General features: G+C 44.3%; 1 protein-coding gene, 1 long non-coding RNA gene and 1 pseudogene across 7 annotated transcripts; 1 reads left to right on the top strand and 2 right to left on the bottom strand.

The window, feature by feature from the left end:
* Positions 1-1,017: 1,017 nt before the first annotated feature.
* Positions 1,018-2,255, bottom strand: LOC143162941 (uncharacterized; annotated as a pseudogene).
* Positions 2,256-26,043: 23,788 nt separating this feature from the next.
* LOC143163278 (uncharacterized) lies at positions 26,044-26,484 on the top strand. Its single transcript, XR_012995873.1, has 2 exons — positions 26,044-26,156; positions 26,238-26,484. It is a non-coding gene; the product is annotated as an uncharacterized LOC143163278 (long non-coding RNA).
* Positions 26,485-34,279: 7,795 nt separating this feature from the next.
* C7H11orf24 (chromosome 7 C11orf24 homolog) lies at positions 34,280-65,261 on the bottom strand. 6 transcript variants are annotated; one of them, XM_076344300.1, is made up of 8 exons: positions 65,195-65,261; positions 64,164-64,286; positions 59,864-59,968; positions 52,817-52,951; positions 44,750-44,825; positions 42,008-42,246; positions 37,318-37,434; positions 34,280-36,102 (listed from the first exon to the last, which is right to left on the bottom strand). In XM_076344300.1, the coding sequence occupies exons 6-8, from the start codon at positions 42,162-42,164 to the stop codon at positions 34,943-34,945; spliced, it is 1,434 nt and encodes a 477-aa protein (XP_076200415.1). In that variant the 5' UTR covers positions 42,165-42,246; positions 44,750-44,825; positions 52,817-52,951; positions 59,864-59,968; positions 64,164-64,286; positions 65,195-65,261; the 3' UTR covers positions 34,280-34,942. The 6 variants fall into 6 exon arrangements, with proteins under 6 accessions (XP_076200415.1, XP_076200416.1, XP_076200419.1 ...); XM_076344301.1 differs by lacking the exon at positions 65,195-65,261 and adding an exon at positions 65,134-65,173; XM_076344304.1 differs by lacking the exon at positions 44,750-44,825.
* Positions 65,262-71,808: the final 6,547 nt, after the last annotated feature.

Below are 71,808 nucleotides of genomic sequence, written 5' to 3'. Positions count from 1 at the left end.
AGATACCCAGGAACTTTACCTCTGAGGATGGGAGCTGTACCTTCTCTGTCGGGATCTGGAGTTCGAAACTGTCCAGGTGAGTGATTATTTTTGTCTGGTCCTGTCCCACTACGCTGGTATCAGGGCCGCCAATCAATATATCATCAGTATATTGGTATATCCTAACTCCCTTCTCAGGGGTAACGCAGGCAAGCTCCTGTGCCAGTGCGGAGTGGGCGATGGTCAGTGTGGCAGTATCCCTGACGAAGACATGTAAAAGTAAACTGCACCCCTTCCCAGGTAAAAGCAAAATGATCTCTATCTGCTTCCTTCAAGGGAACCATAAAAAACATGTCTTTCACATCAATAGTTGCCAAGATCGTTCCTGTATGGTTGCAGTCAGCTCGGCCATGTGAGGCACTGCAGCTGTTAAGGGACCTGTATTGGCATTCAGGCACCGATAATCAATTGTTAATCGCCACTTTCCGTTTGGTTTACGAACTGGCCACACAGGGGATTTATAAGGTGAGTAAGTTGGGATAATTATCCCCTGTTCCCGCAACTCAGTTATTACAGGGGTAATTCCCTCCCTTGCCCCTAACGGCAAGGCACAGGGTTTCACATTGACTATCTTTGAAGGAGGAAGTGCAGGCGCCGACTGTAACAGTCTCACCGAGGCCACAGGGAGTCCGAACTTCCCTTCCCTTCCCTTTGAGTCTACCTACGCCCTCCCCTTTAAAAAATCCAATCCTAGAATGTTTGTGGGCAATGAGCCTAATATCATTGTGACTTCAACAGGGGATGTATCTCCTGGCAGCCAGCACCTGACTCGGGCAGTTGGCTGTGACTTAGAATTTCCAAAAACATCTGTGACCCAAATTTGGTTTTTGTCAGCAACTATTCCATGGCAGTTAGCAACATTCCTCCGGAGAGCTGACATCTGAGCCCCTGTGTCTTCTAAAAAGGTGACTGGAGTCCTGAAGGGTCCTAGGGGAAAGATAATCAACAAGTCCCCTTTGTCACTTTCTGTGAGCCTTCTTAAATAGATCCACCGGCCGTCCCCTGGCTCACTGACTGGGGACAGCGGAGGGGGTTTCCCGACTCGGTCGGGACGCTCAAATCAATCAACTCAGTGTCCCGGGGGGTGGACGGGGTTATTATTCTGGGTTCCCAGGATAGGAGAGAAGGATCCTTGGGGTCTGAGGAAGACGGGGTTCCCTTTATTTTGTCCCAGCCTTTCACCAGACTTTCCAGGTTGGCAGTGGGCAACCCATTCATCACCTCCCGGGGAATCCCTTTTGAAATGCCCTCTGCCCATAGTGTATATCTTCTATTATCAGAGGGTCACGTCAGCCTTGCTGGGGTGAGTCGAGGATTGTGCAAGGGCATAGCTTTTATTCCTCCATTCCCTTCCACCCTGCTAAGGTCCGCCTTGGATTTTGTCTCCCAGACCGGTAAATCCTATTCGTCTCCCGTAATTAATCAATTCCTGTGCTACTTCTCCCCATGTCATTGCCGGGTGACCTCCCCTTCTCCAGGGTCGGGGTGCCCTCAACCAATCTTGTAGTTGCACCGCGTATAATTTCAGGGCATCGGGTAGTCCCCTTATAAGAGGGTGCAACCTGTTGGGGTCTGCCACATATTGCATGGAAGAGGACTGTTGCGGAACTAGTAATCGGTCATACACCAACTGGAGACACACAGTTTTCTGTACACTCTCTAAAAATGTGACCCACCATAGGCGTTTTAATTGAGAAGGGGTCTCCCCTTTCCATAGGATCCAGTCCACCTGCCCAATATGCTACCCTTTGGGTTAGGGACCAAGGTGCTCTCTTGTCATTTGTGGTTATAAAAACCCCCAGTCCCCAATACCCTTTTGCCTCGTCCTTGCTCAACAAGATACAGTCACCCCTGGTAAGAGATACTCTCCATACATACCCAGTTTCCGTTTCTTGGGGTCCCTGGGAATATTTTTCCTGAATTTTAGCCAAATCAGTAGGGGAATAAGGAACGATGCGGGTAGTAACTTGTTGGACTCCCCCTTGACCACTATCTATGGTCTCGGTCTTAATTAAAGGTTGCATTATAGCTTCCTCCCTTCCAAGGGAAAATATTTCTCTTGCATGTTCTAGATCTTTACGAGGGTATAACAATTTTGATTCTTTTCTCTCGTCAGAATCTGCATCCATATTTCCTACACTGATTTGGGAACGGGTTTCATCTAATTGCTCCCATAATATTGTCTCCCTCTCCAGAGCCTCCGTCAAGCCAACCATATCCTGGGCTGCATCAAAAGAAGCATGGCCAGCAGGTTAAGAGAGGTGATTCTTCTGCCCCTCTATTCTGCTCTGGTGAGACCCCACCTGGACTACTGCATCCAGCTCTGGAGCCCTCAGCACAGGAAAGACATGGACCTGTTGGAGCAGGTCCAGAGGAGGGTCACAAAAATGATCAGAGGGATGGAACACCTCTCCTATGAGAAAAAGCTGAGAGAGTTGGGGTTGTTCAGCCTAGAGAAGAGAAGGCTTTGGGGAGACCTTGTTGTGGCCTTTCAATACTTAAAGGGGGCTTATAAGAAAGATGGGGACAGACTTTTTAGTAGGGCCTGTTGTGATAGGACAAGGGGTAATGGTTTTAAACTAAAAGAGGGTAGATCCATACAGATATAAGGAAGACATTTTTTATGATGAGGGTGGTGAAACACTGGCACAGGTTGCCCAGAGAGGTGGTAGATGCCCCATTCCTGGAAACATTCAAGGTCAGGTTGGACAGGGCTCTGAGCAACCTGATCTAGTTGAAGGTGTCCCTGCCCACGGCAGGGGCGGGTTGGACTAGATGACCTTTAAAGGTCCCTTCCAACCCAAACTATTTTATGATTCTATGATCAGATACTTGGCATATTCTGGACTCTACAGTTTCCCTTCACCCATCTTTCTCCGATACTAAGTGTATGCATCAAACATACAATAGTTGCACAACACAAATACATAATAGACATTAATTTTGACAGAATGATACAGCAGGCACACACAGGCACAGGAATGTGATGCTGAAGCACCATTCAGGAGTTCAGAACTTATGCACAAGAATTTATGTAAAGCTAGTAGTTGTACTAATGAAATACCAGCATGGCATCCATCCAATTAAAATAGAGAACACATGATGTTCTGTTTAGGAAACAGAAGGGTTAAGGTTTTGTTACTTCTTGGACTGCTATGAGATCAGAAGAATTGTTTCAGCTGATGCTGTAGAGTGCTCTGCTGAAGAGGAGGACATGGCTGAGTTAAGGTCTTGGTCCTCTTCACTCCAGAGGAAAATGGAGTCTTTACAAGAAACTTCTATCAGCTCTATCTTCAGTTTACTGACTTGACTTCAGAAAGAGGCCAACCTTGAAGTTAGCTTTGGTATACTGATTTCCACCACCCTCTGCCACACACACATCCAGCATTTCTGAGTTTTCCTTGCTGCTATCTTACCTGGGGGATTTTGTAAAACGAACATTTAAACTCCTCAGTGTGGCTGGTAACTTGGAATAAGATCTGACACTGAGTGCAGAGGTGGCTGGGGTCAATTCAGGCCATAAGAAAACAGTTTAGAAACCAAATTATGAAACTTTAGCCAAACTGAAACATGACAACAGTTACCTGTAATTGCCAGGGGAAGTAAGGGACTGCAGAGACAGGAATGCCACAGAGCACAGGCTGCTCCACAGGTTGTTCAGCCATATGTGAGGAGAAATGCTGCAGATGCAAAATTCTGAGAAATCACAGAGGAGAAAAGTCCTCCCTATTTGATGCTGACAGCATTGAAATGCACTGAAATAACAAAGCAGGAAAGGAAGCTGGTTGAGAAGGAACAAACGGTAAAGTCTCAGAGTCTTAGGAGAGAAAAGAGTGAGAACAGCAAAATAAGATGTTGTAAAGAACATGGAAGTAAACTAATAGACTTCAGATCCCATGGGAAAGAAGTTCATAGGAGTCTCCAGTCCTTAAACAAAGCATACCTAAGACACAAACTGTCCTAATGTAGAAGTGGCAGGGAGAAAGAGACTAAATCATGAGGTTCTTCAGCAACCTCCCCCATAGAGAGGACGCATGTAGATTGTGGGAAAAGAGATAAAAATTACAAGCAATGATAGTACAGACATATAGAGATAAAAATCAGAGAGGCCATGGCTGAAAGTAAAATACAACTAGCACAGAGAAAGAAAAGTGATAAAGCTTACATTGGTACAATATTAGTAAAAGGAAAACAAGTGAGGAACAGATCTATTAAGAGGCAGTGAAAGCTCTTATTAGACATCACCAAGCAGGCAGTGTTTAATGAATTTTTTGCTTCAGTGTCTATTAAAAAATCACTGCAGATCAGGCAGTCAACAGAATTAACATCAGCAGTACCAGGGATAACCTCAGGCTAGAAATCAGAAAGAACACAATAGGTAAGCTACATGGTTTTATCTGGATGAAATTAATCCAGGGAAATTTAGAAGAACCCTCAGAGCCATCAGCAGTGGTATCTGACAGCTTGTGCAGGACTAGCATGTTTCCAGAAGAGTTGTAAAGACAGTGTCTATCTTTGAAAAGGGGAAAGGGAGGAGTCAGAATTATGACTTGCTTCATTTAACTTAAATTCCAAGAAAAAACAAACCCAACAAACCATTTGGGAGCACCTAACAGGTAATTGGGAGGTAGGTAACATCCAACCCACATCTGTCACAAACAGATCCAATGAAGCATGTTTAAATTTCTTTTTATGACAAAGACCTTGTAGAGAGACAAGGCAAGCACAAGGAACCACATACGCTGACTCTGCTGAGGGCTTTAACACTGTTTCATGTGACTGTGGCAAAAACAAACCAGGAAAAATACGGTCTGGGTGAAAATGTTACAGAGTAACTGCGATATTCATCGTAAAACTGCATCAGTAGCTGCAATACTCATCAGGATTGGCAGTCTAAAGGAAGGAGGACTGAGAGGAGAGGTGAGAATAGTATTAGCTTCTGTAAAGAGAAAAGGAATAACCTACCTTCCATGCCCTTGGTAAACACCACAAGAAGTAAAGGGATCAAATCACAGCAAGATGGGGGTCCAGGTTAGGTATGAGGAAAAACATTACAATGAAACAGATAGCTGGAATATATACTAAAGGAGATTGATGAATCAGCCCTGGCAGAGGTTTTAGAAGCCAGGTAAGACAAACACCTCTCAGATTTATTGCACACAGTCAGTTCTGTCCTAAGGCCGGGGCATGGGGCAGCTGACCTCTTGAGGTCCCTTTTCTCCCTTGTTTACCTTAATCTTAACACTTCTTTACAAAAGAATTACATTAGTTTTCTAGGATGTCCAGTAGCATAGAGAGGTAAACCAGTGCTAATGAACAGAAGTACAAATTGACGAGTTTCTCTCTCTTGTCCAGGCTGAAAATATTCAAATATTCACCAAGGAAAAAAAAAAAATAATACAAAAGAAATAGAAAAGACTGTTGAACGACCTGACATTTGTAATATCAGACATCACTAAAAAAACCCCAAACATTTTTAAAGAGGGCAATATCAACAACTAACACAATCTCTTAAAAAGTCCTGTAAGAAAAAGAGGAGTTTTCAGTGATTTCAGAAACTCTCTCTTTCATTTAGAGGACAGTGGAGATTCAAGGGAGGAAGGGGAGGGGTGAGAAAAAACAAGACTCCCCAACCTTACCTTCCCATAATTTCTTTCCTCCATTCCTATGAATGATCTGGAAGTTCAACACATCTTTCTTTCTTGTAAGTGCCCCAGAATGGCCACACACACAAGTACCCAACCCATGACCAAAGAGCCTCCCTTCTCCTCTGCCGAGTGACCTAGGACTTGCCAGAAGTGACCTGGTGCTGCTTTTCCCCCCTCCAGCTCTTGAGACTCCTCTTACCTGGTGGGTCCAAGACTCTGTGAGAGAGTGAGATTTGCAGTGCCTGCCCTAAGATTCCCCATGCCCCACAGATCTCCCCAGCATTTCTTGTTTTTCTGTGATGGATCTTCTACCCCCTGCAAGTAATCCCATGTCTTTTCATGCAACCTCTTGAATGATTTATCATGCTCCCCCATCTGAGCAGTTCTTACGCCTTCTTTCCCCTTCAAAAAGATTTCTACTTATATTACCATGTTGCCCTGATCCATCATCACTGCTGTAACTTTGCAAACACATTCCAATCCTTTCTATAGTTTTGGATTTTTCTCCCCATTTGCTATATAAGCCTTGGAAAAAAACCAGCAGATGTCAACATTGGCTGCCATGAAAGCAATAACCTAGACAACAGCTTTTTGGCATTTTTAATCATCCTTGTGCATAAACCCTCTCCACACAGGACAGGGAGAAGCCACAGGGTTAGGAAGGGCTCTGTCGTGCTCCAAAGGGCTGGTGTTGCTCTATGTGTTCACAAGGTGAGAGGATGTCCATCCAGGCATGGCACACACTCTTCCCCTGTGATTTCAGGCTTCCCATCTCCTAAAGCTGTTCATTATCTGCATGCTAGGTCTTCTCCCCCTTCCTCCACAGCTTTTCTTCAAACCCTATCCTATCAGCACCGTGGCCTCTGCAGGACAGTCTCCAATGCTGTCCTGGAATCACACACATGTCTAATTGTGGATTTGTACCCAGCTTGGACAGGAGGCAAGTTTGGGCCAATGCCTAAACCAGTGAGACCTCCGAGTGTGCCTTGCAGGAGGGCTGTTCTGGGAAATGCCAGGGAGGTCCTGCTAGCCCACATAATGTTCGTGTAATGGGAGACCTCACATGCGCAGACAGATTTGGATAGGAAGGGAATGAAAATAGAAGAAGCATCGCCCAACGAGTAGGGCATGGTCTGAGAGGCTGGAGACTTGTATTCTGGTTGTATTCTCAGTTCAGCAGCTGATCTGCTGAATAACTTTTCCATGTGCTTTTGTTTTCCCACCTATAAAAGGGTGGGAATTAATCTTGCTTTCCTCCAAAATGCTTTCAAGTCCACCAGTAAAGCACACTACATAACAGCTACACGCTAGTTCCATCAGTTCATCAGCGAGGCAGGCAGAAGCTTCCTCACATTAAAATCACAGTCTATCTTTACCTTCTTTTATGTGCTAAAGGACTTTTAGGATGCACTGCTAGCTTGTATGAATGGGCACAGTGGGCAATACTGTTTTGTTCTATATATGCTCTATGACACGAGAGAAGCTGTGCTGACATCTGTTATTATTGTGAGAAGACACCGTAACTCAGGAACTACCCAAAACCAAATGGAAAATAAAGGGAAAACACAACAGGAATAAAGGATTCTTAGCAATTGGGCAATAACAAACCAAAGTGGAAAGTTTAAAGTGGCTACTTGCAAACAAAGAGCTTGCACTTTATTTGCCAAGACTGAAAAAAAATCAACCTCAAGAAGGCATGCCAGGGTGGGAAAAAAAAAAATCTATAAAGGGGCAATAGCTCTGTGTCTAGGAACATTAGTAGGCATAGGCTGTAACATAACCTGTTATGCTGTTAAGCAGCTTGGCTTTGAGAAAAAACAAATGTTTCCAAGCCTCTAAAAACCGCAGGCTGAAATATGACCATGAGTTTACTTAGTATAAAATATCAGGACTCCTCAGTTTTGAACTAAAAGGTATGTCTTACTCTGTGAATAATTTGAAATTAAAAGAAGGAGGTGATAGCTAAATCTATGGCAGTTAACTTTAACAAGAAGCTGTGGAAAGGGCTCAGTATACTGTTGCTTGGTCAAAGAGAGACCACGCAAGTCACTCAGCTCAGAGAGGCGCGTGTGGGGAAATCTGCCCGTACCTCCTCTCTGAAGTGGCTGTATTTGGAATATGAAGGTCTTGTCCCCAGAGGACTAGAGAGGAAAAACAGAGAAGCCACATCCTGTGGCATTTCAGCTGACTGGGAAGCAGGAGCCAGATGCGCTCTTGTTCTCAAGTATTGCAACCTGTTTGGGGAGCCAAAAGGAAGAGACCTAGAGAAACAACAGCCAGGCGCTCAAGCTATCCTCCTGAAATTCAGCAATGCCTTATCACCACACTCTCCTTTGGCAACATGACTGGCACATCCTCTCTGCACTGTCTGTGCCAGGAGCGAGGACACGAAGCCCACTGTAGTCCAGCCCAAATTATCTGGATGTGAGAAATAGAATACTTGTTCCCATCTCTCCCCTTTATTTTTAGCCCTTGTAAGTGATTAATAACGGTGATTTGGGACCTAGGGGAAAAAACAGTTGGAAGAGGAGTGATGGGGGAAAGGAGGGAGGGGAGAAGGAGGTCGTCTGAGCAGTTGACTTTGTTGTTATGGCAGAAATGAAAAAAGCTCAAGTTCTTAGCACTCAAATTTCCGAGAAACCCGTGATGTTAGAAAGGCAGTCTCTGCTCATCAGCCTTTGCTTAAATATTTACTTTGGCTCCATGACTGCCCCTGGCTCAGGCTCTTGGCACCGTGATGTCACTGTAAGAAGCCAACACCAGACCCTTGGTAGGAGCGGTGGTCATCAGGCTGGCTTTCTGGCATTGCCCTGGGTTAGTCATCAGCTACCCTGCTCCCCATTATCACACCAATGTGTCCAGAGGGAGCAGGCCAGCTTTTGGCTCTAACCTTCTTATTTCCCTGCTGTCTGCGCTAGGAACTGTCCTTTATTTGCTCCTTTATTTGGAGCTCCTTTATTTATTTGCTCTCCTTTATTTTGTAAGAAAGCATCCAAAAGGACTTCGAAAGAGTTTACAGATTTTGGGCACAATCCACTCTGGAAGAGGTGGGAACAAACAGCTTTGAATTCAAAGACCAAGTTCATCAGTAACTTGGTATTCCTGTATGGTGGGGTATTACCAGTGCTAACTAAGAGTCTTACTTAGAGAAGAAGCAAAAATCATTCACCCCCTCCCTTAAAATAGGAGGGCAATTAGGAAGACTAAAGTGAAACATCCTCATATCTTATACACACAATCCGAGGAGCATCATGGCCCTCTTAAATGGCCATAAGTAGTCAGAAACAACTGTATTTTCAGTTTATGTGACAATGCTCTACCTGTGCCTGTCTACTAGTCATCATTTTCTCTTTCCTCCTGAAATCTTTTAAATCTGTTTGTCAGTCTTGACAGAAGAAAAGAGGGCTCAAAGGTACCAAATTTGCACAAGTTTCACAGAAATAGATGGCTAGTTGAGGAGAGAAACCTTACTAGTATTCCCATAAAAAGGAAGGGAGAGGCAGGACCTGAACTCTTAGACACCAGAAAATCTGTACAGGACAAGACCCATTATGGGAGTCCCATGTCTAGGTAATTTTTCAAAACAGAGCTTCTTTTTTATTAGGCACTGAAGATTCCACTTCTAAAAGACAGATCCATAGGAGAACAACTTCATTCTCACTTCTGCCCAGGCAACTACGAGCTAGATCTCTTATAAACCACAGTCTGACAGTCACACTAAAACAGTAATCCAAGAGTGACTTGTTGAAAGAGCAACTTTCAGAAGTGCTTCAGCATTCACTTCTTGAGACCAGGTATTTAAATTAGACTAGCAGTCAGATAAGCATCAAAATAAGGGGCTGGATTTCTTAAACATCTCAGTGCTCTAAGTATGGACAGAGTGGTCCTGGGGGGTCACGCCTGAGAAACACAAGCCCAGCTGCTGCATATTGATAGCATTAGGATAGCTGGCTCCACTCCACTAACACGTGCACTATCTGGAAATGTCCCCTTTTCCCTTGGGGAAGGTCCTTCCAACAGCCTAAGCCAGCCCAAGTGAGCTGAGGCAAGGATGGCTCACAAACAGGTCACAGACTGAGCTCCAGTGAAGCAGCTGCACAGCAGCTGGCAAACAGGGGTCCCATCCAGGGGACACTGTACAGCACAGCACACTGTTACGGAGTGTCTCAGTGTCAGTCCTGCTGGACAACTTTGTTCCAACACTAGGACGATGCACTGAGAGTTTGCCTCAAAGGTGAGACCAGAACATCCTTTGAGTGCAGTACTGTCATTTCTGATGCCCCAGATCCTCCCTTCACCAAATGCATTACCGATGGCATTACCGGTACAGCACCAAACCTTCTCAGTAGTCTGGTTGGGAAGAAAAGGATGAAGGTGTATCTCTCTTCTATTTTCATTCCAAATTCCATTCAGTTTACACAGACACATCCTGCAGAAAAAGAAGATGATGCTCCACACAGAGGACCAGGAGATGGCTAGGACAGCTTAGCCAGAGCAGTGCAGAGCCCAACAGGAAGGGCTGAGACATGGCTGCGCTGCTTGTGCTTTGACAGCAGCCTGTTGTGTGGCCCTGGACACGTTATTTCACCTTTCTGCCTCCTGTGAACAGCGGGTGATGGTGCATGCCTGCATGCCAGCACATTTCTAGATTGGACCTGCAGAGCTCTTCTGCACATCCCTCACCTCCCCTTCTATCTTCCATTCCCTCTGGCAGAAATCTTTGCAGAAACTCAGCAGAGCAGCCATAAATACTAGCACTTCTTCCACAGTACAAGTTGAAGCTGGCCTGAGAGCAGAATTTAAAATATAATTTAAAAAGTAAGCAACATATTCTTAAACATAGACCATAAAGAGACAAGTGTCCAGCCCATGGCACAGCTGGGAACTGCACTGCAGTTACTGCCAGGTGAAGCCAGCAATTTGTTGTTTCAGTGGAGATGGGGAGGAAAGGGCAACCCTATGCCAAATTCATTCAGGTACCACCCGGGCTGTTTAAGTGATTTCCAGTGCCCTCCAGGCTCTATCCCCTCTCCCTCCACACTCACCCCTGTCTGCCTTCCTGCATCTTTTACACCAGCTCTACCATAGTATACAAGGGTTCTTTGTCACCAAGTCCTCCTCTTGCTCTCTTATAATGAAAAACAGCTGTGGCAGGCATGTCCCAAACAAAGCCTTACACATTCCTGGGGGAACAGCCTCTTCACCGCCAAAACCCCCAGACTTTATATTTACTACAGAAAATTCAAAACACAACCACTTTTCCTCCTCCAAGCTGTAATTTCCTCCCTGACAGGCCCATCAAATTTAAGATTTCATGTACTATTCTTATCTTGAGTCCCTGCTTTCCCCCTGCCCCACCACTTAGTAAAGCTGACAGCTCTCCAGCACCATGAACATTGCTATAAGTAGCTTCTGTGGAGCAGAGTAGCACATTCTTCCTTCTCTGAAAAAGACCACAGAGGGTGGTTTGAAGTAGAGATAGGAAAATCACTGTGGCGCAACAAGAATCCATCTGAACTGTACTAGACCTTCTCATCAGGTGGACCCCTGTTTAAAAACAGGCAGGCGGTGAACACCTCTCCTTTCTCACTTGTGTTTTACTTTGCATCCTATTTTCTGGCAGTTTTGCCTGGAAACTGCTATGGCAAAATTCAGAGGGAAAGCCTGGGCTTGGGCTATTTCAGGTCCAGTTCTGCAAACTGAAGTAGTCTGGGTGATTCAGTTTAGGTTTCAGTACAAAGAAGGTAGGTGCCTACTGTGAACAGAAGACTGATAAGCATTTTACCCCTTCAGTTTGGCTGTGAAAGCCAAGTCTTGAACTGGGCCTGTGCTGGCACAAAGGCAATTAAATTAAGTTTTGTAGGGTGCCCTCTGAGAAACCTGGGGACAACATGCATTGATCTGAACCACTCCACGAACCTCAGCGAGTTACCATCTGTAATTTTTGCTACTCATAAGCCTCCCATGATCTGGATTCAACTCCACCAGCCACAGACTGCAGTCTGGAAATGGTGAGGGGAGCACAGAGCTGTATATTTGGCAAGATTTGTGCAGCTTTTTGCAGAGAAGGTTTCCTATGTAGGCTGTGCTCACCCCTTAGTCTAGACTGAGCCTTAAAACATGCTCCTGCGAAGTTGAGGTCGTCTGCCTTTTTGCAGCTCAATTCTCCTCCTATCCAGCAATCTTTGTTACAAGAACAAGGGCAACCTGAGCTACCAACAGCCTCAGTGATGGGGGAAGGAGTGGTCACAGGGGCAAGCAGTAGCTCTGTACTTCCTTTCCTGACCATTTTTCACCAGTTGTCTGAACTCCAGGCCAGCAATTTAAGTTATCAAAGTTTGTTCCAACATTATACAAACAAGTGGGGGAAAGTCTGAAAGCAAAGCCAAGCAAAGGAAGGTCAAAAAACATCCTCTTCTCCCACAAGACCTTTATTGAGGACGCTACTTCTTGAATAGCCAGAATGTATTAAGACTACCTCAAGGCTTGCTCTCCTGCAAGCTATCTTCAGGAATTAATTTCCATAACACTGGAATTCTTGAGGCTTAGAAAGGCAAGACTTCTGTCAGCCTGACAGCCAAAGAACAAGCTTTCCTGCCTTTTAACTCCTACCTGGTTCTCCTCCTCAGCCCAGCAGCTTTGCTATGTAGGCAGCATGCTAGATCATGCGCCACGGAGCAATCATTCCCCTGCCACATCCTCCCTACTCCAGACGATCAGCAAATCACTCAGATATCCCAGGAAGGTCGGTCTCACCAGAGTACCTAGAGACCATAAGTAGCAAACACCAGCCTTCATGGGACTCGCTAGAGCTTGTACCTGCAGCTATATTTTTCTTAAGTAAGGCAATCCCAGCCCCGTCCACAAGCATCTCAAAGTTCACCTCCCACTGGGGTTCTTGGCCAATTTACTGCAGTGAGTTGATGAGTCTGTTAGCAGAAGTCCCCAGAGGGATGGTTTGGAAATACTTCCTCCTACCTGCCCTCCTAACAGATTTTCACAAACTACTGTCAAACTGTGATACTTGCACTCTTCCAGTAGAAGGGTGTGTGTGTATATATATATATATATATATATATGTCATTTTAGTACCACAGCACATGGAGCTTACCTAATTTCTTACCTAATATGAATCTACTAATAAGATGGGATCAGGACAGCCCATTTTGCATTGGCAGGAGATGCTCACTTGACCTCTGGCTAGAGCATTGCTGTGGCCACAAGCAATCTGCCTACTCCAGTGCCTCTGAGCCACCAGGTGGGTGGCCTTAGGGAATGACTGAGTGAGAGATCCTTTCTGGCCACCAGTTGGCAATCAAAGCCAATCTCAGCAAAATCTACATAGGATGTGGTGGTCAACATTTGGCCTATGATTTCTTGTGTTACACACAACTATATTACCGTTTAACATAGAGGCAGGGCCACTGTACAGTTTTTATGTCTCCCTGCACATACCATCTCCACCACCCAGCTGTGCTCTCTGGAAGATTCCTAGTAGTTTCCTGAAATCAGATATGTAGAATAAATAGTAAGAGGAAGAGGAGCAAAACCTTTTAATGATATTTATAGAGATATCTGTACAGCAATTCTTTTTTACTGAACCAGACCCATAACATTACTGAAACAGAATGATCAGGTACAGTAAACAGCTCAGAATAAAGGTTTAATACAGCAGCATCCTCAGTAACATGACTGAGGTGAAAGAAGCAATGAGTGAGCAGGCCTGTGTAAGAATGATGTGAACACACAGATGTTAGAGTGCAGATGCAGCCATACTCCCCAGGCCTCTTGAGTTCCTGGCACTGGGCATATGTGCCAAGCAGGTTTCTACTATACACAGTAAGGGAGGCAAAATCCTTTGTCAAATTACATGCTGTCCCTTCCCACAGGCAATTCCTTCAGCAGCTGAAATGTCTGCAATTAATTTGTGTAGAAAACTGCTGCATCTCACCTCCTATTTCAGCAGTAGATTTGTGGGGTTGCAGAAAGGCAGGAGTGGCTGCTGCCCTATTTTGGGAGGAAAGCGTGTGGGACACTTCTCTGCAGGAAAGAAGTTTTAGAATGGGTCAAGGAATAGTCAAGACAAAAACATAAATGACAAAGGTTTGGTGACTTCAAACTGTAATCATAGTAGGCTTCTTGATCTTTTATTACCCTCATAAATTAACCAAAGTGCAACCTCTTTCCTAAAAACTTGTAAAATCACATAAAATATATTTATCATGTTCTTCCAACAACAGCCTAGAAAGCAGGGCTTGTCCTGGCACAGAATGCTAGCACTTCGGTCCTCCAGAGCAGTGTTAAACCTCCAGGTCACTTCAGTCCAGCCACAACCCTGCAGAGCCATCCCTGCTAACATTTGGGCCAGATCCTGCAGTTCTGCTGTTTTTGAAAAATATATATATTAAATACATGCAAGTAAGGGTGAATGATAAAACACACAGAAGGACTAGGAAAGACCCACGATTTCCAGGAAGGAAAGGGGAAAAAGAGAAGACGCCATTACGTTTCTCTGAATGACTGCTATGCCGCTTTGTTCAGTCACAAGAACTCCCTTCTACAAAGTGCTAGATGTTATTTGGCCACAACCGATGCCATTAAATCAGGTCACGTTTGGAAGAGAGATAAGAGATCATGATAACCTGTGTTGGGGATCTTTTGCAACTGTAATAGTTTTAGGTCATCTAGTTTTATAACTTAACCTGTACAGGTGCACACACACATGCAATACCTGCAGCAGAACCTGTTCATCCTTGGGGCAGCACACAGGGGCAGTTCTCAGTGTACAGCAGCACCCTGGAAAGCTTGCAGAGAAGCTGGAGTACCCAGACCAGGTCCACTGAGAAGTTTGCCCTTCATCTTCCTCTGGTGGCACAGCGTAGCACGGGGATACCAATGCTGAGATTGGTACCAGGAGGCAGACTATCATCAAACTGTCCAAACCTCACAGCCAACTGCTGGAACCCAACAGCTCAGGTGCCGAGGTGGCAGTCACTGGCTCCTGGTAGCGAGTCCTTGCAAACAAGGATTTAAGCGATTTACATGCAATTTACTCAAATCAAATTTCTGCATTACCTCCTCCCTAAGCTTTCAAGAAATCATGAAATTGCCATTGATTTTTTTTTTTTAATTGTTGTTAGGGGTCACATTTCCCAGCATATCTACTTATCCTTAAACTTTCAGATGAAAGCTTTGATCCTTAAGCGATCATCTTATTTGTTTAGCTGGATGGAACTGTTAAGGTGAAATACCACATACGCTGCAAGAATTGGCAGACTAATTTGGCCAGGGCCCAGCATTTAATATTTACTTTCTCTTGTGGAACTAGCAATCAAAGTGGATGAAAGAGGTTCTTGGTCTAGTTGAGCAATTAATCCCGAATTCTCAAAGTTCATGGCCCATGTGACACCTAATCTGCAGTAACTGTCCATAAGAATGCTCTTATTCCCTGTTACAGATGAAATGATTCAGTTTAGATTCTTCGTGAAGACAGGCTTCTCTTTCTGTTCCTGCAAACAAAGATGTTTTATAAGTAGACAACTCCAAAGTAAACTGTTGGTTACACATATCGTGTGAGACATAGAGTTTTGGTGCTGGGGCACAGGGCTCTGCCCTTGATGAAGACACCCAGTACTGCTTCCAGTGGTCTCCACCTGCAGGACAAATGTCTGCATTGTAAAAAGCAAAGTTCAGTGAAGAAAAGTGTGAGGGGCTACCCTGAAGAGGGAGAGGGAAAATAATAAATCAAACACACCCATTCAAAAAGGGGAGTAACTGGCTAGGCAAGGTACTGAAGAAAAGGGTCAGGACTTGGACACCACAACACTAAACAAGAGCCAGGAGTGCAGACCAATTGCCATAATTTGTCTAGGGAAGGTCAAACTTATTCTAGGACTTTAGGAGTGATATACATTTGGTACTAGGAAAAAACCCAAACATGCTGCCACTGATCTATGCAAACATGAATGATATGGAGAACACTTGTTATTTGTCACAATGCAAGAGCTAATGGGGGACAAGGGGGGTGGGAGCAGTGGTTAAATTGCCGGGCAAACACATCTGAGACAGGCTGTGGGAAATACATTTTTTGTGTGGATAGCACGTAAATTGAGGAACTCAATGTCACCAGATGCTCTGAAGATTAACCATAAAATTTATCTAACCTCTTTTTCAGCCAATTGAATTAGTCCATCAGGGTCTATTAAATGTGATGATACAGATGTAACCTCCAGTTCAGGAAGTTTTTAAACCACTGATTGTTGAAAGCTGAGCGTGCCTTATGGAGTAAGCATACCCCAATTTTTATATTTTTCCCTATTCATTACTGGCTATATGAGACACCTGACACTGGGCTGAACTGTTTTGTATGACTTGGTATTAAAGTGTTTTTCTACAATTACAGATCTCTACCTTAGCAGAGTTTTAAGCTCTTCCAATTCTCTCTCACCCAAAATGTGATCTAGTTAAAGGAAAATGAATAATATTGATAATTTAGGAATTATGATCAAGAAAAAAGTTAGAAAGAACACACTTCTTTTGCCTCACAGGAAAAAAATGAGGAATATATGGCAAAACACCTTAAATATGTAAACTTTTTAAACTAAAGAACATTGTTCAAATTATTCTCTGCCTGGAAAAGAATATAAAAGGCTAAATTTATAATAAGCAAGATTTCAGTTAATCATTGCAATAAAACCTCATGATTATGAAGTTAGTTAAGCAGTATAGTAGACAACTGAGATTGTAGAATCATCTTCATGTAGAATCTTCAGGAACAGGTATAGACAAATCGTAGTCAAGACGTCTAGGTATGGTCTACAGGATGGTCTAGGTATGCTTGATGCTACCTCTGTTCATAGGAAGAATTGCATGATTTTATCAAGTCTTTTCCAGCCTGCATGTCTAGGGCTCTCATGGATTCAAAATGCCAAGAACAAAATTAGTGAAGACTGAAGAACGCAAAATGCAGACCAGGCAATAGACAAGGGGAGTCAGAGTTGCCCCTAGAAAATGATAAATTTGATCAAGTTGGTATTTCTAAAACCTTGTGAGGATAGTCAAAACAATTGTTATAGCCCATTTTAGAAAGACTCCGCAGCAAGAGAGGAGGGAAAGCCGCATTTGATGATAATAAGTTGCTCTGGAAAAAGCAGAATTGATACAACTCTCTTTCCAGCAATGTAAGTCCTGTGTTCACTGTGAGACCTCCACAGTTAAAAACCCTGCAGCTCCCCTGTTTCATGCCCACCAGGCAAAAAATAATGCTTTGCTGCTAGTCAAGAGCTATGCATAGGCTGACCAGCTGCCTAGCACATGTACTAGCTGGCCAGCCCACATCGTGCTTGTTTGGCAAAACAGATACCGGGACAGTGTCACAGTTGAGTTCTGCTGGTCTCTTCCCCAGTTAGGGCATCAATCTGTGCTCCTCTCTTCTGCCTACCCAGGGGTTTCACTGAATTTATAGGCACTTAACTACTATCATGATGGCAAACCCTCTGCCTAATTTGTCATCAGTGGACATCATAGGCATCATAGGAATCATCATAGGAAATAAATGATTCAAGTAGTGACTGGTTCACCTACTGGTTTCAGTGGGACACGTCTTTCCTCTAGCCTGTTGAATGGAAGATTAAGGGATGATTTGACAAGAGTTTAGATGCACCTACGTTTCAAAATACAGGGCCTTCCATTACCACTGACAAAGATATAATAAGCTCAAGTGGTCACATACTGAAATCCTGACTAGCAATGGAGTAGACATTTTTAAGCCTACCCCAGGACATTTTAGGTAATTTCTCCTCTCGTTCTCACTGCAAATCACCTTCAAAGAAGGTGATCACCAGACTCAGCCGGGCATTCTCCCTGTCCTCCACCAGCATCCAGTTCCCTAGCATCAGGAACAGCTCGTTTCTGGCACAAGTTTCTTCCCCATGTTGGCAACCATGGTGCTTGTAGCTAACAATCTATTAGCTATAATTAAACAACAGGTGCTGCCTTGGGAATCAGCTGCTATAATCTGTTGTAGTAAAATGATGAAGACATCATTTGAGTCAGATGGTGCAGAGACCATGGGTTGCAGGACAACAGATTAAATTATGGAATGATCTTCAGTAGGTGCAATAACATAGCTGGGTTAAGTTTCAGGCCTTGATCCAGAGTGCAAAACACTGAATTAAGTCTAAATTACCTTCAGCAGCACTGGACCAGACCAGTAGCATTTGCTATCTTAAAGTATGGATGCCCTCAGTAATATCAGTGGTTGGCACTGCCTGAGGCCATGGAGAGTGACAGTCCCCCAAAACTGTGGGCATGACAGGCAAAGTACAGGGGCAAAACAGGCAAGCAAGCAAGCAAGAAACCTTGTTGTGTCCCCTCTCCCTGCAAGGTTTGTCTCCTCCACTTGAGACTGAGCTCCACATGGATTCCTACTCATTCAGAAAGGAAGATCTCAAAAATTGCCAGCATGCACCCTGGGCAATAATGCTCTAACCTTTTACAGCAAAGCCAAACAATAGGCAGCTTTAGTCACCAACGGCTGGTCCCTCTCACCACTGCTGTGCTTGCTTCAAAACTGTATCATCCTCTGCCTCCTCACTGAGCGCGGGAAGGATGTGGTTCACCAAGAATAATTTTCCAAATTCATCCCAATTGCTCAATTAATTATCCTTTAGCTTTGACATGAGGAACCAGTTTCTACCTTCTGCAGTAGGTCTATTTTTAGTGAAGCATCAATTTTCTCTATTTTGTTATCCCTTACTCACTGTTAGTCCTGCCCACACAACAAATCTGGCATTGATAGCTTGTGGTAGACAAATATTTTTGGCTTAGGCTATGAAAGAGGCAAGAGGAAGGGTGTAGAGGAAAGGAGTCTTAATAACCAGAAAGAGCATCACTGTAAATCAGAATTCACATGGAGAAAGCAAACCTAACAGAAAGAAGAGAAAGCAAAAAAGTGTATTATTAGTATGTAGAAGTGAATGTGTGTTTGTGAATATAAATCTACATAAGTGACAAGCATCCCTCAGCTATTGCCAGTGCAAATTCAGATCAGCAAATTCAAGTCCATATGAAGGGAAGCTTCAGTTTTGGCTAGTGTTCCTGGTGTGCCAAAGGGCCCTGCCTGCTACCCAAGACCATGCCTTCCTACCAACAGGGAGAGGCAAGACCAATAGATCATTTCGCAGGCACTTTATATCCTCAAAACAATTTACAACGCTGAACATCTGTCAGACAAGGGACTGATCCTATCTGAGATCTCACCTTTGCGTTAACTTCTTTCCTGCCTGGCTGAAATGAAAATAGGTACTGGGGTACTAATGTGACCCAGATACAGTATACTCAAGAAAATGCTGCTCTGAGTGATGGTCCTGCTACTTGAATGGGAAAAAGGGAGAAGTCAAAAGGAAACATCCTCTTTGTGTACATTCATCCGCTTTGTAATGATGTTAACACCTGAAGTGATTTGAAGTGAACGGCTTTAAGGCACAGTCCAGCTCTGTGTATTACATGCAAGCTCTGTCACCCTAAATGGGTGACACCTGGCACCACATGGCTCCAGCTGCAGCCACCCCCCAACAAAAGCCTTCCAGAAACTGTTATGCATAGTCTCAGCCTCTAATTCCAGGTCCTGTCCCTCACCCAGCTCATCTGACCACACCTGCTTTCCTTAACGAAGGTCTGAAGGTGAATCCAGAGCTGGACTAGATGCAAGTGATGAAGCAGCATAAACTGCTCCACACCACAGTGCCTCTGCTCCATCACCAGAATTTAATCTTCACAACTCACCTCATAACCTAGATCTTCATTGAGACTGCCTGAGCTGGGCAAGGTAAAACAAAGCAGCATGACTAGCCCCCTTTGACCTGCATGCTCTACAATGGTGAAGGGCAAAAGATCCTGAAAATGATAAAACTAGCTGGAAACCTGGTCGAAAGCCCTGTGTTTCTGAGCTTCAGCCTGCTTTATACAAGCCCATCCACACCACTAGCTCTCTTTTGTGAGCTGTGTTGAGTTTAAGAGCCTTGGAGCACCTTAAGCTTACTGCCATCCTTAAACCCCAGTCTGTGAGAAGCAAGGGGCCTCTCAAAATTATGCAAGCCAAAGAGAGCCTGAAACTTGATGACGGTAGTTTATTGGACTCAGGACAGCAAGGAGCAAACTCGGCTCTGGCTGAAAATGTCATTAATGCTATAGGTCCTGTTATAGACTGAGGAACCCATAGCAGAATGGGAGGCAAATACAGAGGCACCAGGAAAGGCTGAAGGGACAAAACAGGAATGCAAACTATTCATAAACTGCTTATTGCTGTGTACATACATGCCTACTACTTTTATTCTTCAGTCATAATTTTGATCCATGCTAGCCCTGGATGTGATCTCCAGCCATGGTGTGTGCATGAAAGGAAAATAATCCTCATTTGATCTGGAAATCTCATATTCCTCACTCCAACTGCTGCTCTGGGACTGCTGAAAGAAACAACTCCTCTCAGCCAGGCCAGGTGTTTAAATAGCTTGGACTGGAGTTCACTGCCCTGAGCCACAGTTTAGCGGTTGCTAAATCTGGACATCAGCCAGTGCCCCAGACTACTAACTGTTCCAATAACTCCATAAGCATTTTTGTCATCTTCTTCTGGAAAACAGAGGAGCCTGAACCAGACAGATAAACAATAGAAACTAAATATCAGAGATGCCTATGATCAGTCCAAATACACAAGCTGTCTACAGCTATGAGTGCATCCATCCTTTCCAATATAAAGGAGAGAGGGCAGGTAAACCCTGTGGCAAGACATTTATCTTAGTGATAGGCTCCAAAAGAGCTTTCAGGAAAGGAGCACAGTTTGGGAGGCAAATTAGCAACCCAGCACAGCTTCCAGGACTGCTGTCAGTAGCTAGGAGGAGCAGGAACAGAAGGTTATTAGGCTCCACCCAGAAGTCTGCCCCAGAGCCCCAGGCCAAATGCCATCCACTCTCCTAGGTGTGGCCAAACCCACCAGTATTGCCGCGCCCTTGCTAGCTCTGTGCAAGGTTCATGGGCACTGGTGGAGCCCTCTCCCATCATCCTCTTCTCTGCATCATCAAACAAAAAAACCCAAGATAACACTGGCACATTTTTCTTCTGTATTCCCATGTTCTCAAGCCAGCAAATATAAATTCAGCAGGGTTTTTTTGTTGTTGTTCACTTTAAGCAGAGAAAAACTGACCCGTTTGGGATTCTGCAAAGAAGAGCTGAAGCTAATGAAACGTAAGAGCAGAAAACTGTTTTGAGGAGACCAGTGTCCCATATAGAGGACAAGCCAGACTTCACAGTACAGAGGGAGGATTTGCTGTTTAAGGGAGGTTGCTCAGAAGCCTTCAATTGAGTTTTTAGTTACGGTCTCCCTAGGTCATCTTAAGTATGTCATCAGTTCCTCTTAGGTCCTGTTTTTCCCCATCTGTTAAACAGGGGTAGCAAATATCTCATTTCTCCACATTGCTTTTGTCTGGCCAGCTTGTATAGCCTGCAGTTCAGGTCTGGTTGTAGTCTTAGTTAAGACTTGAAGGAGCCATGATTTCACAGTGGAGCTGAGTTTAACCCAAGCTGCTTAAGACACTGAGGGAGGCAAACACAGATCCCTTCCCATGTTCAGATTTGCATTTCTGTTGTTCCCAAGGAGCAGCACCTATGCAGAGCTCCTGCTGCAGTACCATCCATTCCCACTGTGCAATCACTCCCAGGAGAAGGAGGCTAACTTTCTGGAAATGCTCCCCCTCCATCTCAGCAGGGCAGAGGCTTTAGTCTTTGCTTCCTCCACAGGCACCACACCAAAAATATAAATTATATTCCAGAAGGTGGGGGATTTTTGGGGTGTCCCATCCCCCTCCCCCCATTTTAACATTTTGCTAGGGTGTGGAAAGTGAATAATCCCAACTGAGCATTCCTTACCTAACAAACTTACAGTTGGCTGCTTAATTAGGAATTTAATAAATGTGACAATTATTTCTTAAGAAGATTGCTTTATTAATGCCCATGGCCATAGCCTTTTAGGGCTCTCAATCTTGTCAGATCTCAAAAGCTAGGCTGAGTCAACACTTGAATAAACAGCTGCCAATAAAATACCTTGTGCTGCCAGAGGTGGCATTTGAATTTTACTAGATGATTCCCTTCCCAGGTTGAGCTCTGTACCTTCACATAGTGCCAGCTAAAGCTTTGCTCTCAGAGGTTCCTTTTATGTGTGAGATGCAAACTGGAGAACTGACCACTTTTGACAGCTCACAGCAGGCAAAATTTTAGAAGTCTTACTGGCCAGACCATACTCCAGCTGGAGTTACTATAGTTCCCTTTACTTACTTCAATTTTCACCAGGAACCGGTTTTCTCCATTTCTGAAGAGCTGTTGTGCAATGCTGCCATATACTGTTAAGGCCTGTCGACATGACAGACTTTTGGCATCTTCTTAGGTACCTGAAGTACCTATAAAATGCTCCTTGGCCATCTAGCACTCTTATTACTATTAATATTAGAAGAGAAACACATATGGACAGCTCTCATTTCTATTCTCAAATGGCTTTTTTCAGTTGTAAGCAACTTCATTAAACTTTAACGTTTTCAGGTGGAATTTTGCCCTTCTGGTTTCTGCCTAATATTTTTGGAAAGTTTGGTTCAGCTGTTTTTTAGTTTTAAGGCAGAGAGTAGTCAGGGAAAAATACAACCGTTGCCATGATTTAAAAGTTAAAATAAATATTCTGTCACCTTGTCTTGAGCAATCCCGCACTTCACCAAGAAAAGAGAATTTAAAGTTGGCTCAGATATGCACTTAGTTTTCCAGTGAAAACACATCTCAGATTAGCTGAATCACATCAATGCCTACTGAGCTAACCTTCCCAGAATCCGCTACTTAAAATCCAGGAACAAATCCAGAGATGAGTCTCTTAGGCAATGACCACTCAATAGCAGCAATGGTGATAGAAGTCATGGCCCTTGAATGCTAGAAAAGACATTTTGCAGAGCCTGTTCTTCAGGTCAAAGGAAGGTAGTTTAAAGGGAAGGTTGCATCCAACATCCAAAGAGAAGAAGATGGTTCCAGAGAACAGCCCATTCCTGATTTTTTTGTTGAAAAAGTAAAAAGCAAGCAACACCCTCCCACCCCCAACAAGTCATGCTGTTAATTCAGTACAGAGCAGAGCAGAGCAGCAGAAATAGCTGAATCAGTACCAGAAGATGCAGCAACCCCCGGGGAACAAATGCCTGATGAAGTGACACATCAAACAGGGTCTATAGCTGACAGAACAGCAGCATGAAGCCACAGGTTCAACACAAGACTCTTATCCAGCTAGCAGAAGGAGAGTAGATATTAGACAACAAAAAGTTCCCTTTTTTGCCATGGCTACCCACATCCCAGACAAGGCTAGAAATACATCTTTATGAAAATCCATGTATTTTAGGACCTTGTACTCAGCAGACCATCTCTGGTCTTTTCAAGGCATGCTGAGCCTTGGTACCATGTTCCCTTTCCTACAATTTGAAATACCCAGTGTTTCTTACATGCAAAACAACTGCAGCCCTGTACACATTTTCTCCTGGCCTGCCACAAAATGAAGGCATGTTTCCCGGCAGGCAGTTTGTTGCTCTTCCAAACCGCCCCAAGCGGTCTGCTCAGCGTTACAGCCAACGCGGACTGCTCTAGTGCAGCACGCTAAGAAAATGTCCTGGAACAGTTTTATTTGGAGCTGACATCTCCGACAGTGAGCTGATGCCTCATGGAAACCTTCAAAGCAGAACTGACACTACCTCTAGAGCAGGACAGCTTCTGTTTCCTTCCCCCCATACCATGGATCCTTCTTCTTGTATAAAAACAGCAGAAACTGTATTGTCAGGGATGGTGCAGGAAGCAGTAAACTGGAAACCAGAGGCCCAGCCCTCTTCTCCTCTACCTCCCTATGTTAGTTGCCACTTCTCTGCATTCACTCTCTTTTCTACCCCAAAGATGTCTAGTCTGTACAGGTCACAAGCTCTTCAAGCCACGGGCAGCATCTCAATATATGTATGCTTCCAGCCTAATGCAATGGGGAGCATGACTAAAATATTTTAAATAATTAAATATCAACTAATAAAATATTGTGTAGGAAGGGCTGGTCAGCTTCTCTTCTTTTTATGCACTTGAAGGCTAAATGCTTTGTAGCACATTCCTGTGTCAGCTACTCTGGAGAGTGCAACATTAAGGAAGCACCTCTTGGTCTTCTGTCCCAAGATCTAAAAGTACCTCTGGCCTTTGGGTGACAGCCACAGAAGGATGGAGAATGGACCCACCAGTAAGGCGTTCTAGAGCATGAGCAGCAAGGCTGGCTGTTATCATTTGAATTCACTTGTCACCCGTTTCCAGGCACCTGTACTACAGGAAACTGTCAGTGCCACTAACACAACATGTTAGAAGACTACAGAGCGTAAGTGACGCTCTGGCCCTGTCTTCAACCCCACCAGGTCAATGGGGTCATCTCCTCTGCCTTCAAGTGGCCTGCATTCTCTACAGCAGCTGTATCATGACGCATGGCACAGCTTACTAGTGACATTTTCAGGCACACCTAAGTCTCCTAGGCTGGCGACAATGTCAAGCACCACATCCTGGCAAATGCACCGTCAGGAAGCAAGGTTCACCAGCGTGTTTGATCACACTGCGCTGTATCTGGGATGAACAAGGTGCAGCCACTCTCCCCTCCATGCTCTCACCCATCCCACGGCAGCTGCTTTGCCAGCTGTCTGGGCTCATGCCTCCAGCCAGTCTTACAAGCAAGAGGAGAACCTGGTGCTCTTCATCAGCCTGCCCCTGCAAGGACCATTCTTCCTGAGTGGGTAGCCAAAGTTCAACAGACAGGGTGCTCAATAAGAAACTTCAAGGACCTGTCTCCTCTTCCTCCTGCTCTCTACTTTTACTGTAGCTTGCTGAACACTCCCATTTTCTGCCCTTCCCTGACTCCGGTGAATGCAGCTGTGAGAGCCACAGAGCAAGAACAGCTGGCCCAAAAGCAAGAAGCAGCAGCGCCCTCAGCTCATTTTCAGTTCTCCTAGCCCCTTCTCTTCTGAGCCAACAGGAGAAACCCTGCCCTGACACCAAAGCTAGAAAAAAATCAGCATTTTGCCCTCCCTTCTGCTGCCTGTACACACAGATCACACAGAGAGCAGCACCACGGGCAGGCAGCAGCTACAGCCCCACAAGCGCCAAGCCACCGGCATACACACAGGGAAGAGGAAGTTGTTATCGGGCCCCAGTAACACAAAACAGATGCTGTTTGGCTAGGGCAGCCACGGCTCACCCCTGCTCGGGGCTGAGCAGCAGCTGTGCTTGGGAAACCTTCTGCTTTAGCTTGTGGGCCAGATTCCTAGTGAATGAGGAGGCAACTCAGGAGGTCCCAATGAAGTCAGCACCCGAAGTCTTCATTTGCCCAAGTTATTTCAGCAAATCAGCCCAGAGACCTCACTAGCATGGCCTTTCTCTTAAGACACCCCTTTTTCTCTAGATTCTGCTGGCTCAAATAGGTGACGCTGCTGCACACCCCCAACACATGACAGCTGTAGCTAAAATGTATTAGCCAGGCACTTTGGAAATCTTGGGGGGGGGAAAAAAAGAAAAGAAAAGAAAAAAGAAAGGCAGTCTCAGCCTTCCAATGACCTGCCTTGGCACCTCAGCCCCAACGCAACTTGCAGCACGGGTTGCTCTGTCTGTCCCACACCCTTGCCCAGCTCCACCAGTGCAATTCAAAGCCAGCTGTTAGAGGCAAGGGTCTTTAAGGTAAGGGTCTCTTGTGAAGCCTATATAAGCACACAACAAGAGGGATCTGCACTGGAAAAAGCCTTCAGCAAGGCTGCTATAACTAGGGGATGAACAAAAGACAAGTTGAGGTCATCTAAAATCCACCTTCCCCGGAAGTACTCCTGTCTCCTGCCCAGTGACTGTTTACCTGTCAGGAGCGTGAGAACCTTGCAGAAGGACCGATGCCAGTGCTCCTGCGACCTCCTCTCTCCCATGGCATGTGGGTGGCCCAAGCCAAAAGGTTGCACAGAAAATAATTTTCCTATTGTCAGAGGCTAAAATCTTCTGTGTAAATATTACAGCAGTAGGTTAACAATGCAGACTGCACCCCCACCCAACCCACACAGTATCGCAAGGCAGGCAGGTGTGGCGGTGTGCTCCCCCTGCCCTGCGTAAGCAACGACCACCAGTGGGGGTCGTTGTGGCTGCATCCAGGTTATGCTGGACTTTGGGAATGGATGGCAACATAGTAGCCAAGGGCTGTCTGGAGTAGTGAGTCAAATGACTTGCTGATATGCAAATATGACTGTAAGTCAATCATCTTACTCTATAAATAGTGGACAGCCCAGGGCCTGTTGAGCTCTCCTGCACGGCAGTGGACCACACGGCGGGATCTCCCCTTGAGTAGGGACACCTCTCAAGGTTACTTCTCAAGGTTGAGAGATTTCTTGCCACAGCAGATCCTTGGTAAGTGACTAACAGCATGCTGAACTTTGAAATCTTAGCTAAGTGATACAAAGGATTGATTGTGCATATATAATCCTTTAGACATAAACCGTTGACCAAGTCTGGGACTAGGATTGGATCCAGCTGCACCTAAACTCCTCTCTGAGAAGTTTAGAAAGAAAGGGGGTCCTTTCTGAACTTCATGACTCGACGGGAGGGTCTCCCTGACAGTAATGCCTGACCTTGTCCTCTATGCAGTAAATAATCAAGTGTGCCTTGCCATTGAATCTTGTTCACTGTTGCATTTACCATTGAACTTTGTTATCAATAAAGTATTGTTGCCTCTCTCTTACAAGTGACATGCAATCTCACTCCACCCGCGACAGCAGGTCAGCTCCAGCCCAGTTTCAATTAGAGAGCACATTGTGGTTAAAACTGTCCCTGCCTGCTTTTCTTTTGGGTTTAAAGTTCCTCCACAATGCAGCTGCTTTTAGTGCAGGTTTATTATTAGTCTCATCTACGTTACAACCTCCTCAGCTCACTAGAACAACCAGGAAACCCACAGAGAGAGAACAAACAGATAGCACATGGCAGCCCTGCAAAAGGTCATTTGATAACTGGAGTTTAGTTTTAATTAGCAGTGGTAAAGGGGGGTTTGTGGTGTAATAAATCTCAGAATAAGGATTAGCCTCCCTGTGGCACCTTGCTGGTCATTTTTGGCAGGAAATGGCAAGACATGAAGGAATATTAAACCTCACGCTTCAGGGCTGGAGCCAAACAGATTCAGAGATGTGGAAGGGACATCTCACGCATGCCTTGTTTTACAGGAAAGGTCTTGCATTTTCCTTTGAAAAGAGCAGTGACATCTGTGTTGGCAATAGGTAAAGTATATATACTTCAAAGCCATTGTGAGACTACAGCTCCTAGACCAACACATGCACACACGAACGCACACATGTTGCAGAGTGAGAAGGAGCAACCACACTGGGTATCCACGTACCCTACTAGGGAGATGAGGCAGTCTCACCGTGCTGCTGCAGTGCCCTCTCCCTAGTGAGAGGCAATCTGAAAGAGCATTAAAGCTGAGCTAGGAAAAGGACAAGGTAATGAAGTAAACCTTTACACAGTCCTGTGGCCAGAAACTGGCTCCATGACCCTGCTATGTGGATCAGCAAAGCCCAGTATTTTCAGCTAGCAACTCAAGTCAATGGGGTAACAACATCTCTTCAGCACTAACATCAGGTACCTCAAAGAATGCTTCTGTTCTGGCTTTTAATTCCCTCTACAGACAGTTCTGTACAAAGGCATGCAGAGGTGTATTTCTCTTTCATTTGGCCAGCAATCATGTACACCCAAAAGCATGAAGACTAATAGCCCAGTCCAGATAAGAAAGGACTATTCTTCATGGGAATGCCTGGTCATTCTTTTCCTTTAGCATGCACACAGTTCTCTCCAGCTCATCTGATTTCTTCCATCATTCATTACCTCTTCACAGAAGAGTTCTCAGGTCATCCCATTCATCCCCAGGATTTTTCCTGTGCTACATTAGCCTGTAAGGTTTTGAACTCCTGTAGGGCTGCTACTCCTTCCCTTGGGAAGGAGTCAGAGTACACACTCTGACAGCTCTCACTAACATTTTCCAGAATTCCCCGCTGGCTAACGAAACTGCAAACATTCAAAGAAAAGGACACTCCACCAAGTCCCGTGCATGCTAATGGCAGAACCAAGGCTCACAGCTGGAAAAAAAACACAGGGGTTGTCCCATGGCAGCAGCATCTGCTGCCCATGTGGAGCCCTCCATCCCTTTCAGCCACTGCTCCCCTTCCTGCTTTGGTTCATGTGCATGTAGTTTTCAATTGCTGAGATCATCTTTTGAAAAAGTTTTATGTTTGGCTACAAACAGGCCCCTGGGCTGCGTGTGATCCAGGAGAGGCATGGAGACCATGTTAATGAGGCTCACCATTTCCTTCAAAATGGGATGCTCACTGCATGTCACAAGCTGCTGGGGCATGAGATTGCTCTCTCCTGCAGAAGAGTCTCTCTACTTCTCCTTTCAGACTGAAGTAGAAAGGAAAGTGCAAAACTTTCCACAGAAATTCCCGAGGCAGTTCTGGACCACAGGAACCTGCCTGACCCTCTGTGAGATGCTGGGGACTTCAGTCCCAGCTGGGGACCAGGCCTTGGGGAAAGCTCCAGTGAAAACTGACCCACTCCAGGGTGCCATTTCCAGGGAATCTCATTTTTTTCTGAAGATCTTTAGCCCAATACTAAGCACAATCTAAATACTGAAGACATGTAGGAATATGTAAAAATCAATAAATCAGAAAAAAAAAAAAATTGCCTTCAGCTCTTACAACATCCTTGCAATATACTTTGACCCAGCAAACAGGAGAATGAGAAGAGCTGGCTTTTATCCTTCAGATCAGACAGCCTTTCTGCCTGAAACCTGTAGACATTGGCTTGTAGCACACAGTGCTGCTGCTGATCTCTCACTGTTGGGAATATTCACCAGGACGCATACAGGAGGAATCAGTTTAGAGCCACCTTCTACCAGCAACAGGTCCTCATAACTGAGGACTGGTCAGAAGTAGACAGCACTTTCATCCAGAGCACACGTCTCTTCCATTTACCCTGTGCACCTTGAAAAGCCATATTAGCACATACCTACATAACAGGCTTTACCTAGTTCTGATTAAAGTCATCAGCAAGGATTTCAGCTGCTCCCCAACAGTACTGCCCTGTGCACTGATATCAGCAAAGCTTCCTCCCTGAGCAAACTCTTTTCTGGCACTTTACAGACTCATCTGCTTGCTGGCAACACCTGGATCACACAAGATACCATACCAAGGATACGTTTGTTATTGCCTGATGCCACAAGGGTGCAGGACCAGCTGATAGCCCCTGTGCACTTCCCCATTCCTCTACTGTGGTAAAAGGTGTCTCAGTTTCCCAAGAGCATGGGGAACTTCTGCCCCATGGTACAGCTTATGTTAATCATTATTCAGCTGCTGACTTCAGCTTAGCTGCATTGACTAAGGATGAGCAAAGTTGCTCAGAAACATGCCTACGGTGGGGGGGGGGGGGAGCACATGTAAGAAATCACAACATAACTCTGGGATTTTATGTCCCTGTTTAGATACTTTTGAAAAATCTCACCTTCTAATCTGCAGCAGTGGCTGAAATCTCAAGACCTTAGAGCAGAGTTTATGATTAATCTAACTCTAGGATTTGGTTAAATCTTTACTTTTTTTTCTTTTTTTTTTTAAACTAGCCATGAATAGTTGCTTCTAAATGTGAGCATTTTCAAGCTGAATAAATCCCTCCTCCTTCCTTCTCCATTCCTTACTGTTGTAAGAGTGATGCGGGACGGTTTAACGGTGTTTACACTCACAAGCTTGGGCTCTACAATCTCATCTGCATGCAGTAAAGAACAGGAACCACCTGCATAAGTCCATGATCCTCAAACCAGTGTAATTGGTTTCACCTGTCCCAGCTTGAAGGGGTTAAAATATTTAGCCACTTTTCATGCAAACAAGTTGTTTGCATTTTCAAACAGATTGTACAATCCTGTCCAAATGGCTATAGTCTTTTTAATTGGGACAAGCAGGATGTTGGGCAAGTTCTGTCTGCTAGCAAAGGACCTCTCCTTCAAACATACTTCATAATTCAAACATCACTCCAGCCAAGGCACAAGTCGAACATCACCCAGGGCTAACTAGGAAGCCCCAGATCAGGCGGAGACTCTTTTTTTCCCAGACCCTTTGGGGTTTCCCTGCCAGAGGGAGGCTGAACAGACAAGCTCCGGAAGAGCTGCCCCGCAGCACAACCTGCTGGCATCTCTCAGCCAAGGCAGGACTGCTCTAAATACATTATCCAGCCCAGCAGCAGCACAGAAAGACAAGGTCCAAGGACACGAAACTACAAGGAAGTCGACCCAAAATGCTGTAGAGCAAAGACCAGCTTTGCCTACAATAACTAGCTATCCAGCAAGACCAAAAAAGTCAAAGCAGAGTCCTAACCCTGAATGACTCGGGCCTATCAGATAGGAATCATTACAGCTCTAGGCTTTGCTGTTGTTTAGCCCGGTTTCTTCTAGAAAAGCACAAACTTTGTGCAAGATGAAAGCATTTGCTTTTGAACCCACAGGCCAACTTCAGCCAAGCGCAACAAAGGTCGTTAAGTTTCATGAGACTTAAGAGGCCATGGAAAGGAGACTACAGTTGCCCTGGTCAGGGGAGATGCTGCAATATGAACTTGCCTTTAATGCATGCCAGAGAACCCACAGTGGAAAAAGCCCTTAGAAATGCTTCAGTAGGGCAGGGCTCAGGTTTCCTTTTTTGATGCGAGAAATGAGCAGCCACCGGACAAATCCAGAGAAACCAACTCCACAATACCTGTTTCCAGAGCTCCCTGCGTGTTTTCTGACTACATGCATTAGCTATTTTGAAGGTCATGCTTAAGAGTTCTGCATATGCTCCCCAACTCTCTGGAAACCACATGGCATATTGCAAAGTCACATTTGCAGTCGAAAAGTTCTTCATTCCTATTATTCCTTTAGATGTTTTAATATTCCATGTCCTTCCTTTCTTCTCTGCTGTCTAGAACAACATACTTCTAATACAGGCAATTAAATAAGAGGGAGGTGGCATTTAGAATTAATCTAATCTAAATATAATTCCAGGATGTTCCTGTGTTTTATTGAGAAAGAGGCCATGCAACAGGTTGAAACCCAATGTGCGTCAGATATGCTATGCTTCACAGCAGCGGAATGTTGTTTTTGGCAGTCCCTTGGCAGATGTCTTCTAGATAACTTGGTAGGACCCCGTCTATTGTTATATTGTGAATTCTGCAAGATAACTTTCAAAAGTGTTGCATTTTCTCATCTAACATACTCACTATTAACTATTGCAACACTACACCATGAAATGCTATAGGTTTGCTACCATTGGCGGCCTCAAAAGCACAACAAGCAAAACCATTCTAGGAGGCTGGCTTTAGCCCAAACAGAAACAATGGGTTGGAGGTAGAAACAACCAAGTGAATGTTTGCTGCTTGTGACCTCCAACACAAAAAGAGCCAGAAGGGAAGAAATCTTAATTGCTTCAGATTTGCATATCAAGCCACCGCTACAGAAGAGCCCTTTAGAGGACTGCACGTGCAATCCACCTTCCATAGTCCCACTGCTCTCCTTCAATGCTCATGAGTAGCTAGAAGCAAAACAGAACCAGCAAAGATGCCAAATCTTTACAATTGGGTTTCAATGTACAAGCCAGAAAACACACCTTGACTTTCAGAGGCCAGGCCCAGTATTTTTATTTTTTAATGCCTAAACTGAGCTAGTACGAGACAAAACCATTGGGATGCAAAGAAAAACCTACTTGACATTTCTCCAGCTGACACTGCACTTTGAGCACCATTGCGATAGGACAAAGGGTAATGGTTTTAAACTAAAAAAGGGTAGATCCATACTAGATATAAGGAAGAAATTTTTTACGCTGAGGGTGGTGAAACACTGGAACAGGTTGCCCAGAGAGGTGGTAGATGCCCCACCCCTGGAAACATTAAAGGCCAGGCTGGACGGGGCTCTGAGCAACCTGATCTAGTTGAAGGTGTCCCTGCTTATTGCAGGGGGTTTGGACTAGATGACCTTTAAAGGTCCCTTCTGACCCAAACCATTCTATGATAAGCATTAAGATCTCTACCTTGTACGCAGAAATGCACTGAGGCAAGACTCGCTCTGGTGCTGAGCCTTACACTGAAAAGCTCAGTTCCTGCTGAGAAAGTAATTCACAGCTGGAAGTGCAGTAACTCAAATAAGGACAAAAAGGACAGGCTGTGCCAGTATCTGAAGAGAAGACTTAGATGTAAATGTACCAGGGCTGTGGGAACTGCAACAAGCTTCTGATGAGTACTCACCTTCCTGTAAGAACCTGTTAAGAAGCCACAAGGATTTTTATGGTGGTGTTTTCTTTTAGCCATGATGGAGTTGTAATATTCTCACTCTGTCCATGAGAAACTCCCTAAGACTCTTGCAAATAGAGTTGTAACCCACTTCCAACTATATCATACCCACTTAAATTATCCCCAAAGGGGTTTATTTGTTTTTAATTAACCAATCTTAGAAAGTATCTGGTTTTAGAAAAGAAAACTCTTTCAGAGTTTTGTTTAAGTAATGCCCCCTTCCTCTCCCTTCCCTTCCTACTCCCTCCAGGAAATCAGTACAGGAGTCTAATATCTCTTCAAAGAAGAGAATAAAAACCAATGCAACTTCACAAGCTTATGCTCCACTCCACAGAATCTGGTGTCCAATTTTGGGTCTACAAAGAGATCCGTGGACACCAAAAGAAACAAGGCCACAGTTAGTGCAAAGTTCATCCAAAAATTTCCCCATTTCCAGGATAAGCAATTACAAGTCTGATGATCATAGTTTGTCTTTGTGGAAATAGCTCAGGCAACTTAAAAAAAAAATACTGCAGTGCACTAGCAGAACAGCTGCTACACTGACCCTTTATGCAGGAAGGCACTTCCTACAGACAGGAATTCACTTACATAGGCAGGGATAAATTACAAGGAAGAGCACTACTGCCTGGATTCACCCTATCAAAATGCAAGCATTTATCTGAGATGCCTAAATGAGGAGAAAAAGAAGTGAGCTGAATCTGAGGTAACACCCATCTCCTTACTTAGGAGATGGCAGGGAGTTGAGGAGACAGCTCTTATCTCAGTATCTGGAGTAGAGCTCGAAGACCACATGCTTAGGTCTGTGGTTAGCGACTCACCAGCAATTAAGGTGAAACCTGAGATCCCTATGTAAAGATAAACCTCTGGACTTTGTGGTTGTAGAGCAGCATCTACCTGACATCTGCTAACAGCTCAGAACAGCTGCGTTGAGAGGCAAACAGTCCCAAGCATCTCAACGGGGTGCAACTCCCCAGCTGTGCTGGGCGATGTTCCCAGCACCTTGTTACATAGATACTGCACAGAGGTGGCTCCTGGAAGATGGCAGAAATCAGGGTTCAGTTCCCTTCTGCTGAGGAGAAACCAATTAAAAATAACCTTAAAATACAATAAAATTCAGTCCCTCAAACTTTTTTTTCCCCCTCCAGGAAATGTCATGTGAATTTTGTGGCTTATACTTCAGGCATTCCAAGGAGGGAGACTCCGAAAACCACACTATCCTTTTACCCTGAGAGATGCTCTAACCTACTGGCATGCAGATGCAGTCCATGCAAAAGCACTGCAAAATGCAACCCAATGCTGACAACCAAGTCTCACTTACAAAGCAATCTCTTCCTTTTCCTCAACATACACTACTTGCTGAAATTTTGTCCTCAAAATTTGTTATCGGGTAAGATTCAGGAAACTACCTCCTGCCCATTTCTTTCAAACAACCCCTTGCCTCTGCTGCTGCTTGTGCTATTTGCAGCTATTTTCATAGTACTTTCAGCTTGATGATGAACAAGAAGTCTACAAAGTAACCTCTTCCAGCATAAAGACTCCCTCCAAATTCTAAACAGCCAAAGAATTTGAATAAATAACCAAACTAAAACCCAACAGCTCAAATTCTGAGGTTTGGCTATTATCAGCCTCAAGATTACATGCAAGCAGGATTAAAGAAGAGCCAACGAATCCGAAGTGAGAGACAAGCTATCAATCAGGTTAAAAAAAAATACAATGCACCTTGATCCAGCATTTTGCTATTGGTATGTATGTGTCATTCAAATAAGATGCATTAATCACTGAAGGATGCTTGCCGAAAATCAAGTGTTTTCTACTCACTCTCTCAGCTGCAGATCTTGGAAGGTGAGCTGCAACTGCACATGCAATAAGGTTTCCAAATTACTAGCAACCCTGAGCTGTTCCCAAATGCAAAACAAAAAACAAAACAGATCCTGATGCTTTATGCATGAAAGATAATAAGCAGTGAATGGGTCTGCATACCTGGGAGACTGGCAGCATACTGCTCTGAAATTACAGGAGCAGTACCCCAGATGATGATCAGCATCTTCTGTGACATGTCCATACTTCCAGTGAGGTCTTCAAAGCCCCCATACTTGGAATATTGAAGTGGAGCTAATTTGCTTAAGCCCCAAAAGCCCACTTGCCTGCTTCTGAACTGACAGGAACAGGAATGAAACCAGAAATGCAACAAGATATGCCCTTCCAGGGCCCCATTTATTAAGTGAATACAAAAATAAGATCATTTAAGTGCAGGGGCACAGTAATCTGCTCCATGGTGAAAAGATATCTTGGGTTAGCAGTAAACAGAGTTTACAATGCCTTGTAAACAGACCTCTTTACAAGCAAGAAGCATACTGAAACAACACACATTGGATTAAAAGTTCCCTGTTGCAGCAATACTCCACACTTCTCATCTGGCGATTTCAGAGCACTTCACAAAAGGTGAGAGCATCCTTTGCTCTGTTTTCAGAGAAGCACATGTGAAATGAATGAAACACAAGGAACTTGCACTGTAAACAGTTGAAAAAGCGCCACAGCATTTTGTGAAGGTGATGGCTTACCCTTTGTTAGGTTTGTTTTGCAATGAAAAATAATGGCCAAAGCTATTGTGCATTATGGAAGTTTTTAAAATTACTACTCTTTTTTTTAGAACAACCTGTTGCATGGTTGAATAAAAAAATTTTTTTTTTTCTTAATACAGTACATGGCATTTCTCCTCAATTGCACCAGAAGTAAATTTGGAAGCACTTTCAGTTTGTGTTATAGGCAAATAGGAAAGAAAAACAAGTCAGGCAGGCTTTCAATCTCCTTTCCATCTCTCTGCCCACTGTTTTATCCCCACCCTTTCATATTTCTGAGTCCACATACATTCCATTGATCAGGTAATCCACTTGTGTGTAATCCTTCCTCTTGTAGCTCTCGTAGGCCTGCATAAGGAAAAGAACTATAACAGTTATGAAGAAAAACGTACCAACTAAAAGCACTGCAAGAAGCGAACTTTTATCCACTAAGTACTGAGTCAGGGGCTCAGCAGCAATGAGAAGATACTCATTGTCTGTGTCCTGAGTTTCTTCAAGGCCTGAAGCTGTTGTTTTGGGTACATCTGCTGGAGCCGTGGTTGTTGAAAAAATGTGAGATGTTAACTGTATCCCATGCCCACTCGTAGTTTCTGCTGTAGAGGCAGTAGTTAAAACCATGGCACCTCTTGTAGAGCTCAGAAGAAGAGTTGATTTACTCAAGGATGTTGTGGCTGTAGTTGCTTCTGGCTCTACATACAGTGATATGACAGGCACTGGATTCGCAGAGTATGAACTCTCCAAGGGGGTGAGTGCCATGGCATGAGTGGAAGCAGTGGAAGATGTTTCTGCATCCTGCGGGATGAGGGTGGTCAATGTTGTACTCAGTGTCTTCGGGCCAGCTCCAACAGTGGCGGGGCTACTAGAGTGGGGAATGCTGGTGGTGGTGGCTGGGTTAAACTGCTCTGTTTGAGGCATTTGAGTACCTGCTTCAGAAATGACAGTGAGGGGAACAAAAGTAGAAGTGGGGGACAATACTGAGATGGAGCTACTATTTTCTGATTTTTCGGTGGTGCTCACAAGCTTGGTGACATGGCTGGAAGTGGCAGCAGGGATGCTACTAGAAGTGGGAGAAGAGGCAGTGGTTGACATGGCTTCAGCAAGGCGACCAAAGTCTCCAGTGGCGTTTGACGTTTTGGCAGTTGTTTCATAAGCTGTAGTGAGGACAGTTGCATTTGTAACATTTGTTGTTACGGCTGTGGCAGTGGTGGTGGTAGCATTGCTTGTAATTGTTTTTCTTGCATTTGTTGTTACATTTTCACTCTCAACGCTGAGCAAATGCCTCAAGTGAATCTTGTGAGTCTGAGCAGCTGAGGAAAACAGGTTTTCCACGTTGTGTCGGTCAACCCGTGCATTCACCATCCTCTCCTTTTTCTGTGGATAGCTTTGATGGTGAAACAGGACTGTTTCCCTTTTCCCACCAACAATTTCTTCAAAAAGACAAAACCAATCAGTTTCATAAGAATAAAACTCTCAAGCTCAAATCTGACCTCATACCCCCAACATGCAAACCAGAACACGTATTCTGCAGTACATGTAGTACAACTGGAATAAATCAGTCCTGAAGTCAGCAAGAACATGAAAACTCAGACCCCTGCCTTTATTGCACATAATCCCTTTGGGTTTTGGGGTTTTTTTTTTGTTGGGGGTGGTTTGTTTGTTTGTTTGGTTTTGGGTTGGATTTTTTTTTGCACCACAGACCTCTGCCATTTGCCCAATGAGGGAATTAATTCCACAAAAGGGAGTAATGAAGTACAGAGCTACAACGCAGAAGCACATTATCAACAGGAGCAGTGTTACGAATGCGAGCTCCTGAGAAGAAGACTCACGCTTTCAAAGTTACACAGCATCGACAAAGCCTTTGTGCTTAGATTCATAATTTTCACCTCTCAAAACTGAGTGGAAATTTCCACTTTCACCTTCATACTTTGGGAGAAATTCCTTCATAACTAGTGATCTAGATTTATAGTGACATAAATCCCATTTGCTTATCAAGGTCTGGTTGCTACGTTGCAGAGAAACCTTTGCAAACCCAAAAGAACCATGAACAAACTTTCTTTTTTTTTTTTTTTAACTTAGATACAGCAAACTCTTGAATCATACTTTAGAAGATTGATTCCCCAATTACCCACAAGCTCTGTTTTGTTATTGTGTCACTTAATTAAATTTGAAGACCCTGGCACTGGAAAGTCACCACGAGCAATTGCTGCTAAGGCTGCTCTGACTATAGAAGCAGCCTGCTGCCTCTGGCACAAAATCCTGGCAATCTCAGAAAAAACAATGCCAAGACATTTTTCTTTCTCTTAAAAAATATAAATACATCTGTTATGCCTTTATTTTCCAAAGGACGGCATGTGGAGTGCAAATGGCTTGAATGAATGACGTCTTCAACGTGGAGACAAACTGTTACTCAGTAACAGTTACAAAAGTTACTCGAAGACACATCACGCACATGTAGCTGCCAGAGCCCTTACGAGCCTAGTGAAACAGTTTTTCCAGTCAACCGACTTCACCTACAGAATCATCCTCCAAGCATTTCACAATCCATTTCCCTCAGCTGAAAGCCAGTCAAGATCTAAACGTAAGCATTTAAAGCAAAAGGACCAGGATCCTGGATTTAGCAGGAGCCTGAAGCATGGCGTTACCTCCAAGCAGATCTTTGATGTCTTGTTCTCCAGCATTCTGGCACACGCTCAGCTGGTGACACTGCAAGAAGATGCAGCGATTCTGGTAGGGCACAGACCAATTACAGTGATGGTTACCTGAAAACAGCAGAGAAGATGGGTCGCTACACACAGTATACTGAACACGCTGCTTCATGGCCGTAATTAAAGAGTTAAAAAAAACCCCAACAAACCCAAACAATAGCTGGAAGGTCTGGCCTTAAAGGATCCTGACTCAGCCTTGGTGAAAATAACTGGAAAGCCAATGAAATCAATATAGCAGCTGCAGCCTACCTGTCTTCTAGTACCGACATCTCCTAACAGCAGCAATTCACTCACCCAGACAGGGACAGAGAGAGTGCACTACGGTTTGGACCCATCTAAACGCTAGCATTCATCTAGATGTCTTAATGAGGGGGGGGGAAAAAAAAAGTGAGCTGAAACTGAGAAGACACCCATCTCATCACCCATGGGAGACAGCTCTCATCTCAGTGCTTGGAGTTACACAAAAATTTACTCTTCATTCGTTGAACAATGATGCCATTAGCCATGGAAGCCACCACAGAAATATTCTTTTAGGAAGTCAAACCCCAACACAAGCTAAATAAACTCATCACAGCAGGAACTTTCCCTCCTGGCATTCCTTCAAACTCACTAACTTCTTTCTGGGCGTGTCTACATACACATAACCAAGCTTTGAGGGAAGGAATGAACCTCCTCTAACCAGCGCTGAGGAGACTTCTCAAACACTGTGCCCAGTTTTGGGCTCCCCAGCATACAAGAGCAGTATTGACATACTGGAGCGAGTCCAAGGGAGACTACTAGATGTCTGAGGGGCTGAAGCAGATGATTTACAGGAAATCCCAACTCAACAGCAAGGGAAAAAATTAGTTTCCACCACAAGGGCACTCAAACACTGGGCTGGGGGCCAGAGAGGTGGTACACTCTCCATCAGGACTCGAACAGCCAGATCTAAGCCGGGTTCGGACCAGAGACCTTCAAAAGGTCCCTTCCTGCCTAAATCATACTACATTTTATGTAATATCACAGTAGCACGCAATTGATTTCTGGGACACGTGCTGTAACAAAAAGCACAGAAGATAACAGTGCTCAATCTGGGATGAAGCAGATATGTGCCCAGCTGACCACTTGTCAGTGGATTAAAGGGAACTTAAGTGTACGGTAGGAGAAATTAATTTCTGTGTTTTGTAAGAAGTGTAAGAAAGGGCAAAGGACATGCCTATGTGGTACACAGGGCTATATTTAAAGCTCTTATCTACAAAGAGAGTTATCCTCACTGAGGATTAAGGCTATGGGAAGCTTGAACTTTTCATAAAAAAACATTTATGTTACCACAGTTATTAAAAGGTCTCGTGGAAAATTTATGAAGTTGGAGAAATCCCTGTACCAACAATTGCAGTCTGTTTTGACAGCCCTAAAGAAACTAGCAAAGGTGGAATTTTTCTTAACATTTTATCAAAGTCAGTAAGTGACCGAAACCATTCAAAGTCTTTTAAAAAATGGTACTTAAAAAGCAATAAAATGAAAAGCTTCAACAGTCACACAGAGCAGGAGACACAGCAGCAGCCCTTCAAGAAATTAAAATCCACTCCTCAGAAATGAAAGCATGTTTGGATGTGCTCTGATTCCCAATCCCAACTCCTGTCCCTCACTCAATAAGCCATGCCAGTGGAGAAACGCAAACCATCTACTACTGTAAATCGTGCCATTTCTCACTTCTTGGGAAGGGGAAAACAAAAAGCCAGCAGCATATCTTGCATTGGCTACATATCTAAGTCAGTCAGTTCAGAAAGGTCAAGAGACCTTAAGGCACCCTGGTTTCTGCTGCCATCAGGATGGTATCCAGCTGCTCATGACTTCCCTGTTGCTCCCCAGGACAACCAGATACCTCTATTCAGCTGGACTGATTAGTACTTCCTTTGATGCAACTCCAGATTGAGGCTCCAGCTGATGTGTCCACTGCAAGATATGTGCCACCCAGTGGCTCCTTTTTGCTCACTTCCAATTAGGAGACAGAAAAAAGAAACAAAAAAGAAACAAAAAAGAAAAAAAAAAGAAAGTGGAAGGACAACAAACGCTCTTCAGAGCTATTTTGAAAGGAAACCATGTAGGCAGATGCCGAGGTCTTGCCCTACCAAACTGGTTTATTTCATTTTTAGGCCTGCTGTTACTGGAAAGAAATCACAGATGCCCAAAGACAAGCAGAAGCCAGGTAAGCAGATGTATTGTGGAAGTAGGGAGCAGGAATATTTGGTTTTGCAGCCATGTCATATTTTCCCTTTATTTTCCCCAGAGCATGCAAGATAGCCCAGAAGTATGGCCAAGTGGCTCTGTTTTCAGAGCCAGACTGCTCAGATGGCCAAGATGTTCCCTCCAGCCCTGGACTGGCCACCACAGAAGAAACTTGGGAGAGCTCAGAATATGGCTGAGGATGCAAGCGGAAGAGCGCGAGCTTATCTTACCTCCCAACACAGGTTCACCATGCTCACCAGGCATCTGGGAATCCTGGATTGCCAGATCTTTGCTAAGATGGGCACTTTGTCCATCACGTATATCACTTACCCTAGCAGCAGCTGGAGACTTGAACCCATTGCATTACACAACATGTGGAGGTTAGAGTTACTACCCATGCTACCAGCCCTAGAGTGTTTTGCTGCTTTTATTAGCATGTAATTGAAGTGTCAAACTGTAGGATTGTACCAATCCTTTTGAGACATGTTAGTTTGCTAACTACATATCCTGGCCTCTGGTGTGGATATTCGGAGGCGATACTGGAATAGCTAGACCAGCAACCATTCCCTTTTCTGCAGGGCACATCTGAGACGTGAATGTACTGGCAAAAGCGGTTCTTTTTGTGATAGTTGCACTATTTCTCTAACTTAGTGATGTTATGTCAGCAAGAGTATAAATTACATATCTACAGAAGAGAGTCTAACCAGCTAGGAGTGTTATTTTTCCACTTCTCCAAGCAATGTAGCTATGAAGACGTCTCCCCATGCACCCTTGGCCTGCAACTTAACACTATAATACCTTACAAAAATAAGAACCACTGCTCCTTTACTGACAGTTACATAGGTGTAACATCTAAGCCTCAGGCCTCATGTCTGTAATGAAAGAAAGCACAAAAATAAATATACTTAGAGAAGGTAGGAATGGAGAATGAGAGCAGTAAAGCTGATCTTAAAACCTAAAGTTAATCATAAAAAAAAAAAAAGACATTTCAGGTCCTTCTCTCCAGATGATCTCTCTGCACATGGCTACACATTTATGTCAAGAGTTTGTATCTTTTCCATCTCCCTTGACACCAGGTAGTGCAACAGACTGGCCATCAAGTAACAAATAGGAGTTAAATTGCTTCAGTGGGTTTAATACAGAACGTAAAACCTGAAAAGGTTTATGCTTTTGGGTTTAGTTTTGCATGGTTTCCTGAAGATGGAATGGGTCACCTAATTCTAGAGGCTCAACCCCCTCTGCCCAAAGCTAACACTCAACTGGACTTGGTCTGTACACGTCAGGAGAGAACAAGGTGAAGGGTATAAAAAAAGTCGTTGAAGTCAGCAACAGGGTGAAGCATGCACTCAGGTAATCTCCCAGCCCTGATCACAGACTAACTAAATTCCTTATGTCCCTCCTCTGGAAGAGGCAGCTGATAGCACCTATTCTACCCTTATCAAGATATCAGGAGGTTAAGATGACATGTGCACAGTGTTTAGAGATTCTCAGGTGGAACAGACAAACATGCAGTGCTACAAACCCTAAGTGTCAGCACAGTCAGTGTGAATGTGTCATCTCTCTAGAGTTTACCACCTTAAAAAGCAGAAGCTGAAGTTTTCACAGCTCTGGTGCCTGGGAGGCAAACCCACTCATATTTTACCTCCTAAATAAAACACTTAGTTTATAAAGGTGCTTTCTTTCCACTATGAAGGGATGTCTCACGTTTAAAATACAGGTTTAAACTACTGGGCATTAAAAAAGGCATCTTTATGATGTTCCTATCAATCTGATTGTCAGACATTCATCCACCTGAACCAAGGTCTCATCTTCACCACAGCATCACCAGTTGTTTGTAGGTGCTACAAGTTTTCACATGTGGCTAGATAAGACAGGGTCCTTCATAAGGACAACTCTGAAAGACTCATTTAGAAGTTTAATGCTCTTTAAAGACATCTCAGATGTAGACAGCAGAAGGCTCCCATCTCCCCAGACTTGTTTAACCCTGTGCTTGGTTGCAGGATACAACTCATTTCTTTTAAGGCAGAAAAAACACACGTAAATACCAGTGAGCAAAGACTACTCATTCCAGTGCAGCTGTCTACAACAGCACTGTTCACTTGCAAACATCTGGCAGCATGGAATGATAATTCTTCAAGTCAAGTGACCTAACACCGTTTGCACGCTACCGGTGCACACCAAGTGCACATACATGCTGTTTCTTACGGAAGCTAGAAGAGCCCTGGGAAATGGTTGTTCTGGATTCAATTTAACCAAAGCTGTCAGAGTTATGTAGTGCCACAGGACTGCACAGAGAAGCCATAACTGTAAATGCCTGTAAACAACTGGAATTAAGAAAGATAGTTGTCAGGGGAGCAGAAGAGACCTTTAAGGAACAGAAAACCCAGATGGAATTCCAGCTAAGGGACAAGAACCTCACCTGAAGCACCTGGGCTTTGACAAGCCTGCCTGCACTGCCTTTCAGTTGTAAGCCTGTTTATTTGCACTACACGGACTCCTCTCCCTTTCAGGACAGAAAACCTATGTTCACATATACAGAAGGAAATCAGCAGGAAGAATACAATGGCAGTCCACATCTTCAGAGTTGGCCTTGCAGGAAGGCTTCTCTTCCCAGGAGCAATTCTTTCTTATATCACTTTCAGATCCACTGCAATATACCTAATAAAGAAAAAAAAAAAAGAAGAAGAAAACGATCAATTTATATCAAGAGAGTGTTCTACTAAACACACTCCTATCAGCAGGAATGGAAAAAAAAAGTGTACAAAAGGCAGGCAAGTATCATTACACACAACATACAGGCAATGACACAGAGGCAGGAGAAAAGAGACCATTCCCAAATTCACGGAGAGGCTCTTTCTTTGGAAAGAGTACTTTGCTCTTCTTCCCTCAGGCCCCAACGGAGAACATTTCAAGTCAAAAGCCACGTGTACAAAGCCAAACTCAAAGCCCACAGGCGTACGGCAGCACAGACATGATACCTTTTGACTCACTCTGGGACCCTTAATGTTCCCAGGCTCAGCAGAAGGGTTTGCACCAGCTTGAGCACACTGATAATATGGGGAACTATAGTCCTGGCCCTGCCTTTACACCAAGTCAGTCAAAACCAAGCATCAACCTTGGTTGATTCCTGCTTTGATTTTCCTGCTCATTGCAAAAAGCTAAAAGAAATTTTGATTAAAAACAAGCAAAAGCCAAAATTTCAGGTCTTCCAAGACATTACACAGACACATCAGCTGTTACTGAAGATTTACACCCACAGTAAGCCTTCATTTCCCCACATAAAACAATAAATAGGCAATGTCTTTTCTTCATTACCAATGCACACATGAGACTCTGTCCCAATGGATGGGCTCTCATCCTTGAAGTCACTGGAGCAGCTCCTGTTGACTTCAGAGCAGATCATCAGCTTCTACCTGGATTTACCCTCTTGTTTCCAAGACTTTTTAAAGCTTTATATGAGCTTCCAAATAGTTCAGCCTGAACCAGACCAATTATAAGTCTCTTCCCTAAGTAGTTTTTAAGGGCAACCCTCTTCCTCATCACTGAAGCAAGCTTTAGTCCTCATCCTGCAATTATGAAGAGAAACGTCACAGCCTTCAAAGAGTGTTGAGATTCAACTTTGCGTGACATCTCAGAGGTGTACGTAACAACTGCAGTTGAAGACGCAAAAGCAGTTCACAACACAGAATGAGCAGCATGTGTGAATGGTATAAATAGCATAGTGAAAAACATCCAACAGTCATCAGTAACACGTGTGAGACCCAGATTTAGCCATCCATGCAAGAAGTTTCACCCTGAGCTTTCAACTCCAGTCCCAACCACGTTTGTGAATTTAAGAATCTGAGCAAGAGCCCTTTTTTCCCCTCCAAGAAAGGCCAAGATAACGTTTATTAGCTTTGATTCCCAGATTGCAACGTTTTGATGCTTCATACCATGAAACTTTTGTTTCCAAATTTTCCTCCTTACTCTACGTTCTAAAGCCCCGAACAGGGTAACAGAGTTTTAGCCTCAAAACAACCCTGCCTGAAAAAGGGTGAAATATAAACAGCTACCCCAAGCTTCGCAGAGGACACACAACATACAGGTCCACATTGGACTATCAAAGAGTCAAAAATGTGGACAAAACTTGATACTAAAATGCAGTGTCTCAAATTCAGCATCCCTAGTCACCCTACAAGTTCGCTAAGGAACCCAAAGCCTCCTTCCTGCCCTTTTATTAATTCTAGTAAGAAGAGTTATTTTGCCTGTTGAAAATAGATGGAGCATTTCTACATCTTCTGCTCTCCCAGAGAGCAGGGGAGCCTGAAAGGACCGGACTGTAGGGTACTTGCACTGTGGACCTTAGCTCGTGCACTCCTCTGCGGCTTTCTCCCTGGAGTAAGTGTACACAGCTTGTTTTGTGCGAGCAGGTTTCTCACTGCAGCCAAAAGTTCATCACACCTGGCAGCTGGAAATATTTCTAAGTCTGACCTGACAATAGAAGTCTTGGCGGGGAAAGGCAGCTCACCAGCCCCATCTAGTCCTGCGTACCAGAGACTGCGCCTGGTGTCCAGCCAGCACCAGCTTCGCCCGGGTCTTTCTCCCATTTTGCACTGCACATGCACAGCGCAGACTGACTTTGCTCATTCCTTCTCATCACTTGCTCTTCCAATTGCACCTTAGTGGGAGTTGAAAGAATCAGCACAGGAGAGATGACCTGTGCGATACACAACTGCAGCCCCCGCAACAAGGTACACAGGCATTGGCTGCTCAGGAAAGCAGCCCCACGTTTTCAGCAAGGAATTGGTAATATGAATTTGTGTTATTCAGCCAAGATAACTTCAATACTTTTCCCACTGTTCTGAATTACAAGGCACTTCCACAAGACTGCCTTAGCCTTTAGCACACTCTTGCTGTCACCCTTAGCATATGCTGTAGTTTAATCATTGAAAACTCCAGTTGACAAGACTGGGTGCAAGGGGGAAAGCAAGGGAAGATGTGAAATACACTGCCCACAAGAGATTTTCCTAGAGCAGACAGATCCTTATTGCTGACAGACAGCAAAAGTCTGCTTTAAACTCTGAATCCTTCAACTTAAAGCAAGCGATTTGGGTTCCCTCACAGACACTATAGGTACCTCACCAAGACACTCAGAACACCATTTGTCAACCTGCACACCCACCACGTTATGCAGAAATAAGTGCACTTTTTGTAAAGTTCACAGGTCACAGGCAGAGATTCAGCAAGCAGTATCTCACCTGCAGAAAAAAAGAAAAAAAAAAAAGACATCATTAAGGGTAAATTTTACATTTTAAAGAGAGTCCAGCTTATGTTTGCTGTCCCCTTTCAAGGTAAAAGGCTTACAGGAAGCAATATTTTATAGCCTAAGAAGTGACCCTGAGAATGAATTAGCTGTGCAATAATGTATGCATTTACTGTTTTAAAGAAAACAGTAAAGAATAACAGCAATGAATACAAACACAGAACACTCCCTTATTAAAGGGGTTTGTTTCCTGCCTTTACTAATACCTTTGTAGTTATACTAACCAATCCTCAAAGAATAAACATCTTCAATTGCATTTTGGAAATGCAGATACAGCAGCATTATATCTATGCATAAATACTATAATTATTATTATAGTTAAAATCTCAGTCTTTTAGGACAAATAAAATAATCTTAATTGATCTCAACTTACCCAATAACTACATATATTTGTAAGATCAAATGTTGATCACACTCAGTGTCTAGAAGCTGTTGCATTAACACAGCTGTCTGTCCCCTATGCACAGAGATGCTTTGTATCCCCAACCACATCAATCCACCAGAAGTCCTTCCCATCACAGCTGACTTTGGTCTCACTTGACTGCAACAGCTCCAGAGGAAAGCAAAATCCCGGTAAATGCCTCTCACCTCTTCCAAAGCACCTGGCAGCCTTTCTGGATTAGGCCAGCACCGGTTAGGGGGGACACGCCAAGCTCAGACACAAGAGGTTTGTCCCCCCTTTCCCTCTCACTAAACACAGTATCCTGAGGGGCCAACTGATAATCCCTCCCCCAAGGCACTCAGTACAAACTTACAAGCTTAAAATAATTTTAAATGTTCTTTAGCCAATTATAAAAATCCCTTTACGAATTGCTTACGAAGTGAGCGTGTGAAGTAGACAAACACAATACACAGACTGTAAGTACAGCAGACAAGCAAACAGCTCATTTGCAAGTCCAGCAAGGGGATAACCAGATGCAGTAGTACCTTAATGCAGTCCAGATGATGCTTGGGATGCTGTATTAAATATCAGAACCTCCAGCTAGGGGTTTTTTTTTTTTTTGGTCTCTTCCACCTTAGCACAATCGCATACATCCAGAACAAGAGTTGCAAGTACTTGCAGATCACTTTTCCTGACTTAACAACTGCCTTTTATAATTACAAGCAATAAGCTTTATTTCTGCCTTCCCATCACACTTCTAGCCAGTCCCACATGGCTCCATTTGTACTCAAAGACCCCACTGAGAACCGACCCCACACACCTACATCCCAGAAAAGCACCAGCTAAAGCTTCTTGTCCAGGTTGTGTTGCTCCCCAGAAGAAACCATCCTCTGGCTGTTGGAGACAACACAAAAGAAGAGATGAACGCTACTGTTCCCATCAGAAGTAAGTTTTGAGAAATCAGGGCAAAATTCACTCTTTGAGCACTACCTTCTCCCTCTGTAGAGCATCCCCAAGGAAATTAAAAGTCAAACCAAACCACAAAAGACAGCAACAAGTAAAATCTGGGAAAGGACTACACATGAAAAGTGCAAAGTTTACTTTTACCATCTGTGGCTATAACTCAGCAGGGAACAAATACGCTGGAAAACCAGAATAACTTTGAGTCAACAACTGAATGACTGATGACATTGCAATGTACACACACATCCAGAGGGCATTGCCTGCTGGGTTTCAGAAGCATTCCTCCCTTCTTGCTGATCTCCCTGTGCTCAAGCCAAGGAATTTGTGCAAAAAAACCCCAAACAAACCCCAAAGTATTATTTCAGACAACATTGATTGGGGTGATATTGTAAGAGCAGAGAGAAGCCTTTGGAATATAAACCCCTTGCCTCCATGCCCTTCCAGCCAGCCTCAGTTGCTCCTGGTTAAGCAGCTGCAAGGTACATGCAGTGACTGCACCAAGGCGAAAGGAGAGATGTAGAACTAGACAAAAAAACATGGAAAGAGGGAGTGTGCCTGTTAGAGATCACAGGTACAAAATGAGCAAAGCAAATCATTTAGGGCAACACATGCTCCTTTGAGCTGTCATCAAACAGCCAGCAGACACTGCCCCAAAATTTGTACTTACAAGTGTGCATGGACTAGGCATGAAATAAGGTCAAAGAATTGCGAAGAAATCTTCTATCCTCAGCATAACAACAAAGCAGGGAAAACAAGGGTGGAATACCTTTTGCAGACAACGGTGCTACTCTCCCATCAAATTGAGAAGGCATAAGGCCTGGTTTCAACTTGCAATTGCTGCTAAACACTTCATCTGTTGGCAGCTCTCAAAACAAGTGCTATATTTCACTCTTTAGAAAAACAGAATTAAACCAGATTTTGCTAAGGGAAGACAAGCACATCTCATTTTGTGAATTGAGGCTAGAATGCAGGAGGCAGGAAATCTGTGCTGCAATCTTAAGAAGCATTTGGCTTCCCAAGCTTATCTCCAAGGCTGAAGTTGGACATTTCTTGAGACAGAAGGGGCAGTACCAAGGCACATGGGGCTGACCCACTGTCAGCTGAGCTTGACCAGATGAAGTTATATAATTCTCTGAACAGCAGCTTTAGAGCCATTAAGTTCCTTTAGCTCCCGAAGAAAGTTAATGACAGGTTACAAAGCTGTTTCTACAAAATGTCACGTGCTATCAACAATGAAGAACGAACTGAACAGAGGTTGTGAAGCAGAGAAGCATTAGAGATTACTGGGGAGGAAATGCATTACTAGGTCCCTGGTCTGTACACAGTTCCTTTGACTTCTCAAGACGCCTGCACAGCGTGAAGCATTCCCACTTCCTTAGAAAACCCAGGATACAATGGTCAAAGGTCCATTTGCTGCCCCAATACAGGCTCTCCATGCCCCCACCATTTCCAGTATTAACAAAATGCTCCTCTGCGAGGATGACTGAAATGGGATGTGCACAGTTCCATACTTTCAGAGGGAGTTTTGAAGGAAAATGTGCCTAGAAATCAGAGTCTTATCTCGTGGATAAATCAGCCAGGCTAGAATGGTGACCAACAAGCTGGATCTGATAAACACCTGGGGCTGACATGAGGCCAGCAGAGCATTCGAGGCTGATCTGCTGCAACAGTAGGATACAAGTTACACATGCTCTGAAATATGATTCAGAGAAGAAACATTGCCAGCTCAGGTCTGGAAGAACATCACTTATATTCCTTCTCCTACCACACAACTTCTTCAGAGTGTAACACCACACAGCTAGCCATGTAGCTCTTGGGGAAGAGTGGCTGGAAAGCTGCCTGTCAGAAAAGGACCTGGGGGTGTTGGTTGACAGCCGGCTGAACATGAGCCGGCAGTGTGCCCAGGTGGCCAAGAAGGCCAATGGCATCCTGGCCTGTATCAGAAATAGTGTGGCCAGCAGGAGTAGGGAAGTAATCGTGCCCCTGTACTCGGCACTAGTGAGGCCGCACCTCGAATACTGTGTTCACTTTTGGGCCCCTCACTACAAGAAGGACGTTGAGGTGCTGGAGCGTGTCCAGAGAAGGGCAACGAGGCTGGTGAGGGGTCTGGAGAACAAGTCTTATGAGGAGCGGCTGAGGGAACTGGGGTTGTTTAGCCTGGAGAAAAGGAGGCTGAGGGGAGACCTTATCACTCTCTACAACTACCTGACAGGAGGTTGTAGCGAGGTGGGTGTCGGTCTCTTCTCCCAAGTAACTAGCCATAGGACAAGAGGAAATGGCCTCAAGTTGCACCAGGGGAGGTTTAGATTGGATGTAAGGAAAAATTTCTTTACTGGAAGAGTGGTTAAACATTGGAAGAGGCTGTCCAGGGAAGTGGTTGAGTCACCATCCCTGGAAATATTTAAAAGACGTGTAGATGAGGCGCTTAGGGACATGGTTTAGTGGACATGGTGGTGTTGGGTTGATGGTTGGACTTGATGATCTTAGAGGTCTTTTCCAACCTTAATGATTCTATGATTCTATGTATTACAAAAGAGCTGGCACATCCCTCCACATTAGCAGGCACACTCCTCACTGCAGCAGGCAGAATAGGGTATTGGATGGACATTGGTTTTGTCTGCTGCTGCCTTTTCTAATGTTTCTCCTGATACATGTCCACAAAAAAAGATTTTAAAAAATCCTACAAAGCCAAAAAGTCTCCATAGACTGCATCACACTGGAATCTGTTAAGAACAACAGCCCAATAAGCAAAAACCTTTTTAATTAGGAGTTACTAAGCCAGAGAGCAAGGAATAATCCAATGTCACTCAGCAGACAGCCTCTGAGAAGGCTGCTGCATCCTCTGGAAGACTGGTGTGCAAATGTTGCTTTTTAAAAGAAGTTTGCAGCTGCTGAAGTATTTCTTCAGCTGCCACATATTACCCTCTGCAAGAAAATCCATTCTTCTGCTTGTAAATGGCCAAACATAATAGATCAGAACTTTCTAGATGCTCTGCATGAATAGAACAAACACCTTAAAGTCTCTTTCAAAGAGGTGGAACGCCAAGTTTTGCTGAGAAACGCTGTGATTACACTTGGACTTGGCTGACACATGAAACTTTCACAAGTATAAAGCACTTCAGGCTCCACGCTGACTAAGGCACATTACGCTACACAGGGCCAAGGCTGCGCAAAGCTCATGAGGAACAGCATCTCTGCAAGGTCACCACCACCACACTCCCACAAAAGGAATGGAAAGCCTTTCCTTGGTGGATTAATTGCAGGCTCTGAACAGCAGACCTCATTCACGCAGATATTAAAGTGCTGTATCTTTCAGGTTCAAGATTTTCAGCAACTTGCTCAATCTTCCTTTCCCTACCAGGAACCCAGAGAGGAAGGAGGTTAGAGCCCATGTCTGACAGTGACACAACCCGAGCTCAGGCTCATTCTCCCTCTTCCAGCTTCCTGTGGAAGCGACGCAGGGCTACAGATTCACAATCTTTGGCACATTTAGCTGCAGTGGTTTTTGTGGGTGGGTTTTTTTTTTCGTTAGTTTTGTTTTAAATATTACCAGCTTTACCCATCTCCATCTTTCTGTGCCTCAGTTCCCCACCCATATTCCTCTCTCAGGGCACAAGGCAGACAGCTTATGCATTTGTTACCCCACTAACGAGGACAGGCCATGTGGCACCATTGAGGCTCCATGGTCATCACACTTTGCCTCTGAGAAAATAAATGTTAAAGCCTAAAACCCCAAAACCAGCATCACCCATCCATCATCCTTTCTCACCCATGTTAGTGCCGTGTTCCGCTGTTCAGATGGTAAGAAGTACTACTCAGCAGGACACTTTTCCTGTGAAAAATGACCAGACAGCTATTTCATTTATGAAAATGTGGCTTGTTTTGGAATATCTGAAACAATCCAGTTTTAAAATAAAGAAAAATGAACTGCCAAAGGCTAACTGCATAAAGCTGTGACTGGGCAATAAATCTGTCAACAAAAATACCTCCAAGCAATGAAAATGTGCACTATGGCTCAACTGCAACCTTCCCTGGTCTAATCCACACCCAAAGCGGCTACCAAATTTTCAGACATGCTGTTGTCTCAGGAACAGGAGATCATATGCAGGGCATTTCATACCACGTGTTTCAAATTAAACATCTTTCAACAAGATCCTCAAAGGAACCATCCCAGTGGGTTCCCACATGAACTCTGCAGCCATCGAGCTAATACAGAGCAAAGGAGATCAAGAAGGGTAAAAGGCAAGCTCATGATTTTCATTTCTCTAAGTGCCTGCAGAAGCAGGTACTCTGCAGCATGGGTGCTTCATGCTTGCTGAGAGATGGCAATAGAAGCTAGAACCAGCACAGTGTCTGAGGTGCTATTAAATTCAAAACTGCCAAGTCTGGAGCTAGCAGGGACTTAAACAAGCAGTGACTTCAACCTGAAGGTACAATTAACCAAGTGTTACTTTTGGAGCAAATAAAACTGCCAATGTGTTTAAAGTCTGGTCACCCACCCACCTCCTGCCCTGCAGAATTTTACCACAGTCAGCAATTTCCTGGCAATACAGGTCAAATTAAATTTCACTGAAGTTGATAGTTTCAATGCTATCTTTCACTCCAGATATTTCTGAGAAATCATTATGCTCCTCTATAGGTTTATGTAGCTGTAATACTAATTTTAGGCGTGTAGAAACAGAGGACACATCTCCATCCAGAACACAAGGTTCTGCAAGTTTGCTCAGGAATTTAAGCCTGTGCATGGTTTTCAGCAGGGTTACACACAGCAGTGATGGCACCCTATGTTACAAAAGCAACAGGCAATACTGTGGAGAGCTCAGAAATGGAGAAGAAAGTTCAGACAGCCTGGAAACAGCCAAAACAAGGTCCCACTGCAACAGCTGAAGGAGAATGTCTGCTCAGTGCTAAAAGAACTGGAAGGAAGGAAAGCATTTTTGGCTATTTCTCCTTTCTGCAAGGAAGTAGGATCTTTGTGCATATCCTGAAATATGGAGAATTAAAAAAAACTTAAAAAAAAAAATAATCAAAAGATACGTGCCTCCACCTCTGGTTATCCTCACAAGCAAAACAACCTAAAGGCTCCTAGACTATAGGAGGTTTCTTCTTTTTAAGCTAACAACTCTGGTTAAAAAACAAAGGTAGCTTTATATGGAAGGTTTGCCAGGTGAAATGCACCAAAAAGACATTCCAGCTTATCGCAATGCAACACAATACAATCACCGTATATATGTTAGCACAAATCAAAAGATTCTTCCCAAACTCTCCAAGCCAGGAAGACATTTATAGCAATACCAAATGAAGGTTGCTGGCACATGCTTCCCTGCTTTGTGATTTTGACAGCTTGAAAGATGGGGAAATCACAGGGCAGGGTGGGTGGTGAAGCTTAGCCAAGTCTATTTTTTCCAAACGAAAAGAGAATCAAAATGCAGCAGCAGCTCTCCTCAACCTTGCTGGCCTTCCCTGTGGTAGGTTCTTCATAGCCAGTAAGCCTTCAAGTCATGCACCAGCCTGAATTTAAACCTATGGGTCATCAGAACCAGAGGAAAAACATCCTTCCCTCTCCTTACTCTCATGGATGTCCATGGCTGCCAAGGCAGCATCTGTAGAAGTTCTTCAGCCCAGCTCTTGGGTCTCTTGTCTCCTACGTGGCAACAGGGCAGCAGTTGTGCTCTCCTACCTCGTTCTAGGTTCCCTTTTTTCAGTTTCAGAGGAACCTCATTTAAGTTTTGAGTCCTGATGCTAACTGATTAATAGGTCAAAGCAAAATAAGCTTGGTTTGAGCTCCTCAAAAGTTTTCCAGTACAAATGTACTCCTGTACAAAGAGCCCCTTATTCATGGAAGAGGGACTACACAGGCAGTAGCAGGTTCTTCTGAACCCTTCTGAGCTCAGTATGGAAGCTCTATCTATCTCTCTGCTGCTGATGCTGCTAACAAGGACTCCAAAACTATTCCAAAGGGTTACCTGAATACCATGGGTATCTACAGAAAGTCAGCAGAGCAGCTCACCAAGAGAGATTACAACTACCACAAACATCAGTTTAACTTATACCAAAGACATGGAAGTGAAAAACCGCATATTAATCTCTCTTGTGTTCTGTATTTTACTGGACAGATGGGGTCCGAATACAGGTATTTTCTATACATCCAGCACTCTTGGATGCCTCCGTGCTTATCTCAGTCTTCAATTTTTGCTCAGCAGTACAGCAACAGAATATGGAAAAAACAAAGTTGAAACCTCTCTCTCAACTTGTAACACCTGAACTTGAAACAATAGCAAAAGGTTATTCTTACTCCTCCAGAAGTTGTGACCTAAAAGCAGCAGCACAGACTGAACTCGTAAGAAACTTCCGGCTACTGATTTTATGCCAAAGATGCTCTGATCCTGTAACAAGGGGAACAGTGAACTAGAAAAGCCAAAATACCAACAAGATCAGCCCACCCTGGTCCAAAGATGAGCTCAGCATAAACTAATTATCTAGGTCAAGAGACTGCCTGGGGGAGGTTGTCCAAGCATGGACAACAAAAACAAGGATAAGAACAAACCTGTGAAAGCCACACTACAAGTAGTAACTCTTACCGCTCACTTCGATACACTGAATGGTGTTTTGAAGACTTCGGCTCCAATGTAATCCAATACAAATCTGTCTGATATCATCAGATCACAGCAGAACACCATTACAGGTCAGGAATCAACAGCTGGAACAGGCTGTGTCTGAATGAAATGAGATACAAAACAAAAGGCATGCCAAGAATTAAGTAATTCACACTTGAATTAACATGCACATCCTGCCTACCAAACCCCACCTTTTGCTCCAAATCCAGTTTGCTGCTAGAGTCTCTGCAAGCCTGGAATGAGAAAAGGCTATAAATACAGAAGAGCGAGGACCCAGGTGGCCAGCACCAAGGTACAACACTTCTTCAGCCTCATCCTTTAGAGCAAGTTTAGGATCCTCAGAACTAGACATCAGACAAGTCCAACTTGCAGGCTGGAGAGTCCCATTGACTGGTTGTAGGGGCCTCCCACCCAGAAACCCACCCCCACCCTCTCAGCTGCTCTTGCTCCCGTTAGAGACTGTTCAACTACTCATGAAGCAGTGGTAAATCACACCAGTAAACTGCATCAGTTTAGAGCCAGGTACACAAGGTGAACTGGCACCAATTCTGCTTTCCTTGAAAGCTGCAATTTGTAGTAAACCAAGAACTACCCCATAAGCAGCAGAGTCATCCGTACAGAAGGACAGGAACCTCAGAGTGACAGAATGCATGCTCTGGCATGATAACTGTCAACTACTAGGAAGTGTATTTGCTTCTTAAAATCATCCAGAAACCTGAGAGTTTCCAATGGAGATCAAAGCAAACCCCAGAGCTATCTTTTAAGTGACTGAATGAGTCAGAGGACCAGCAGTCTCCTCTTCTCCTCAGGTTCCCTCTCTATTCTGGGTCAGTTTAATGGAGAACCAGCATCTTCTCAGGATTTGAGGGAGAAGGGTCCTTTGTGGAAGGCTGTGGCCATCTCAGTAAGAAGTTGGAAGAGCAACTTCCCAAGCTGTTTCTGATAGATCTAATGCCAATGCTCACTTCCAAAAGGCCTAAAATTAAAGAGGCAGAGAAAGTTAGTTCCCCTAGCCTTAAAGCATGGTTGGGCACAAGGTGCCCCGGCAAGGCAATATGAAGGAAGATTGCAACTAATGCCAGGTTTTCACCTTCATTAACAACCGGTGGGCCACCAACTTTCAAACATAAACAAACAAGAAAAAGAAAGAACATTTCCACTGGATGTTGGGCAACAACCCTCAGGTCTTCCAGCTCCCCTCTGTAATTCCAAAGTTAACCTTTCTTTTTTTTTTTTTTTTTTATAAAACTCTGAAGCACCTCTTTAAAAGAGGTACTTTTGCCTTTCACACAGAAATTTGTCTTTAGGCTTATAAGGCAAGAGCCAACAGAGCAAATCTCAGTCTAGCAAGGATTAAGTCTTACAAAACCTGTCACGGTACTAAAAAAAGGTGCATTTGCTTTTAATGGAGAAAAGACTGGGCATGCTCCACTTTATGGAAGAATCAGCTCCAACCAGGTCACTGTGACAGCACCTCTCTGAGACCAGAAGCTGTGACCGAGTTGTGTGTCTCATTATCTAGCATGGTTAGCCTGCACCTAAAGCTAGCAATAAGCTTTAGTTATCATAAACGAAACATTTGCACAACCTGTTCTTGGCTATAGAACATTTATGTATTTAGCAAAAGCATGATATAACCTGAAAACACAGCTCTAAGCCTGACGACATTGTATCAGAAAACCTTTCATCAGCAGGAAGTACGTAAATTATTATCCCAATGTCAGTAACCAGGACTTTAGAAGGCAGAATGCAGATAATATTCAGGTGAACCACCATGGAGAAGGAGGGTTCTCCATCAGAAGAGGCTCTGCTCCAGGTCCAGTGTCCCAGTTCAGAGCGATGATGCCAGAGACACAGAGGGAGCAGGGCAAGGAGACACCATCTCCCCTACCAGCTGCATCTCAAACAATGTGAGCACCCACAGGAGGGTTTACCAAAGCTATTATAACAGCTCACACTTTAAACTCACTAATTTTCCTGACAGTCTGGCTGTAACTGAATAGTCAAGTACTTTTAGCATTCAGTGGAAGGATCTTCATGAGTTTCATTTGCAAGTGTAGAGAAATTAAAGGCTTCCTCTGCCCTAGAAAGCAGCACTTCTGTCTCTACCACCTTCCCCAAAAAATCCAGCTTCTGTCTCAGCACTCAGCTTCTTGGGCATCTGAGCCTCTTTACAGGAGGGCACTTTCACTTCAATTGCCTGAAATGGTATCATGAGGTAAATCTACCCAAGCAGATAATGGAGCAGAAAAAGTGCCCTGCAGTGAGGATTAGATGTTCACAGCATGGGTTGGGGTTTTTTGGGGTTATTTTGGGTTTTTTTTGTGTATGTGTTTTTTTGGGGTTTTTTTTGTGTGTGGTTTTTTTTTTTTACCATCTGAAGAGGAATTACATGTCAAATCTCACTTAGCAAATCCTTTAGCACTGACAGGCCAAGACAGAAAACTCTCTCTTCCCCGCATATTAACATCTACAACATCAAACAATCTCTAACCACTTAAACTGCATGCCCACCATTTCAGTCTTTGCTTTTTAAAGGTGCTGCACATTTCCTTCATTTCCCTCCGGCAATAACTTTCTTGGAGACGAGAGAAAAATACTGAAATAAATCTGTACATGTGTTTTATTTACAAAGTCTCTCCTTCATCCAGACATCCTTTATGCAGATGAATCACCACATGAAATCCAGTGTTACGGCTGTATGTTCATTAGATGGCATTCACTGTATCTTGCTCAGAAGCAACTGTAAATGTGAATGCTTGAGCATGCTGTGGGATACACAATTTTGGAGCATGTTTTTTAACTCCAGAAGGAACCTCTGCAGTTGTAATCTTACTGATTTCAATATGGTTCTGCAAACAAATTTGTCCCAAGACATGCAATAACCTAAGAGTTCATTTAGCAGAAGGGTTTGCAGTTTTCAGTCAACTCCCAGGGGACAGCTTGTCCACTCCACAGTTTGCATTACATCTGTTCCCACTTTCAGAGGGGTCAAAGACCAAGTGGAGAACATACCACCCAGAAAGAACTGCTTGCCAATACTGCCAAAACCTGCAGAGAAAAAAAAAAAAAAGCAACCAAAACCCACAAACCCCCTCACCTCACCAGCATTTTCTGTTTATATTTTATTCTAAAACTCTCTTTCATTCAGATATTCCTTATGAGGATGGGTCAGCAGCACCGGAAATCCACTTCTGCTACAGATGTTTATTTGCTGAATGGATTTCATTGCATCAACACATATCCAGCTTCTAGACATTACAAGATTTTCAAAGCCTAGAAATCCTTGCTCCCTTTGCAATGGATAGAAAAGCAACAAACGGGAATTTGTGAATACACCGGATCCAGTCAAAAGCTGTTTGCTAAATAGAAAACAAATCCAACTTCCGTGCTTTTGCTTTTCAAGTCAGCTGATAACAAAAGCCATCTGCATTACAGCTCCATCCAGGCCACGTGCTTCTCAGGCTCAAGCAGCAAGCATTCCTGAAGAATGTTATCAGCTGTTTCCATGTCAGCATATCTGCCTTAGGCAGCAATTCTTCAAACACACAAAGCACGTGTTTAACTTTATATGTGAGAGTAAGTCTAGCAGAACTAGTGGAACCTGTGACCTGCATAAAATTGTCATGTAACCCCTGGCAGGCTCATGACATTACATTCCCCTGCTGGCTTCACTGCCCAAAATGTGCCCACTAGAGCCACATATACCCCAGACGTCATCAGTGATGAATTTCAGCCACAGCACGTGCCTACTCCAGCCATCTCAGAGATGGTCACTGCAGCCAGAACACTTGAATCCTGCCATATCTACAAGGCAAATATACACTGTTGACCATCCCTCGAAAAATACCATCATAGATGAAGATATAATTGTTCTTGGTGTCAATTATCGCCTTGCTTAATGGCTTCAGGAAGAGTCAACACAGCTTTTGTAGCAGAAAATTCTCTTTCATATATAAAATCTTTGAGGCTATTCATTACACGTGGATTTGTATGAAGGTTTTTGGTGAGGGACCATTTCAAAGTTCTAATGCAAACTAAGATGCTTTTGGCTACAAAGAAAGGCTTTTGCATGGACTGGTAACTGATTCGAATAGGAAACAAAGAGCAGAAAGAAGCCATAGCTTTTTACAAGGACAAGTGGCCACCAGTGAAGTTCTAAAGATCTGTGCTGGGGCCTCTGCTATTCAATGCACACAGAAGATTTGAAGAAAAAGGGAATAGAGGGAGGATATTGGCTTTTAACTGAACTGCCAGAGGATCTCATGATACCAAGTGTCGGGCGATGATGTCTCTATCCAACACTACCGATCACTGTTGAAGACAATACTGTACTAGGCAGACCTCTGCTTCTACCTCATGCGGATAGTCTCATGCATTTAAGGTCCACTAACATGGCGCACTAAGCTGACTGATGAAGAAGTCCTACAGCTTTTATTGACAGAATGTCCACTGCACCATTTTTAATAAAGGCCCAGAAGCAGTGGTGTGGACATACAGTTCACATGACAAAGGCCAGAAGCTCTTCTAGAGACATGGGAACCTACACACCATGCAAACTAAGTTTATTTTGTACCAGGTAGCTTGGCCAGAGTTATGACTTCCAGTTAGACATTAAAGAAGCTCTCTGCACAATTTTCACAGAATCACCGAATAGTTGAGGTTGGAAGGAACCTCTGGAGGTCATCTGGTCCAATCCCTCTGCTCATGTAGGGCCACCTGTGGCCAGTTGCCAGGACCATGACCAGATGGCTTTTGAATATCTCCAGGGATGGAGACTCCACAACCTTCCTGGGCAACCTGTGCCAGGGCTCAGTCACCCTCACAGTCAGAAAGTGTTTTCTGATGTTCCGAGGGAAACTCCGGTGTTTCAGTTTGTGCCCATTGCCTCTGGTCCTGTCACTGGGCACCACTGAAAAGAGCACTCTCCCTTCAGGTATTTATATACATTGATAAGATCCCTGAGCCTTCTCTTCTCCAAGCTGAGCAGTCCCAGCTCTCTCAGCCTTTCTTCATAGGAGAGTTTCCCAGAACAGAAGTTGCAACACCAATTCAAGAACAGAAGCCTCTACAAATGTAGAAATGAAGGACAGTTCATATGGACTGCGCTAATGGCCATGTGACACAGCTTAATGCACTGTCAGGAAGAACTGTCACCTTCAAGGGCATATGCTCCACCTCACTATCAGGTGAGAGGTGGTCTTCAGCCATAGCACTTACACTTCTTGTTCCTAAAGGAGCTCTGCATAGCAGTACCATGTTGACACAACACAGGAGCTGCTGCTCTTACAAACGAGGCCATTTTTAGGCATGGAAAGCATTTGAGATACATCAGGCTTAGCAGTTCTACATCAGCCTCAGCAAATATTGTAAAGACACTACATCATCTGTATCACAAACCAAGGAAGATACTGTGACTATCCCACAAAAGCCTCGCTATAAAAAGGAACTGAAAGATTAAATAGGTTTTGCACATTTTGTAGAACTCTAGATAATTGTGATTCATTAACAAAAAAAAGGACTAATGACAAAAAACGCTTGAGCAGGGAGCATGTTTGCTCCTTTCAAAGCTGGTCTCAAGTTTTCACACTCAGACCAGCTGGTCATGCCTACAGTCCCAGCACTTTCCATCATGCTCATAAATAAGATATTTTCCAAACAAAATTTTTTAAAAAATGAAACCTGGGTGTAGAATGTTTTCTTTTAAAGGAGGGAAGCACATTGCTTCTTTTTTAAGCCTCATCAAATCAAAGAGTGTCAGAAACCCACATGAAGATTCACAGAAGTTGCTGTGAAATCCTAGTGACAACATCATCTTTCCAGATCAGCTAGGATACGAAGAGCTTTAGAAACAGGAAGAAATGATAACTTAAAAGAAAACTGGTCTCAGCAGAAAAAAACCTTGATCAGCACAGCTGAGAAAGGCAGAAAAAAATGTTTATAGCAATACTTATTGTTTATTAAGTTAACAATTAGACCAGCACCCATTTACTGCGGGTAGAGATCTAGGGAGTAAATGTTCTTTGCTTGGACATGGAGAACTTCAACTTATCACTGGGCATTTCTCACTCATCAGAAACTCCAACCCTTAACCCCCTTAATAAGCCAATCTCCTGTTTATCTTATGGCAAAAAAATTAGAAAGCTTCTTTTCCACCATGCTCTCCTTTTTTTAATTAGATATGGGAACTTAAGTCCAGATGCTACTGCTAGCAAAAAGACACACTGATGATGTAAAGTTTCATCAAAAGGATGATGATGTAAAGGAGCTTTGCTGACAAAAATACACCAGCCCAATCTTTGTAACACAGGTCAGTCCACAGCACGACAGGACATCAGTTCGAAAGAGCAGAGCGTAAGAAAGATAGACCAACCCTCCCTTATCTCACAGGTGGAAAAAAAGGCATGAGAAGACTGATCCATTTGTGTATAGCTATGGGAGGAAATGGTCAGAGCTGGAAATGAAAATCGAGTCTCTTGAAATCCAGCTTAGTGCATGAGCTGCAACTACTTTTCCTATTGAAAGCATATATTTAGTAAGAGTGTCATTAAGAGCATCTCAGGAACATCCAGAAATTCCTGCTGTGGGGTTTGTCTTTTCTGAAGGAGAGGGGGAAGAGGAGTGTTCCTATAACATAAATCACATACAAATCAAAAATAGTCAATAGTAAGATTCAGGGAATGATGTACATTGAGAAATAAGGAAGCGAAGAGGTAGCACAAACACATGAAGTAGCCTCTTCTCCAATTAACGGCTTGCTTAATCTTAAATGGATCCCAAATATTTTCCTTCAACTGGTTTGCATTGATAACACTTCTACATTTATTCCCTGTCCTTCAATTTATTCCCGGTTGATGAATAGGGATGAATTTTGCCCTCACCCATCTGCACATGCTCAGTTCCTGCTGACTTCTACAAGATTTCCCTCTAGTAGTGGACTTGTTTCATAGCAGTTTCAAATCGGTCCAGAGGGAGCAAAAGAAAAAAATAATTTTGAGTGTAGAAACTTACCAGGCAAACACTTGTAACTGTTTTCTTGCTGTCAGGAATTATCGTGCCTTTAGGGGAAGCAAAAGCCAATAAAAGCCTGGATACAGTAGGACTACACCTGAAAGCCTAGGAAAAAAAAAAAAAATGTGTAAAATATTACCGTATGCAACCAGAGAGCCACTTCTCTGAGACTGTCAAAGCATTTTCACAAAGAGATGGGAGAGTGGAAAGGTTTATCCTGCTTTTTAATACAGAGAAGCCAAACAAAGAAAGATAGAGAAGACGACTTGGCAAAAGAACATGCTTAATCCTATTAAAATTAATGAGATTTCATCCTGGTCTCCACACACAAGTTGTATTGGGAGTTTAACTTAAGTGGATTTAAACCCAGATTTAGTTAAAGTGCTGCAAAGTCTCCCCAAGCCAAACAAATATAAATCCAACACAAATATACATGCAACATTCAACGCAAATTTCATCAAATCACTTTTCTCCCCCCCTTTTTTTTATAAAACAAATCTAAAACCAGTGTATCTTCTCTAGCTGAAGTATGGGCTCAAGTGTTTTAGTGAAGTATTGCATAAGCAGTTCTCCAGGCCTGGCACCAAATCAGCTGGAGCTCAGGGAAGGCAATCCCAAAGCCCTCCTGGATAGTCAGAGGCAAGAGGGTCATCATTAGCAGAAGCAGTGACGGTTGTGAAGAGGACTTGTTGAATGTCTCAATGAATAAAAAAAATGGCCCTTGTACACAGGTAACCTCCCCTTCCCTCTCTGTGTATTTAGGGAATAACGGAGGGAGCTATGGATGCTTGGACACTTTATAGCCACATCTGCAGAGCAATTTAGTTGTCCTTTAGAGGACACAGCTCAACTGAGACTCCCCAAGCAAAGGTGACAGGAGCTGTGGCAATGTACAGAGATAATCCTGGCATGCAATTGCAACCTGCACCAACTGCGCAGACCTAACTTCCTGCTCAAATGGAGGAGCCGGCTGGTTCCTCAAGCAGGTGCAAGATGTACAGATGGACTGTGGGTCCTGCCACATGCATTGGGTGACAGCCCAGCTGGCTGCAAATAAACAAGCACCCATATCCCTGGCTCTCTGCCCTCCGTTCCTTTCTTCATACCACACTGTCCTACAAGAAAAAACAAACAAGTGCCCAATATGCTTTCCAAATGGTTGACAAATTATCATGTGAACTGGGCAGAAAGGATGTGATGGAAAATCCAGGCTCACACACTGTTATTCCAGAGATCTCACGTTCTGCAAAGTGCATTTGAAGACTAGCTCTCCCACCATGGCGACGCAGCCATTGAAGACCATGTTTCAGTCCCCCTCCTGTCCGACAACACTGCACAGCACCGACTCGGTGTCAGTGCAGTAGCACCCCCACCTCTCAGCACTGAAACCCAAGATGTGATCCTTGAGGCCAAGTCCACAACGGCAAAGAAAAACAAAGCCAGCAAAGGCAATGGAAGACTGCCAGAAGTTTTGGCACCTACACTGATCAACACTCAAAATTGCCCAGAGGAAACTTCATTTCAGTGATAATCACAGTAAGGCACAGCAGAGCCATCAGCTAAATGCAGGGTTTCCACAAATACACGTAAAGAACCAAAACAACGAGGAAGCCAGACAGCACAACAGCAAGCAGCTAAGTGCTGCTCTACACACCAGCGAGGCAAGCGTGTGGTTTCACTGAGCATTAAAACCCACTTCTGCAGATTTGCCACTTGGTTTTGTTGGAGAAGTTGTCCACAGGAACATGCGGCAATGTCCATGCAGACATTCCTTCAAGAAGGGGGTCCTCGTACCACACCAAAGATACGTTGTCCTTTCCTGGATGAATTGCTGTACCACAGGCACCCTGGGCACCTTACCTACATGGTAACCTCCTTGGATTGCCAGCAGTCAAAAGCTGGAGGAGCTGTGAACAACTTTTCCAAAGTGCACAACCAGCTCCTGCCTGCACTCATTTTCAGCATTGCTACTGTCCCTGCAAGTGCAAGCAGCATCCTTGCACCCCAGCTGTCAACTCACAGACCCCGCTGACTCCTCCAAGTCTAAGTTGTAGAAAGGGAACCACAACTTCAGTCCAAGGGAGCAGAATCGACAGGAGGAACGAATGCATTAAGTGCTTGCTACAGTCCAGAGAGAAAGGGTTCAATCACAGTTTACTTCACAGGACTTCTTGGCTTCCCAGTCAACAAAGTCAACAGCCCTTTGAGGGTCCTTCCCAGACCCAAACAGGCTGGGTATCATTGACAGTTGTGGTATGACAAAGGGTTACACCTGCAGGACAGGCTGGAAGCCAGGAAGGGAAGCAATCTTGCTGAGCCAGAGCGGACAGTGTCAGATGGCATCCAGCAACAGCACATGCAGTAGGGATAGTGCCCTCCCAGTCCTTTTAAGGGTAGGGGGGAAAAAGGCCACAGAGATCATCTAGCTTGGCTCCTGGTGCAGCATAAGCCATGGAGTTTCATCCAGCAATTACTGTGCCAGGGCGGCGGGAAGGGTATCTCATCTACCGCACAAATGAACTTTGTACCAGCTCTGTATTCGTAGGGATGAACACCTCCTTCAGAAAGGCATCCGATCCCAATTTAAACACTTCAAAGGGCAAATGGCCAGCTGGTGTGGATTGTCATTGCTCTGCAAGGGAGCCGTAGCAATGCACAGCAGCCGAGGATCTACATGCAAGTGCTGGCGAATTGACTGCTTTTTCCTCTGGCTTTCCCAGTGCGTAATTGTTCTTGCTTTTAGAAGTTTATATCAAACACAAAGCAACAATTAAAGGGCAAGGATAGATCTAAAACAGACATTAGCAGTGCCTGAACATGTTTATATGTGGGGTCCAGCGATGAGAGCAGAAACAGGTCAGAGCAGATGGATCTGAGCACGGCTGTTCAGCACATGCATGCAAGCAATGTAGAAGATCTCCATATGGAGACGAGGGCTGTGAGGAAATGTATGTGCATGACACCCAGTGATCTGCGTGACTGCTCTGAGCCATAAGCCCAGCATCACTCAGAACATGCATGTCAGCCAGGATGAAGCAGCTGCTGCAATACACCTGGTTTGTGGGTACGCAGAAGAGCAACAAGTTCATTCCTCCTACATCCAAGTCCCCCCTAATTTTTCACTGCAAATATGCTGCCATAAACTCTTTCTGGACTTGCTTTACAGCGCTTTCAGTTTATAAAATCATGTTCAAGCATGGATGATGATACATAGAACACGTGCTTGGTTAACACTATGTGTCAGAGCATGGGGAGACATCAGCAGAACTGTATACTAAAAGCTTCATGGAGAAAAGTTTTATCCGTGCCTTTAAAAAAACAAAAAGAGGTAAGAAACTCTACCCAAACAAACCAATTCTTCATGGCTTCTTCATACAAAGTGTTGGACATTTCCAGCATGCACTGCTTTAAACAAACATCTCCATTCCTCAACGTCCCTGTGACATTTTCCCTTGAAAATTTAGTCAGTCACATACAACTGAAAAAGTCAGCTACTACATTTAAAAGTAGCTGTATTACCTAACCCTGTAATCCAGGGTGTGCAGCCAGACATTTTAAATACATTATCAGGCCTCCAGCATGGAAGTTTTTCATCACTGAAGCTTGAAATTTCACTTGCAAATTACTCCCATTGCCTTTGAAAAGTCTGTGCCAGGAGACTTCCCTTAGAAGGCAGAGGCTGTAGGTTGCATGGATATGCCAAGTAGAATGTCAATAGCAGATAACCAGATGCAAAGTCTGTTTTCTGGCAGATGGGTTTATAAATCCAGCAGGGAATTTGCAATTAAAACAAAAAATAAAGATGTCTGCACCAACGTGTTGAGAGGCATGTAGTCTGGAATTTCCCCCAGAAAAGTACTAAAACAATACATGTGTGTATACATACATTATATATATATTTATATATAAAAACTAGAACCAAGCAGCAAACATGCACAGCAAGTGCATTAATCTACTACAGACGTGAAAGCTAATAACAATGGATAGATTCCTTCTAAACTATCCATTACCATGTAATGGACTGCATTAACATATATAGTAGTGGATGATTATGGTAGATAAGTAAGATTAATACAGAAATACACGCACTTTTGAGAGAGAGAGACACTGCATCAACATGCATTTTATAACCTAGTTTTCAAAGCTACTGATCAGCCACAAACCCTCTGAGGTCTAAAGGGCACCAAATGCTCACTATCAGCGAGTTTACCTCACTCAGCAAGGCTGCAACTTAGCTCAAGATGGGGAGGATTAGTATTTCTATGGGTTTGTTCCTCCAGTAAGCAGTCAGTTAACTCACTTTATCAGGAAACAGGAGTGCTGTTGCATGACCAAGCCTGGCAAGGATTCAGTCAGCTAACATGTAGGACATCAAGGCACCTTACTTGACAGGATCCTGAGACAGGATTTTTCTTTGCCAGTCCTAGAAGACAAGGTTTAGGAGACAGCAGAGGGGAAAGTTAAAGGATTCACTGAATCCACCAGAACAAGATCCACTGCAATAGGGTACCCCCACAGGATGCTGTATTTGAGAGCTTGGTCAAAGAACAGTATTTATTCTTCCTACCATTTACTGGATTCCAGCTGATATCTTGCTAACATTGCCAAGGGTACAGTTAAACCTACTGAAAACCTTTACTTAAGGTACAATAAGATGAAAGATTTCAGTATGATACCACACAAAGCAGGATTCCATTTACAAAGGTAATCTCAATTGTACACACTTGACATTATTTATTCAGAGACAAGATATTTTTACGTATCTGTGATGCCATGCATAAGGGTGATCTGCTACAGACACCGTATTTTTGAGGTGGTCCATAGGGCCTAAAAATGTTACGTTTCGGGCAGTGAATTACTTGCCGAGTCCATCAGCTCTCTTCCCCGCAATGAAACTTGAGTTTCCTCCGCTCCCACCTCCCCAAGAACAAAATCAACAACGAGCACGCACGCATTGCATTGCAGGGGAGCAACGGGCGAGCGCAAAGCCGTCACTTCCACGATTGCTTTAGGGGGCTTGCAACTTATTTGCAGATTTATTTGTAACTTCTGTGGCAGTTTACGGGAACAGCTGCCAAACCTCTGCTCCCCCGCCAGGCCGCGGCCACCCGTCCCCGTCCCGCCCGCGGTCCGCAGCGGCTCAAACCGACACCCGCTCGACGGCCCCCCCCACCCCGGAGATCCCTGTCCCCGCCGCTCACCCGGCACGGCGTCCCCCCCCGTCCCCGCTTCCCCAGACCCGGGACGAGCCACCGCCCGCCCGCACTCACGACGTGGCAGAGCCCGGCAGAGGGCACGGCCCCAGGGCAGCGGGGCGGAAGAGGCGCTTACCCCGGCGGAGGCGGCCGCACGCCCGGCGCCGGCGTGGCCCCGAGGGGGAACGAGAGGAGGCCGGCCCTCCAGCGCCCCGCCACATGCCACGGCCTCGCCCCGCCCTGGACACGCCCCCTCCTCTCTCATTGGCCCGTCCGCCTATTGGCCCGTCCGCCTACCGCCCCGCCCCCTGCCGCCCCGGCCGCACCTCCTTCCCTTCCGCCCCGCCCCCTCTGCCCGCGCCGGGGGCGGAGCGTCTCCGTGCGCAGGCAGCGCTTTTCACCCCGGAAACACCGAGGCGCTGGGGGCACAGGGCGGGGGGTGGCTACCTGCCTTCGGAAGTGACGTATGCCACGGGGGCGGGCCTTGGGCCGGGGCGTAGGGGGCGGAAGCGGCCCGCGGGCGTCGTGTCGTGTCGTGTCGTGTCGCGTCGCGTGCCGTAACCCGCTTCTGGGTTCGTGTGGCGGCCGGAGCCGGCCCGCTGGCCCCGCCTGGCGGCAGTGCGAGCCCGGCACCAACCGTCCCCGCGGCTGCCGGTCTGCGGGGCCGCCGCCTGCCCGAGCCCCGGCCCGGGCGGCCCGTACCGCCCCCGTACTCTCGGGGAGAGCTTCGCTGCCTTCGCTGCGGACCCGCCCGGCCCCTCGCGTGGCTCCGAGCGGCAGCGCTGGCCATGCTGTCGTTTCTCTACAGCTACACCAAACCGCAAATGGCCCCGGTTGCTGTTACTATGTATAAATTACCCTAAATGTGCACCGCAGCTTAAGATCTTTGCTTAAATTTTAGAGTTTGGACTAGGATATGCTCGTGAGAAGCTATAATCAGATGAGGTGTTTTCATTCTGAATTTTCATAACACAAACTCTAGCGTCCACCATCTTCGGCATGTTGTGGCGCAGCAGCAGGAATGCTGTCTTGGCAAAGCTCGGTTTAATGCCAATGCGTTTTGCCCATGTTTTCTGCAAGCAAACATCACAGGATTTTTTGCGATGAGTAGAGGAGCAACGGCTGGGTTAGTTGGGTCCAAACTTTAATAATCGCCACCAAGGAGGAAAAATTAGAAAAATGTACAGGCTAACAGCTTCTTGCTACCCTGGACTATGAAAAACAGATATTCCACCATAATCTAGGCATGTTTTCTCATAATCCCTAAACTATGCAAGTCTCTGGTTTACTAGGCATGACAGTCCACTGGCAACAGCATTGTTTAAGTAGAGAATGCTGCTGAATTAAATACTGAATCAAACAGCAGAAATCAGCCCCTTGTTGATTGTTTGCTATTGTTAGTGCTGCTGCCTATGCCAAAAGTTTGCACATCAGCAGCCCGCAGCTGCTTGGGACAAACCCTAGCGGCGGTGGAGCTCTGAAGCTTTTACATACCACGTTATGTACATGTATATGCAGACATATATATGTCTGAGCTGCGTTCTGAAGTGTGGAGCTGGCTCCATGAAGCAGCAGAAGGTGCCAGACTTCCTTTAAGCCATTGGTGCCCATTTTAGAGCAAGCACACTATCTCCTGAATTCAGCTCCTTTGGGTTACTTCCAGATCACCCAAAGAAGAGTCATCAAACAAAGGTGCAGAAAACAGCATTGTGCACACACAGACGCAGTCCATATTGTGAGATGCTTTACATAGTGATTGTGGCATTGAACAGGTGAAGAAGGAGCCCTTGCTACCTCAAATCATGTAAGCATTTCAGCTGCTACTGCTAATCTGGCCATAGATGAAAGTGATGCTGAAATAATTCATGCATCCCAATGTAATTTTAGAACACACAAATTTGCTTTTCAAAATGAGCAATGAGGAGGAGGAGTTGATACCCTGGTCCATCAGTTAATTAAAAGTCAACAAAATGCAGAACTGGCCAGCACTCCACATTAAGGACTCAATTTAAAGCATGTCTGTCTATATATATATTCTGTAGATACATTATTCCATCATTCATGTAGGATACTGACATCTACTGAAATACTCCCTCCCATCCTTTCCAGAGAAGAAGGAAGGGAGAAGGAAGCTCTGCAATTTAAGAGAATTAGAAGAGACAGTTGAAGGGGGGAGGAGGACTGTCTGCTGTAGAACAGATTATCTGGCAGGACTAAGCACAACAATGGAGGAAATAATGTGAAGCTGTTGAGCAAAGCAGGAGGGCATGTGGCCCTTAGGGTTGGTGTAGTGAGGAACAAGCACATTTCTGGGAAAAACAGTCTCAGGAGGAAAAAAAAATGCACATGGAGAAGCCCAGGTGTGGAATGGGAAAATACAAGCACTGAAAAAAAGCTGTGATCACACAAACAAAGAGAACGGGATGTCATGAATGTGCCCTCGCTCACCTCTCTCCCTATGATGCACGGGGAATGTCAGTCGGTCAGGCTGATGTCCAGAGGACATAATTTTGAAGTGTTTAGAGATCTTTGCAACTTTACATGCCTTGTGTGAAAAGCTGGGGTGCTAAGACATGCTTGCAATAGCAGGTTTTCATATAATATAAATGAGGGATAAGCCACCGTTGAGCTTTCTGTTGGTTTGTATTTATTCCAGATTGTCAGGAGAGCAGAGATTATGGGATGTAATGAAATGCTATCAAAGGGGATTGGGCTGGAGGTGCAGAAAAGGAGGTTTTTAGGATATTAGTTTAAACAGAAATGGCTGCAATATAGTCAAGCTATGTACCAGACATTAACCCATTCAGGGTTTTTGCACTGACTGAGCTAGAGACCAAAAGGCAGGTCTGCATTTAAGAAATAACACATTTCTGTTTTAAGAACAGATGGTGATTTGCGTATTTGCTCTTCTGGATTATTCAAATAAACTTAGCCAGTTGATGCAATGCAGAGAATAGTCACACATATATTATGTCTAAGGAAAGGTGGAACTACATCCCTTAAAACATGTGGAAGGTTGAACCTCCCTGCCCTGCATTGTAATGGCCTTTTTCATCCAGTGTCAAGAGAGGTTCCCAGCCTGCTTGGGAGAGCTGTGCCCCTAGAAGCATCATCCCTCCAACTCTGCGTGCGGTACGTACAAGCTCCTATAACAGAGTTTAACTTGGTGTGGGCCAGATTCACCTCTGGTATAACTCCAGTCTAATTAAGCCAAGAGCCTATTTAGTCTGCTATCATTTTTCTCCATAACCATATTTTCACAGAGGACATGCCTCTGCCAACTCTCAGGCTGCGATTAGGGAAGAGTCTGGATAGAACTGTTGACAATATGTTTGCAGAGTACTAAATACCATTGAATATGATCTGTAAATATTTACACTTGGAGGAAGAGATTTGCTCTTTGCATAGTTTGCATGCTGGCATCTGCTAGGCTGAATAAATTACTAATAAAAATCACATTGTGAAAAAAATAGTCCATGCTGATTCTTTGCAGCTATTTTATTAAAGACAACGCTGTGATAAGGAAATACATTCCTTGGGAATGACATTCTCTCCAAAATTTCAATGCTGGAATAGGCACTGTTGCTCTGTGGAACTGAGGCAGCACACACTGCAGGAGTTCAGGTTTTCCTAGCAAGGAACCCTAGGCTGACACAAGGGACATTTTAGTTGGGGGAGAGTCCTTCTTCTCCAGCAGGACTAGTATCTGCAGCCAACTGTACAACAGCTCGCTTTGGCATGGCAGTCTTGAAGGGATTTGGCCATGGTTCCTTTCTGGTCTTGCATCTTTCCCAGCCCTGAATTCAGTTCCACCAAATCATGAGTCTGGCCAGCTCTTGTAATTTTGAGTCTTTTCCGAGCATTCTAGCTTCCTCAATCAAGATACTGCATGAGAATCTTGACTGTCATTTTAAAATGGCTTTGGTGTATGTGAGGAAACATCTGGAAATGTGAAACAAATGCCCCTAAAAGTGGAAATGTGGATAAGCATCTCTCAATTTCAGTGAGCTGAACTCCTCATATTTGAGCACAGGGGTTCCCATCCACTGACAGTAGTCACTTAAAAGTCAAATTTCATAATTAAAATTCCAAATGCTCTTTATAAACTTATTTTAAAGCCAAGATTCTCATGTAATATCATAATTGTAGCAATGTGCACCAAATTAAAGAATCGGTCACAGGGACAGAGCATCAAATTGACTGCATTTTGAATTATTATAAAGAATTAAATACATACAAACAGCTAAAAATTATCTTCTCTGTGCATCCACAGAACATTACAACCACGGATATAACGTTACTCAGGACCCATCAGGATGCTTCAGTTGTGTTCAGACTCCTAGAGCTGTCCCCCTGGCATCATGTTACTGCAGCTTCATCATGAAAAATGGATATCATGCTCTGCCAGAAATCCTGCCTCTCTGAAGCCATGTGAATCTCTGAAGCACAAGTTAAAACATACATTAACTCCTCACAGCTAAGAAGCAGCATGAAAGATATGTCTAGCAGTGCATTATCAGACAACATGTATTGTACCTGACATCATGGCACAATGTGTTGCAACGTCCTTGTCCTTGTTTCAGCTGGGATAGAGTTAATTTTCTTCCTAGTAGCTGGTACAGTGCTGTGTTTTGGATTTAGTATGAAAATAATGTTGATAACACACCAATGTTTTAGTTGTTGCTAAGTAGTGCTTACACTAGTCCAGGACTTTTCAGCTTCCCATGCTCTACCGACTGAGAAGGCTGGAGGTGCACAAGAAGCTGGGAGGGGGCACAGCCAGGACAGCTGACCCAAACTGGCCAAAGGGATATTCCATACCGTGTGACGTCATGCTCAGTATATAAACTGGGGGGAGTTGGCCGGGGGGCAGCAACCGCTACTCAGGAATTGGCTGGGCATTGGTCGGTCAGCAGGTAGTGAGCAATTGCATTGTGCATCGCTTATTCTGTATATTCTTTTATCATTGTCATTATTGTTGTTGTTGTTGTTACTACTACTATTATTTTCCCTTCCTTTTCTGTCCTATTAAACTGTCTTTATCTCAACCCACAAATTTTACTTTTTTTTTTTCCCCAATTCTCTCCCCCATCCCACTGAAGGGTGGGGAGTGAGTGAATGGCTGCGTGGTGTTTAGCTGCTTGCCGGGTTAAACCACAACAGTCCTGTACTTAACTATCTTTCTCCTTACTGACTAGCATTGCCTCCTGGTGCAGCTCCTTGCTGGGCTCATCATCCTTGATGGAGTGGAAGAGAAAGTACAGGCTGAGAGCGGAGGGAACCTGGGACTGAAGAGAGCCAACAGACTGTGCAAGAGGTAGGGCAGAAAAGGGGTGCCAGCAAACTGTTAAAATTGCCTTTGGGCCATGGCACAAGGCAGAAAGCAGCTCTTGAGAAGTTTCTAACCACAGTCCCACCATGTTACCCTGCTACCACACTGCAACCTGGAAAATCTCTTAGCCGAGTACAAATGCATGGTTTATCCATGGCAGATGTTGTGCCATGTGAAGACTGGGTGGGAGTGCTGTCGTAGCTCATCTCTGCGCTGCAGTTGGCAGCTACACTCCACTGATGTGGCCTGGTATACATTCCAGTAGGCAATAGTGCCATTATATACCATAGAGATATATAATAAAGCCAGAACTGGAGCTTACAATATAAATTCATTCTAATTCCCAAAGGTCCAAATTCGAGCTTCTTGGCTGTTCTAGCATTTGGATTTCTCATGACGCGGTGACTCCAACATCACCACAAAGGGGGAGCATATGGTGTTTTCTACTTCTGGTTTGTAATGTTCTTGCTGAACAGATGTGGAACGTGTCTGATGGGTACTGTACAGACACACAAAAGAGCTGGTCCTCACTCCTAAAACGCCATCCTGAAGAAGAGCAGACAGGCTTTGTCTTCACTAATGGGGGTGGAAAAGGAGAAGGGACATCTTTCCAGTGCATTAACTGATGAATTTTTCCTAAGGGAAAGTGAAACATACTTTGACTGGTCAATACAACCTGCCTTGTCCACAGGAAGATTTTAAGCACGCCTCTCCTTCTGGCATAGGTGTGGCCATACAGGGAAGTAGAAGGGTTGGGAGAGAGACAGATCAGAAGTGCCATGCCAGGGATATAGCTAAATTCTCATGAGAGCTACTGTTGACCTGGTTTCTGCTCTGCTGTTTAGCTCATCCATAAGGATTTCTGACTCACGCCAGAATGCTTTGCACTGGCTGCATCCCTTTTTGAAGGACAGCCCAAACTGATGCAAAGGATGTATTTGGGAACAAGAGGCAATCCCTTCAGAAAGTAAAGTTGGAAAAGCAACATAAGCAAGAATCCACACAGTGGAAAAAGTGGGTTGCTGAGTGGGGTGGCAGAGAACAGGGAACCACCATTCCGAAAAGAAAAAAAAAGTAATGAGAGTAGTCGCCAAATCCCATTTTTGCCTAGAGCTATGCCGGGAGGATTTTTAACTTGAGGGATTAAAGAGTGCTTAAAAATAATAACCTGGAACTTGAGCCTGTATCCTTTATGCTGAAAGCAGGGTTTGTCCTGCTTGAAGAGATCAGCCACAATAGGGAATCAAGCTGAAATGCTACTTTCCCAATCAAATAGGTGGCAGACTTTGCACCACACCTGATTTTGAGTGCAATGTATTCAAGTCAAATACAAGGCTTCCGGCTTCAGTCCTCCTCCTCCCTCCCTCCTCACACCACAAACCAGGACCTTGATCCTATCCCAAGAACACCTGAAGATT

The sequence above is a fragment of the Aptenodytes patagonicus genome, chromosome 7, assembly GCF_965638725.1.
Source record: "Aptenodytes patagonicus chromosome 7, bAptPat1.pri.cur, whole genome shotgun sequence".
In the NCBI taxonomy this organism is placed as follows: domain Eukaryota; kingdom Metazoa; phylum Chordata; class Aves; order Sphenisciformes; family Spheniscidae; genus Aptenodytes; species Aptenodytes patagonicus.
This window is presented reverse-complemented; position numbering and strand designations above follow the sequence as displayed.

What these genes read in the sequence shown, in the direction of transcription:
- C7H11orf24 (XM_076344300.1), bottom strand. Translation starts at nt 42,164, where the DNA reads ATGTGGACTGCCATTGTATTCTTCCTGCTGATTTCCTTCTGTATATGT. An exon ending in TCAAAGCCCAGGTGCTTCAG is followed by an intron (nt 37,435 to 42,007) that starts GTGAGGTTCTTG and finishes TGCTGTTTTCAG; the next exon opens with GTAACCATCACTGTAATTGG. An exon ending in CATCAAAGATCTGCTTGGAG is followed by an intron (nt 36,103 to 37,317) that starts GTAACGCCATGC and finishes GTCTTTTTGAAG; the next exon opens with AAATTGTTGGTGGGAAAAGG.